Source organism: Neopsephotus bourkii, unplaced genomic scaffold (assembly GCF_033783945.1).
Source record: "Neopsephotus bourkii isolate Nb327-2 ecotype Australia unplaced genomic scaffold, CSIRO-AGI_Nbou_v1 NB_53, whole genome shotgun sequence".
Lineage (NCBI taxonomy): Eukaryota > Metazoa > Chordata > Aves > Psittaciformes > Psittacidae > Neopsephotus > Neopsephotus bourkii.
The window spans coordinates 258,191-319,138 of record NW_026900570.1 but is presented as its reverse complement, the minus strand read 5'-3'; the positions used below and the strand labels follow the sequence as shown (position 1 = coordinate 319,138).

At 39.6% G+C, this 60,948-nt stretch overlaps 2 protein-coding genes across 2 annotated transcripts; one reads left to right on the top strand and one right to left on the bottom strand.

The window, feature by feature from the left end:
• Positions 1-2,218: 2,218 nt before the first annotated feature.
• On the top strand, positions 2,219-29,473 carry WDR48 (WD repeat domain 48). The gene is made up of 19 exons (XM_061348524.1): positions 2,219-2,369; positions 10,473-10,613; positions 10,946-11,024; positions 11,296-11,378; positions 11,494-11,623; positions 14,315-14,403; positions 15,254-15,355; positions 15,714-15,938; positions 17,345-17,419; positions 17,757-17,859; positions 18,171-18,268; positions 20,038-20,145; positions 20,548-20,644; positions 21,111-21,206; positions 22,832-22,937; positions 24,348-24,435; positions 25,024-25,100; positions 26,650-26,842; positions 27,463-29,473. Exons 1-19 carry the CDS (start codon positions 2,322-2,324, stop codon positions 27,556-27,558), a joined length of 2,034 nt encoding a protein of 677 aa, XP_061204508.1. The 5' UTR covers positions 2,219-2,321; the 3' UTR covers positions 27,559-29,473.
• A 4,324-nt stretch (positions 29,474-33,797) lies between these two features.
• On the bottom strand, positions 33,798-42,682 carry GORASP1 (golgi reassembly stacking protein 1). The gene is made up of 9 exons (XM_061348538.1): positions 42,415-42,682; positions 39,955-40,035; positions 38,695-38,898; positions 37,943-38,029; positions 37,451-37,581; positions 36,805-36,946; positions 36,155-36,299; positions 35,662-35,811; positions 33,798-34,432 (listed from the first exon to the last, which is right to left on the bottom strand). The coding sequence occupies exons 1-9, from the start codon at positions 42,475-42,477 to the stop codon at positions 34,209-34,211; spliced, it is 1,227 nt and encodes a 408-aa protein (XP_061204522.1). The 5' UTR covers positions 42,478-42,682; the 3' UTR covers positions 33,798-34,208.
• Positions 42,683-60,948: the final 18,266 nt, after the last annotated feature.

Sequence of the window (60,948 nt, the reverse complement as noted above, 5' to 3'; positions counted from 1 at the left end):
ACTAGAAAATTATCGCTATCATAATAGTCATATTTTTAGCAGCCCTCATTAAATACAATCTTTATTGGACCAGGCAATTTCCAGAGATCCCTTCCAGCTGCAACGATTCTGTGAAACAAAGGGACCATTGTACTTTTTTTCTCCTTAGAGCAATGAATTGTTGATCTAACAAACAACATATTAGATATACTAATAGCAGCGACTATCCACAGAAAGTTCTTCGATGCACAAAAAAGAGGAAAAGTAATTTTGAAATTGCATAATAATGTAAAAATAAAAAATGATATGTCCATGAAGAAATTCAAATTAAAATCAAATGTTCAAAAGATGATGACTACCCCTGATGACACAATATGAACTTTACTCAATGAAAATCTGTTGGTGATTATGGATAATGAAATGATGATTAGGGTTTATGATGAAATTGTTATTTCATTTTTTCAAAGAATAACACAAAAACAATATAGGAATTTCAATATATTTAAGAGAAAGAAGAAATTACTTTAAAGTATGCATGAAAATCATTGTTATGAAAAGAAGTCATCAACCTCTTAATGGACTAATGCATACTGAAATGTAGTAATGCACTTTGCTCAGGAATTACTTAGAGAAAACTTCATGCTGCCTCATTCTTCTCGAGTCCAAAATGCAATAAAATTACACACTTTACACATGACAGCATCTGAAATAACTTGACAATTACCATTAGCCTGAAGCCAGTATACAACTAAACCCTGAACAAAAAAAAAACCCTTAATTTTATTAAAAAAAAAAATAATTGGATTTCACATTTGTCTTAGGAGATGCCTTAAATCATATGCTTTCCATGTCTGTAACAAGATAAAATTGTAGAAATACAGCAGTTAAGGATGGACTTTGGTTAAGGCTGATCTCATTTCAGAATCATGCCCTCCACTTAGAATCATAGAATTGGTTGGAAAGGACTTAAGATCATCAAGTTCCAACCCCCCTGCCATGGGCAGAAACACCTCGCACTAAACCACCTCACCCAAGGCTTCGTCCAACCTGGCCTTGAAACTTGCAATTGTGATGACACTGTGCATTCAGCAGTGCTAGAAAATGTGAATTGTATCAAAAAAAACAAAGATTAAATTAGCAGAAGTAACTGGCCATTACGTCTTCTCCTTATGGTTGCAATCAGCACTGAATAAGAATGTGAGTATATCTTTTTTGCCTTACTTCTTTATACATTTTTTTTCCTCTCACGGTAATTTTTTTTTTTTTCACTAATTAACTATTAGCACCTTCACTGTTCTACCATCATGAAGTCACCAGTATATCAAAAAGGTATGCCAAGAAGACAATCGTGTACACAACTGCATACAGAGCCTCATCCAGAACATGCTCACTTCTGCCGCTGAACACATTATGCATTAATGGTTATTGCCAAAGTGATATTCCAGACTTGGGGTGAGAGGAAGTATCTCTGGAAAACGGTATTGAATTTCATTCCATAACACAATCATTTTCAGGAACCCTTTTTCATTAGATGAAATAATACAGGATCTGTTGGTTCTCTGGGGAACATCGCTGAGTCTTTTCTACCCACTCAGTGGGGCAGCCTCAACCAAGAGGCAAGGTAGGATCTCACTTGTAAGCATGTGTCCCACCACAGACCCGTAAAACAGGTGGTGCACCTGGACACCCTAAAGGGTGTGTGTAAAGCCTCCAACACCTCACCTCAGGCTTTAGACTGGAGCAGCTCTGTGGCCTACACCAGCCTTGCCTGAATGCCTAAGCCCTAAATGGAGCCCCCCAGAGGGGACAAGTGACCACAGTGGCCTCCCGGGAGAAAACGTGACCCTTGGGGCACCTTAAGGAGGGACGATGAAGGCAGGTTTAGATTGGACATTAGGAACAATTTCTACACAGAGAGGGTGATCAGGCATCGGAACAGGCTGCCCAGGGAAGTAGTGGAACCACCATCCCTGGAAGTGTTCAAAAACCATGTAGATGACGCTCTCAGTGATATTTTTTAGTGGTGGTCCTGAGTTAATGGTTGGGCTTGATGATCTTAAAGGTCTTTTTCAACTTAGCCGAGCCTGTATGATTCCAAGAAGACAAATACCTTCCAACCCTTCCCGCTCCAGGGCTGTACTATGCAGAGACGGACGGACGGGCGACAGAGTTAGTCCCTCCCCCTCCCATGGCCACGCCCCTTCCGCCCGTTCCCTTAGCAACGCCTAGGGCGGTGCCCACTCCCGCCCCAGCTCCTAGCGCGGGCTCCGATAGGAGAGGGCACCTGACTTCCGGTCCGGCAGTCCCTCCTCGGAAATGACATTCGAGTGTCAACATGCAAGATGGCGGCGCATCATCGGCAGAACACGGCGGGGCGGCGGAAAGTGCAGGTGAGGACGAGGCGGGGCTCGGGAGGGCCGCGGAGCGCCGGGGTTCTGGTGCGGCCTGGCCCGGCTGGAGGAGGGTGGCGAGGCGGAGCGCGGCCCGGGAGACTGGCGAGGGCGGCGGGCAGGTGGCGGAGAGCGGAGGTAGTGCGCCGGGCCAGGCAGGGTTTCCCTCGGGGACTCTGCCGCCTGGCGCTGGGGGGGCTGTAGTTGCGGCTGCTATCAGCTGAGGAGGTGCAGAGATTGGGGGTTTCTGTGGCAACGCAGTCGCTTCCTTCCCTTTCCCACCAACACGGAGGTAAAGGGGGGCCAACCCACTACTTTCCCCAGCACCTCCTCCCCATCGCCGCCGCGACTCCACTAACGTCCTGTGAGGAAGGGGGTGGCTGCCTTTCGTATCGCGGCCTGGCCGGCCGACGGGGAAGAGGTGCTGCTCGCTGCCGAATGGGGTCAGGTGCCCCAGCCCTGGCGGACTGAGCTGAGGCTCCCGCCCGTCTGCCCTTTCAGCTCCGCGCAGTGCTTCTTGAAGGAAGAGCGGTGCAGGAGCTGTCTGGTGGGTGTAAAATCTTTCTCAACTCACCCGAGAGACGATCAGACCGCGTGGTGTAGCTCCTGTGTAACTGAGTACACTGTTGTAGCCGTGGTGGAGACTGGAATTACTGTGGTGTGTGTAAAAAGTCAAGAGTGCTTAGCATTAAAAGTCATGAAAATTGTTTTATTATGGTTCTCAACTTTTTTGTTCTTTTTTGTAATACTACCAGCACTTTAAACGTTTCTACATTTTTCACTATAGAAAAGATTTAATGCTTTCTCAGTGCACAGAGCTGCCTGCCTCTAGTGGCAAATGAAAGTTTCAGCTTTATCTGCTTGCTGTTCATGGGAGAAATATTGATTAAGCCTGAAATAACATTAGAATCCTTCCAGACAGAGGTGAGCTTGGTTTTTGAACGCATCTTTTGCGGCTTATAACACGGAGGAAATTTGTACTTCTTCATAGCCTTTAGTGCCTTTCATGGTTAAAGTAAGCATTCGATCAGTGCTGTATAAAGAATTCCCTTGCCCTGCTGAAGAAACCTTCTGGCATTCTTTAAAATACAAAGAATCCAAAACATACCAGTCTTTAACTGACTTCATTGCCTGTGCTGTAAACAAGTTTTTGCTGTTGCTCTCATAAGGAGAGGGATTTTATGGTAACTAGAGCTTTCTTTGATGTAGTCCTATTTCTTTATGAAGTGTTATTTCCCTGACAGCAGCATGCATCAGAGAGTATGTTGTTTCCTTTTTCACTACTGTATTCCTTTTGCAAATATTACTTAGGTCAATATGTTGTATTCACAGGTGGTTTTGTGTTGGTTTACGATGTCTTATTTTCCACTTTCATTGTTATGAGATTTTTTTTTTTCCCACTTCAGGTATTGCTGTGTCTCAGCCAGTACATTGTAAGTCTTGATCTGCAGAGAATAACTTTATAAGCATATGTAAGCCCTTGAGTAGAAACTAGGTATTTTCTTGTGCTCTTACTGTTTCACCTACTTGATTAGAAACAGGATTTATTCATGTAGTGGAATTCTAAGTGGCTGTTGTAGCCATCAGCTGCTGATGGAGAGTTAAAACCACTAATGATTTGGTTTGCTTCCTAATGGCTAAGCATTTAGGGTGCTGCTGCATGAAGTCTGGGGGTTGGGGTGGGAGAGGGAGAGGATTTCTCCCAAACTTACGAGGCTAGGGGAAGAAGCTATTTTAAGAAATATCTCTTGGGCATGGAGGAACTCGATTCCTTACATGGTAGGAGAGCTGGTTGAAGATTATGGAAATCAGAGCTATTATTATCTTGGATGCACCTGTTTTACTGGTAAGCAGAACCATCCAAAATCATCAGTTCAAGCTGCTTCTGCATATAATTTATAAGGGTTAAATCAGAATAGATGTTTTAGGCCTCAAAATAAATTACACACATAAAAACATGTAAGAAGGTTAATTATTTGCATGTAAGTCAGGCATTTGAAATGTCCAGCAGCAGGCTGTTGGTATTTTGTAAGTTTAGCAAGTTTTGTAAGTTTGGTCTGAAGGCTGCAGTAGAAAGGCCGTCTGATTTAGGATTTTGAACAGGCTGCCCAATCAAGTTGTGAATGCTCTATACCTAGCAGTGGTCAAGGCCAGGTTGGATAGAGCCTTGAGTGACCTGATGTAGTGGGAGGTGACCCTGCCCATGGCAGGAGTTTGGAACTGGGATGATTTTAATGTCCTTTGCAAACCAAGCCATTCTATGGTAAGTGAAATGGGGATGCAGAGTTGTCACTGCTGTGTGATGAGAAACAGCTGGCCATATGATGTAGCTTTCAGATATGTTACTGTGAATTAAGGTGAAGCCACTTTTCAGCAGGTCGCTTAAAGTAGGAGCCTTTGAGGGGTTGTGTTGCAACTGCTCCCCCAAACTTGCTGCCTGGACAGAATAAATTCAACCCCACACTCTATAAACCTGTTAATAGAACGTGGGGATTTTTCCATGAGTGATTTGGATTAGCATCTTTCATGTAACATTGTTGAATGAATTTTAAGTCCTTTTTGTCTTTGTCTTTTACAGAATAAGAGATCTTTTTTGCATTGACTTTGTCATATTTATGCACAAATACTGCATTATGCAGCAATTAGAAAGTAGTAAAACAAAAAACCCTTACATTTGAAAATATTTCAGCTGCTGATTCTGTTCCATTAATAGGGCTTTATTTTTTTTGGGGGGGGTGTTTATGGTTAAAACCCATTTAAAATATTTTTGATAGTACCATTAGATTTTGTATGCTGTACTTTATTAGATTTTACATCTACATTTAGATTTTATATATGATAAATGTATAAATTTTTTATTTTATGTATAATACTTAAGCAGACAAATAGCTAGTAGGTTGATGCCGTTGTAAAAGGATAGAATTAACTGCTTAATGCTTTCCATTGCTTTTGTTCTAGGACCTGGAGCATTTGATAAAAATTCACGTATCAATATGTTCTTAATTTAAAAACTTAACTGTTGCCCTACTAAATTACTAAGGCAGTAGCTTAGAGTTTTTTACCCTTGGTGGTAGACTGCTGCTGCTCTCCTTTTTTAAATGTGATTCATGTCAAATCTCATGGAATCCTTCCAGTGGTTGCGAGAAACTCCATTTTTTTAATTGCTTGCAATAGCATTTGTGTCTTTGAAATTTTTCTTTACTTATAAACAAGGAATGGGTGTCATCAGAGCTCCGCTGTTCACCGTTTCCTCCACCATGGTGGTGTGGTGGTATTACTAAAAGCAGATTCTACCCATCTATTAAGGCAATATCTGTTAAAAGACTTGTAATATAGCAAGGGTCACAAGATTTCAGATCAGCTGGTACACTCATCCATGGAGGAAACACATTGTAGATCCTGTAGGAAGTTCACTTGGCTCTGTGTGCCAAAATGTTATCTGTCTACAGTAGCTTTATCACTGGAGCTCTTGAATAGTAATTAAAATGATTAATCCTGATCCATTTAGGGTACTGAATCCCATCAACTCTGTATAATGAGTGTCCATCACCTTGTAATGTTTGTGCACTGCTGCAGTGATTCTTATTCATTAAGGGAGTTTATAAAAGCTGCGGCAGTACAAATGTAAAAGGCCTTCGTCATTACTAAAATACTTCATATCCCACAAATCTTGTTCCTGCCAGACCATCATGGCAATAAACCGACTGTGATCTATGTCATAGTCATTATTATCTTTGTGGCTTGCAACTGACTTTATAAATCAATGCAATGAACAAAGCAGTTATGTGCTTTCAGTGCAACCTGTTTGAAGTGAATGCAGCTTAAGAGTTGTAACTTCCTGATGACCTTCACAGTCTTTTCCAGGCAGATTATGGTATCTTATCTAGAGTGATAAAAATGTATATGCTGCAGGTCAGAGTTGAATTTTATCGCAGCAATTGCTTCTCAGCCAAAAACCTGTTGCTTTTATGTTGGTTAGGTATATGTGTGTACACACATACTTAAATATATGCTTTATTTTTTCGTATTTATTTGTATAATTACTATATTTACTAACAGTTCTTACCTTTCTATACTCTGTGACATTCATATTAAAAAAAAAACAACCAAACAGAATCCCCCATTTCCTGACCTTTTTTTCTCCAAGATAATAGAGAACCACGTGTGGATTATCAGCAACGTTCCTTTGTTCAATCTTAGTGAACTTGCCTGCTGTCTGGCACTCTTACACCATGTCAGGTTTTTCAGATCAAGTTGTGGTTGCTATTATTGATCTGTTTTAAGTTCCATATGTTGAGAGAGGCATTTCAACACCCTTTCAACATATGTTGTGGAATCCTTAATTTGTCCCCGTGTTACCATATAATTAATGTATTTGAATACAAGTCTGAATACTTCTGGTGTTATACCTGTCTTTCTAAAAGGTTCCATATGGTGTACAGCAAATTTTTGTGATGTTATTTTTAGTTCTGCCACATATTCCATGTGTCTTGTTCTAGGGTGTTTTTTTTTAGGAGAGCACCATCTGACAGTTTTTTGTTTGGATGAGAAAAGAAATTTATTAAGTATCTCCAGTGTGAGGAGTTGACAATTACTTGGGTGTCATTAAGCCTCCACTAAGAGTTGGAGAGTCTTTTTTTGTGCCACGGTAATAATTTTCAATTCACATTCTTTTCATGAAAAGTGGTTTGTCTTGTCCTTACTGAACTGCCCAAATAGCAGTATTCACTTGAAATGTTGATGTGGTATTCAGCAGACTTACTGACCACAGAATCATTTTCTTCCCTTTTAAAATTCTCCCCTTGTGCTTTTAGTATTAGAAATAAGAAAATGACTTTTAAGGAGCACATGGTTCATATGGGTTAGAATCGCCTTTATCATTGAAAAATAGCTGTCACAGTTGCTGAATTCTAGCTTTCACTCTTTTATCTACTCATTAACTCTAAAACAGTATAATTCCCATCTTTGTCTCCATTCTCTTGAAATAAACAATACTTGCCAAGAGGTGTTCAATTAAATTCATGTTTGGAAGTTCCTAAATGGAATAAAGAACAAATTAAGTTTGACCTTCATTTGAGTATTTCAGTATTGGTGGTAGTGGGAAACAATTGTCGTCTTCCCCAGTCACATCACTGAATGATGGAAAACCAGTGCTTAGTTGAGCTGACAGCCACAGTTTCAAGCTTCTCTATACAGAAATCTAACGGTTATGCAAATTACTTCGTAGAAAGAAGTGAAGATTATTTTACTACATCTCATCTCTATGAGCTTTTTTTACTGCTTATTTCTGTGTTGATAAAAATATTTAGTTCTTTATTTTAGCAAGAAAATATTCATTGCATTTTAAGAAATTATGAAAACTTTACTTCTGTCAAGATTAATATAGAAATATGATTCAACTTCCACAGTATCGATCATGTATGAAAGGTACATTATTTACTAGAGTAAGCCACTGTTTCCTTTTCTGCATTTTTAAAATGGTTATTTATGTCTGTTCTTTACTTGAGCTCCCATAAATGAAAAAAAGAAGTAGCGTTATCAAGGGCAAAAGGCTCCTTTTTAAAATGCTTGGGTCACTAACATAGCTTGACAGTCTTATTTATGAGTGTGTCCTGGGTTCACCTGCTGCAGTCATTTTTTTTTTTTATCCTTCTTAGTAGCTGGTGCAGTGCTGTGGTTTTGACTTTCAGCCTGGGATCAACACTGATAACACCAGTGTTTTTAGTTGTTGCTAAGTAGTGTTTACTCTAAACAAGGACTTCCTTAGTCTCATGCTCTGCCAAGGAGGAGGGGAAGTTGTGATAATGCGGAGACAGGACACCTGACCCAAACTAGCCAAAGGGGTGTTCCATACCACAGTACATCATGACCAGTATATAAAATGGGGAGAGTGAGTGAGCACCTGCTTGGTTCTGAGTTACCAGCTGGGCTTAAACCATGATAGAGTAGAATAAAGAGCTCTGTAGTATACCTGAAAATACAACAAATACGGGACATGACTGACAGAAGAGAATCAAATCTAAAAATTAAAGATTTGTGAAAATATATTGTGTTAGCAGGTTGGAGAAGCAAGAAATGAAGGGTGCCTCCTGAGCTTGAGTCTGATACTATAGTTCAGGAAGAGATTTTTCTCCCTAATAACTAAAATGACATTTGTTCTCCTGATCTTTAGGTTTTTAATTCCTTTAATTTCATAGCATCGTAGAGTTGTTTGTGTTAGAAGGCATCTTATCTGCTCGTACTTCATATTTTTAGCTGAATATTTTTGTTGGCTTTATTCAGAGGATTTGAAAGCAACGTGAACTTGATGGCCGTCCCTTTGCCTTGTGTTTTGTATCGTATTAAACCTTGGCTTTGTTCGCAACATTTTTTACTCAAGTCTGTTTGGGTCTTCTGGCAATGTAGACATGATATGATCAAGCCCAGGTGAGGAGTTCCACGTGTATCTTGGACTTCGCATCACATACACATGCTGCATCACATTAAAGTATTTGAAATATTTTAACATACCACTATTATGCAAGGTTGATGGTGTCGTCTCTTAGTAACGTCTCTGAACATGTGTGTAGGCAGAGACTTGAGTGTAGATAGAAGGAATACTATGGATTAGTCTGGAATGGCTGAGAGTAGCAAAGTGCTGGAAATCAGGACACAATGTGAAACTGGGAGAAAGAGCTGTGACTACAGGAACTGTGAGCGGCTAGCAAAGACTATCAGCAAGAAATGCTCTAAGAGCAGTGGGACATAATAAACTTAGTAAAGGACATGTGGATTCAGGAGGCTTTTAATTTTGATCCTCCAGTGTTGTTCTATAGAGTTGTGGCAGCTGTTACTAAAATGGAGAATAGGACTGGATGTATACTTTCTAGAAGCATCAGTTCTCTTATTGTGTTGGGATGGGTTGGGATAATTCAGTTGAGGTGTTGCCCGCATTCACCAAATGGACACATCAATTCTTGTATAGAATCTGAAATGCTGTAAACCATTTATTTAGTGATAAGGACCACTGAACACTTTGTTTAATTTGTTGGTTTTATTTTGTGTAACTGAGACCTGATTTGGAAAACATTTCATTTATACTGATACAATGCAGTTATTGGAGTGAAAAATTGCTTTCAGATCTCTAGCCCAATACTACATCTTGAAAGCATTTTCAAAACACTGGTACTTATGTATCCAAATGATTCCTGCTGTGGGCAGACTGGATTATGCCAAGCGTGAAATTTGACCATGTTGCTCTGATTATATTTTACAGAACTGGGGAAGAGGCATAGCTGGCAGCTTCCCCTCCTTTTCTCTGAATGTGAGGGCTTTCCTCAGAGTAATGTGTAAACATCAGGAGAGATGCAGCACACTGTGAATGGAGTAGCTCTGAAGAAACTGCAGTGCATTATAACTGTGTTTACTGAACAGTAATAATGGAGCGTGCTGTAGCCTTTATCTCCTTAAATCTCCCTTTGGTGTTTCTGAACAAAACAGTGAAATAACATATACACCCAGAACTGTCAAATACAGAATGAAAGAAACCAAAGGAGTCATTTACTGAAAGAGCAGTAAATACTTGTGCTGCTTATATTAGAAAATAGGTAGTTTTTAAAAACTGGTTTAAAAATAATAGTGACACTTGAAATAGCTAGAATTTGTATCTGCAGTCTTTCAGTGCTTTGTAATCCTTAGTGACCATATCTTTTCCCTTCTGAGTCTGAGAAATACTGTTATCCGAGCATATAGAAAATACGAAAACTACTTGGGAAGTGAGACACAAACTCAGTGTGTTGTCTAAGACCTCCCAAAATACCTGCACAGAGCAGCGAATTCAACTAAGGATTCTCTGGGTCTAAGCTTGAGTTGTAACAATTTCTTTGGGCTCCAGTTGTAGCACTGCTCATGTCTTCTCTATTGTTCTTCCCCATTTTTTCCGGGAGGTTGAAAAGACTCAGATGGTGTTGGTAACTCTCAAACTGACAGACTTATTTAATGCTTGTAAAGCTCTTAATATTTCCTATCTGAAAAAAACTTCACAAAGGTTAAAGTAAATGTTAAGATTTTATGGCCAAGTTGATCTCTTAATGCCATAATTGAATTTGTGTAAATGTATTTTAGGTCTCCTATGTGATTAGAGATGAAGTGGAGAAGTATAACCGAAATGGGGTAAATGCACTTCAGCTGGATCCAGCATTAAATAGGCTCTTCACAGCAGGCCGAGACTCTATTATAAGGATATGGAGTGTCAATCAGCACAAGGTAAGTCATGGGAGGATTCCTGTTGTCTAAATCTACCTTTTTCCACTTATCATGCTAGTCAGTTGCCTATAGGTATACATCTGATAATGTTTTTTTAACAGCTGCCAGTTAGTGTAATAGGAAAATCCTTTTGCTATTTCTCATACTGTGGTATCTTACACAGTTATATAGTTCTTTCACAAAAGAATTCTGGAATAGTGACTTCAAGCAACTCTGTATAGGCAACTTCTGATCCATTTGAAGGTTGAAGAAAGTACCACAGTAGGGTCTCACAGTCACAATCTTTTCCAGTTGCAATGAGATTTTATAAACTACTTTTTCTTAATTTGCAGCAAGACCCATATATAGCGTCTATGGAACATCACACAGATTGGGTAAATGATATTGTGCTCTGCTGCAATGGTAAAACATGTAAGTACTTAAATGTTTGAAAACTACAGTAGTCATAAATTGTGTATAGCAGTATATTATTTGCTGATTTAATGGTTTTCCATCTTCTTTTAGTATAATTAATTTGTGATGTATATTGTAGATTTGATAAATAGTGTCAGTAGGTGTTTTAATGAACAATTATATGTGTATACAAGCGACTCTTAATCTTTTTGAAAAGCATATTGGAGTAGTACAAATATGCTGTAATATATAAGCCATTAAAGTTTACTCTTTATTCTTTCCAATTTAGTGATATCTGCTTCTTCGGATACTACTGTTAAAGTGTGGAATGCACATAAGGGATTTTGCATGTCAACACTAAGGACGCATAAGGTGAAAAACATTATCTTTAAATACTGTGTGTTACCACTGGCAGTCTTTTAAATATTAAGATAGAGACTTTAAATGTATAATGTTGATTCATATTGTCATATTTACTTTATTGTAGGATTATGTGAAAGCCTTAGCATATGCAAAAGACAAAGAACTGGTAGCATCTGCCGGGCTGGACAGACAGATATTCCTCTGGGATGTAAATACTCTAACAGCACTGACTGCCTCAAATAACACCGTAACAAGTAGGTATCTAGGGAGGGGAGGTAAACAATGCATTTTACTGAGCAGTATAATCTCAGGGATCAATTTTAAACTATAGATACCTGTTTCTGTGTGTACACAAAAAATGTGCAAAAAATTTCAAGGTCATTTTAGCATATAATCAGTCCATCTGTTGTATTCCATAGTAGCTGAAAATCTAGAGCAGCTGACAGATGTACCATGTAGGACAGAGAACACGTCTCCGAACATTTTCTCCTGAAGTGTAATGTGCTGGTATTCTCTAAAATTTAAGAGAGCTTTAGCTTGAGAAACAGTTTGCTTACAGTGTGTTCGTTGCTTGTAGATAGGTTGGAAAATGAGTTCAAAGTGACTGGTCTCTTTCATTTTATACTTAGTGTTGGATGCATGCTTAAACAGTAGCAGAGTCTCAGATGTATGCATTAGGAAAGAGCATGCCATCTTACACTGCCACTTGAACTTTCTAAACAAGACTACTTGCTTCCTATCATAGGTTAGGAGTGTCGGAGGAAAAATCTGCAAAACTGAAATTTGGGATTGGCAGACATACTTCTAAGAAATTTCAGGAATATGTGATTCTGTAAATAAGAAGCAGGCATATAGTTGTTTTGATGTGGTTATTTTGAATTAAAGTTTTGGCTAATTCTGAAAGGTGTATTAATTTTATGGATTTGGTAGGTTCTAAAACCAAAGGTGCATCTGATAGGTTGAATGGTCAGGTTTGCTTTTGTTCTGTCTACAGGACCTTTTTAATTTTTAATGCTGGCATGTCTGTGTAGCCTTCAGGAGAGAGATGGATTCTAGCAAGCTATGTTGCACTGCAGGAATGTATTGGGATAGCACATGGTTGCACATAACTGGATTAGATTTACCTTATCTGTCCCAGAAGCTTTCTTTCACAGAAAGTAGAATTATCACAAAATTTAGCTAATAAGTGCAAGTTATTCTACCTTCTGGTTGAACAGGGAGTTTTTGAAGGAAGAATGTATTTGTTGGCTCACAGGAAACCTCAGTTGTAGGGAAGGGGGGAGGAAGATTTCATGAACACCGCAACAGTGATATAGTACCTAAAGGATTCAAGTGAATCATAAATGGGAGATGGTGAGTGCTGAGGAACTGATGCTTGTTTTGAGCCCAAGATCAAATGGAAATGGAGATACTACCTCTAAGATGATAGAAATAAATTTGCATTTCTTGGATTAAAACAGTCATGCTTCATAAGGGCAAGGAAAGGGAAGCAGGGGAGTTGTTTTTCTTTCTTTCTAGTGCTCCCAACTAACGGTATTTCTGTTGAGAAGAACATGTTCTGTGTCCTTAAGCTGGTTTCCCTCAGTCCTTTCAAATGTTGATTTTTTTCAGAGTGCAAATGAAGATTGTTTTGTGCATTAATTTCCTATCTGATTATAGGGAAGTAATGTACACAAGCCAGCATTAAAAGGGAGCCCATTTTTAAAGAGCCTCTCAATCAGCATAGCTATAATAATTTTTTGCACTTTTTTTGAGATTTTTTTGCTTTTGAGAAGTAGTCCGTTCCAGAAGAGGGTGGAGTCAAGCTTTGCTTTTATTCTGGCATAAATTGTGCTTCTGTACACTTATGATTCTCTCTTCCATTCCTGATGTTCAGTTTGTAATAACTCTGTACATTCTTTTCATAAATTGTTATCATTGTTGAACACTGTGCTAACCTTCAAGAGTTATCAGTTCTGCTTTACACCTTCAACTGTGCTCTGGGGACAGTGAAATACTATCACTTTGTTTTGGCTGAGAATAATAGATTACATTTGGATAGCCATAGCTAGTGGTTAAGAGGACCCTGAAGTAAAGGTGCATAATTCTTCCACTCTGACAAAATGTTTATGATATTAAGTCACAAATGCTGTTGTTAGAAACTTACTTCTGTAATACACATAAATCGTTATGTAAAGGTTCACATTTTTGCTGGCAATACAGTTTGTTGCTATTCACAGCCTTTTTGGCATACTGATTATATGGGTTTGAGACTTACTGAGATGTGATCTCTGAATACATGATTTTCATTGCTGTGTTTGTGCTTTTCCCAGTTGAAGAATTGGTACATTAAGCTATCCAAAAGTAGACTAGGCTACATGGCCCAGAATTCTTCAGCTCCAGTGGTGGTTGTGATGCTAAGGAGTTGCCATATGGTTTTCACAAACGCAGAGGTAGCATCCGTGCTCAAGTAACACATTTCAGTACTGCAGTGTAATTTCAGTAATGCATCTGCTGAACTAAGAGAAACACATTAATATCTAATGTAGAATCATACTGCTGCTTGGCTTGGAAAAACAAATCTCTGCACTTGCATCCAGATGAGATGTATTATAAGATCACATAGAAGTATAGTTCTCTAATAAAGTAGTTGAGAAGAGCAGAAGTACCTTGATGGTCCTCGCACTGTATTGTGATGCCAAAAGGTTACAACGATTGTAATTATCATAGGTCTGAGGGGTTCCTTCGTTTTTATGCAGCAGTAGATTAAGAATTGGGATGGGGTTTTCCTAGCAGTATGCTGTCTACAGTCTTTCTTAAAGTAACTCTGTATATGATGTATAGTGACACTATTTCCATGGATCAAAGTGTATTAAAATGTCCTAAAATGCTGTGTTTTAAGTGAGTAAGTATGTTTTTGAAATGACAGCATTAAGATTGAAAGTGCAAATTTTATTTTGAAATAGCTTCTTCCCTGAGTGGGAACAAAGACTCAATCTACAGCCTTGCAATGAATCAGATGGGAACAGTTATTGTATCAGGGTCCACTGAAAAGGTAAGCAAAAGTCTGGTAAGACTCATTCCACTTCAGTTCAAAGTTTAGTACAAAGAGGCAATTTTATTCATTTTTTCAATGTCATGTCTGTAGCAGCTGTTGTGGTTTTAATAGTGAGGATAGACACTTTTTTTTTTTTTTTAAGTGTGAGTGTAAGTGTAGGATACAACTACCTACCTCAGTTTGAAGATGTATACATATCCATATAGCTTTAATACACAGAAGAGACAATTAGATCATCTTGTGAAACCTCTGAGCACATTACTGAGATGATTATAAAAACTGAAGTAGCTACCACAGATAAGAAGAAAGTTGTGCCAGCAATTTGCAAGATCCCTGCAGGAACTGGGAAATGAAATGCGATGATGAAGTTCAAATGCCCCAAGAGACAAACCATGCTCTTTGTTGTAAAGGAAGGTGAAATGCCTTGAAGTTCCTGGCAAGCTTATTTTTTTACCTAATCTAACCTTGAGATAATTTTATGTCTAAGTCAATATAAAAATGAAAATAGGATACAATAGTGAAGCCCCTGTGAGGATTCTCAGATTTTATTTTTTTGTTTCCCACATCACACTGTCCTGTTTCCAGTCACTTCCATTCTTTAATTTCTTAAGAAGATAGAAAAAGCCAGAACAAAGGAAAATAAAATCAAGCAAAGAAAGTCACATCTGATTATTAGAGGTTTATAAGGTGTAGTTATGTACCTCTTGTTCTAATGAAGTATGTTTTCTGTGATGGATGTCTCTGTTCAGGGTGTCAGTTTATTCAGAAAGGCGTAATTTTCTGTAGAGAAAATGCATTGGTGGGAAGAAGGATGTTAATGCCAGTTTTCCAATGTCTGTTTATGTAGGTTCTAAGGGTGTGGGATCCGAGAACTTGTGCAAAACTAATGAAACTCAAAGGGCACACAGACAATGTAAAAGCGTTGTTGTTGAACAGAGATGGCACACAGGTATGTGCTTTAACTCGAGACAAAGGCATTTTACAGAATACAGAAATGTCATTAGTCTTTTCAATGTAATTATTTTATACCATAGATTACTTATTAAGTTAAACATTTTGTATTTTACAGATTATTTACAGAATATCATAATGATTAAGGAAGGGAGGGTGGTGGGTGAAAGCTCTGCTGTATTACAGGGTCCATCTAGCTATGGAAGGGGTGACTAGAGTTATTAACTGCCAGGCTTTATTTAGCACTGTCTTAATGGGAAAAAATAACCATAAGAATTGTGAAAGCTGTTTGTGAACAAAATTATTTCAGAAGACTTAAATACCCGCTTGATCTAAGTATGGTGGTTGTTGCTCAGTGTCTTTCAGGCAGCTCTGATGGGACTATCCGCCTCTGGTCCCTTGGGCAGCAGAGATGTATAGCCACATATCGAGTCCATGATGAAGGTGTCTGGGCTCTGCAGGTCAATGAAGCCTTCACTCATGTTTATTCAGGAGGAAGAGACAGGAAGATTTATTGTACAGATTTACGAAACCCTGATATCCGTGTCCTTATCTGTGAAGAAAAGGCACCAGTTCTTAAGGTAATTGAGTTTAATTCGGAGAATAACAGGATGGTTGAGGTTGGAAATTACCTCTGGAGGTCATGTGGTTCACCTCCCTTGCTCAAGCAGGGCCACCTAGAGCCAGTCGTCCAGTACCATGTCCAGACAGCTTTTGAATATCTCCAAGGATGGACACTTTGCAGCCTCTCTGGGCAACTTGTTCCAGGGTTTAATCATGCTCACAGTATTAAAGTGTAATTGTATTGCATGTTATTTAATGAAATAACGGCTTGAGGTATAAACTGATAGAATGTATATTGGGTAACAAGTGTTTACTGCACCACATCTTCAGTGTATTCGCTGTGTCTCCTAAATTACACCTGAAGCTTAATTGTCTGAAGAAAATAAATGCCTATCAGCTACTTAAAATATGCAAATTCAGATATTACTGAAATGGAATATGCTACAGACATGAAAAGTTGTTTTTACCAGACTAGTACAGTTTTAAGAAATTAAGCTGGCATTGCCAAGGCTTTAGACAAAAATGGATGTTTCTTAGCAGTAATTTATATGTACAGGACTGTGTTAGAATATGTTACATACTCCTGGGAACCAGGGGTAAAATTTATTGTGAGTTTTTTGAGCACCTAAACATGCAGTTTTCTTACGTGGAGAAAACTGTATGAGGAAGTCTGAGTCTTTTGAAGAGACTTCTCTTTGAATTTTTCCTTATTTTGCTGTCTGTTAAGTAGATGACAAGACCTTGGAACATGTAGGTGTATAGGGAATGTGTGATTGAAACAGATAGCAGTATATAAGCAATCTGTCTTTCCTTATGAGTGAAATTTGGCTTAGTATGTTCAAATAAAATCCTGGATATATTACTGTAGTTAAAGTCAGAATCTGAGAAATTGCAGTTCAAAATGGAAAATTAAACCTGCGGTCAGCTGTACAAAGAACAAAGGGGGACTGTAATATACCAGCTAAATTGATTGGTTATTATCGAAGAAATGTAACAGCAGAGCCAAATGTATAAAGGTCTGCTTTTTAGTTGGTACAGAACTTAGCGCGTTCTGGTTTTAACCATGTGAAGTATTTGAAAGCAAAGTAATACAGAAAATATTGTCCTTACCAAACTGTCCCTTAGACAAGATTGCATCATGGTAGAAGCAACTTTAGGTATGGGGTGTTTAGACACATTGCATCTACTGGTGTTCTTGTCCGGAATTTATTTGTTGAATATTTGAAACAATTTCCCTGGAATTTCAAAACTTGCAGCTTAGTTATTTGTCTTTTTAAAACAACTTTGTATTTCTTTAGTAAACTGAAACTAGTGCAGTTTCTGAGATACATTGGAGTATGGGAGCAGGTGTATGCAGAGCAAATATTAATTGAACAAAGGAAAATTAAGCATGTCTGAAAGTATCTGTGGTTTCATTATTTAGATGGAGCTTGATAGATCAGCTGATCCTCCTCCAGCACTTTGGGTTGCAACAACTAAATCCTCTGTGAATAAGTGGGTAAGTGATACAGTTTACACCCTATGAATTCAATTAAGTACTCATGGGATTTGCAGTCTTGGTTTGGGAACTGTTGCTTGCAATTTCACTGTGACTTGCTATGGTCTTTTAAGTTTTCTTTTAAAAAAACAGGAAATGCAACTACTGAAATTGGTCAAAAGACATTAAGCTTTTAATTACTTCCTTTGCTATCTCTTTGTGCTGCTTTTAGAACTAAACTATCTTGCTTAGAACTGGACTGTTAACATCTAAATGGCAGTGTGAACTGGCAGTTGTCACTCACAGATAAAAGCAAAGTCTATAGATTATTATGAATGTGTCTATTTTGTTTCTTTAGACTTTGAAAGGAATTCATAATTTTAGAGCATCCGGAGATTATGATAATGATTGTACCAATCCCATACCACCCCTGTGTACGCAGCCTGACCAAGTTATAAAAGGTAAACAGCTGTTTTCCAGAGTACCTTACAAAATCTGTTATCATTAGCAGAACTGGTGGATCTTTAAAATGGGGTGAAGGTTTTAGGTACTTGTTACTAAGATTTCAGCCAAAACAAAGACAATGTAGTTATCATTGATCTACTGCTAGTTACAGTTAAAATAGTGCTTAAGCTTTGGTGATACCCAGATCTTACATAAAATAGTGAGACCAAAGAACAGTCACACACATTGTGTTATACATCTTAATTTAATGTAATGTTATAAAAAAATAAAATCACTGTAGTGACCTTAATTCTTGTTTGCTTGCTAGGGGGTGCTAGTATTATTCAGTGCCACATTCTTAACGACAAGAGACACATATTAACCAAAGACACAAACAATAATGTGGCATACTGGGATGTCTTGAAGGTAAGTATATGATTTTAGATTGTCTGCTGTTGGATGATTAATTATTTTGTACCTTTTTTATATATTTTTGTGTGTGTGAGAGCGATTCCTTTGGTAGAAAGGAAGCAATCTTTCTGTCGCTAGACATAGCAGTACAAAGATTGCTTTTTTAAAAGGGGATGGGGCATTTGTGAGCTTTTCTGCATCTTTGCTTGATGTGAAGCTCACATTCAGTCAAGTACTGATGTCTTCCTTCACCTGAAATTCACCTTGAATTCTATCCCCGAAAATAGTGGTGTTTGGTTGTGTTTCGAAGAGGGCTCATTAGAACCCCATGAGCATGCCCGCCCAGTGCAGAAAGAAAGCTTAGCCTGCAAAAGGGAAGCATGTGCTTCAGGTCCTCCTACAAACCCACACATCCCAAGTGAGTGTGCTTGGATTAGTGTATTGTTCTGAGAGCGTGATTTTCCCATGTTCCTTGTTAGTTGGCAAGATAGGCAGGAATGCAGGACTGACTGGAAGGAAGGTACGCAGGAAGCATGGCGTGAAGAGAGACTTGGTGTGGCATTTTGGTATCTTGCTTTACACAATGATTGATCAGAGGAGAGGGAAAAGCATGCAGAGAAACAGGACTGGGATCCCAGATCAGTGAGATGGTCAGTAACTTCTTCTCTTGAAAAATCCTGTTTGAAATTCTAAATATTTTTTGTGTCTTTAACTATGCAGTTCTCCAGCTAAGATTCAGTTATGAAGTAAAGCACGCTCAGCCAACTTATATCAAGTTGCTGAATAAAGTGGGAAAGAAGGGAATTAAGTTGGAGAATGTAGATTTGTACTAGAAGTTATCTAGATTACTTCTGTGGAAATATGAATAGCTTTTTTTTTAATTGAGAGTTATATTACAGTTATATATTTAAGTACAGTGTTAAATAGCAGGACCAAAGTCAAATGGTAATGTTAACTGGTACCTTCGTTCAGTTCTTTTTTGTTAGTAAGGCATTCAGAGGCATCTCTTAGGCATGTTTAAATACATATTCACTTCATAGATGAGGTTACTTGCCAGATCAAAGTGTTATGTGTAGGATCACTGCACTCTAAAGCTGAGTCTCTTTATTGACAATGCTGGAAGAAAAGTGGAAGTCTTTCTTACATGTAGCTACACCCTTCACTCTCTCCTTCCTGTAACTTTTCCTGGATTTTGAGGAAATAAGTCTTGCAGGGTTATGATCTTTAGAGCTTGCTTAAAGTGCTCCAGTTGTCAGGATGACTCTGCAAGTCAAGAGTTTGGATATTAACAAGCTTACTTGAGGAACTTTTAAAATAGAAGTACAAAATAAAACAGACAGATCAACTAAAACAGGCAAAAAGAATCTGCACACAAATTTACCCACTGCTGGTCCCATTGCAGTAGTTGAGCTGAATTTGTTGTGAGATTTGCACCAAATATTAGTGTTTGATGGAGGGTTGTACTGAAATATTGATACTAATGAGAAGAATGACAGGGAATGCTAGAAGACAGCTATTCAGTGATAGGGAAAATGTTAGCTATTAATATAATACCTCTCTACTGCCTCAGAAAGAAATGATAAAAAAGTAGAAATTACTGCCTAAACTAGTGTGCAATTTTTTTGAGAGTTTGAAGCTTTCACTCATGCGTTGCTGGACTAGAGTACCTGTGGAGAAATCAGAACTGCATATGGAAGTCAAGTACAAGATTTGAGGTGGTGTTGTGACTCAGAATGTTGTGATACTCAGAATTTTAAAACTTGTACATTTCTTTTGCTGTACAGGCATGTAAAGTTGAAGACCTTGGGAAAGTAGATTTTGAAGAAGAAATTAAGAAGAGATTTAAAATGGTGTATGTGCCGAACTGGTTCTCAGTAGACTTGAAAACTGGGGTGAGATACAACTCTGAAATCTGTTGTTCTAATGTCATATTTCATATTCTTATAATACCGTTTGTTCACAAATGTTTTAGTATGTTCTGAGTTTAGAGGAACAATCATCATTTATCTGATTATTTATATTTACTTTGAAGCAAACCAGCAAATTTTACTTTACTTTTTAATAAACTGAATAACAGATTATTTTTAATTTTTGTTTTCTTCATGGTGTGGTCAGTTTAAATCCACCAATACCAATTATGAATTAATACAGCTTGGTAAACAAAGTGTGCTGTCATGCACATAGAAATTCTTTGGTTTGTATTCCCAGCTCAGTAATGAAAAAAATATATTTATAGGCTTATTTAATACAAAACAGCTAGTGCATTCCTCTTCCTGGTGGTGTTTTCCCAACAGATGTTGACGATTACTTTGGATGAAAGTGACTGCTTTGCAGCCTGGGTTTCAGCAAAGGATGCTGGATTTAGCAGTCCAGATGGTTCTGATCCAAAATGTGAGTTTTAACTAATATTAAGTGTTTTGAGACAAAGCAGAACAAAATCCACCATTTATGCTTATGTATTCCAGTGCCACATATGCCAGTAGCTGCATTCTGCAGAGGAATTCTCCAGTGAGAATGTTCGCTTTTTTTGGAAAATTTTCAGTCAAGTTCAGGTTTTCTACTTAACTTAGTTTTAAACCTTCTGGAAGCAAAAAAGTGATATTCCTCAACTTGGAACTATTGCCTAATCTAGAGAATATTATAGCAAGTAAGTGATCCAGCAGTAGTGATTCTAAAATCAGCTTTGTCTGAAAGATTATAACGTATGGCTTTGAGATGTTCTGTGCCCATAAATAGTTTGTTTTGGGAACAGAGCTGCTCAGACTTTTGGGAAAGTTTTAATCTGTGGATCAGATGCAGAATATTACACCATCAGTTTTTACGTAACTGGAAGTTGTACCTCACTATGTCTCGACAGTAAACCTTGGAGGGCTTCTGCTACAAGCACTTCTGGAATATTGGCCTAGGACGCATATCAATCCAATGGATGAAGAAGAAAATGATATAAATCATGGTTGGTATTTTAATATTTTCCTTTTTTAGGATTTGTTTATACATTCAGTTTATATTTCTTGTCTCTGCATTATGGACTAATGTTTTTTAAGTTCTTTTAATTTAGCTTTACTCCAAAATTTGCTGAGTAGCTTTCTTCTTCTGAAAGTATCAGCAAAAATCTTAGAACTCTAGTCCATTGAAAACTAGGTGATCAGATGATTCTGAAGTTACAGAAACACAGTGCCTTGATGAAAAACAATTACTGGCAGAGCTAAGGCTTGACTTGGGAAAGAGACAGCCTAGATAATGACAGCAGAGAGTTGTTATTCAGTTAGTAAATGTCAGCCACTGTTTGACATAATTCCACTTTGCTTCTAGGCGTTATGAGCAATATAAAATAAAAGGAAAATTTATTGTAAAAAATATATTCAGTGGGTAATGGGATAGTACATAGGGCAGGTCTATATAATACCACCTTTGACTGGTGTAATAATGCTGAATCTAATCTTATATGAAATAAAAAGCATAGCTGTGTAAGATATATGATAGTGGCTGAGTTGGGCAGAATAATATTGTATAATTCTTAAATTTGAAATTAATTCAACCGAGATCAGTTTTGACTAAAAAGTCTTGGTTTTGGTGATTAAAAATTACTTTCTACAGATAAGGTGATTAGAAAACTGTAAGTTCAGCAATATCTTGCCTTTTTGAAGTATAACTCACAGATTTTGCATGGTTGGAATACTGATCCTGCACAACTTGTTTCTGTGAATAGCTGTGGATTAGTGGAATGTTTAGAATATTCACTACAAAATCAGTCTTCATTTTCCCTTTCAAAGGAACAATTAAGAAACGCTGAACAGTGACTTAAGAAGCTAGCACTGTTGGATGCTGAAATTTGTGTAAAGACAAGAACTTAAATATACATATATATACTTACATACTCTTGTGTATATATGTGTGTGTATATATATATATGCAGTATTTATCCTGCTCTGAACAGCTGCTCTCTGAACAGTGGTTCAAGAGGTGCATAAATAATGCTGACTTTTCTTTAATCTTATCCTATCCATCTGATGTCAAATGAGGTTCTTCAGTGTTTGAAGACCACGCTGTTGTAACTAGCTAAAAATACATTGAATTTAAAATGCAATAACTTGAAGGAAATATGAATCTGAGTTTTACTAGTACGCTATTGACATCTGGCAAACCCAGGTGGAAGAGCAAAGATAACATCCTTCAGAGTTTTGTACTGTCAGTGCGGAGAGGGGAGGTAGTCTTGTCTCAACTGAACCTCTTTAGTTGATTTCTAGCTTTAATATTGTTCAGTTTCACAAATCCTCAGAATCCTGTTGAGAAAACTAGTAATCAGGTTTTGGCTCATGAGGTCCATTTCCCTTTTCTCAAAGTCTTTTGAAATATGCCTCCACAAATTGGCACTGATCTAGTTACTCTCTACTGTTACTTTTACATATACTTGCTGTGCGTTGGAAATGGGGATTTTCCTGGGTTTTATGAAGCTTATGGTTTTGTTATTTTATGAAATACATTAGCTGTAGGTGGAAAAAACACTCTTTGGTCTATATATACCCAATTTAAAGGCCTAGTGCAGTCTCACTGATTTATTTATTTTTTTTCCAACAGTGAATGGTGAGCAGGAGAACAGAGTCCAGAAAGGAAACGGATACTTTCAAGTGCCACCACATACACCAGTTATTTTTGGTGAGGCTGGAGGACGCACCTTGTTCAGGTAAAAAAGCTCAAGAATGTAAATTCAGTGGCTAAATTTCCTTTGTGAAAGCAGAAATGTTATAAAAATGTAATACTTGCATCTGTTCTGTACTATAAATTCAAGATATGCCCTTGACAGGCAAAATAAGCAGCTGTAAATGATAATTTTGCATCATCCAACTGAATATGTGAGTTTGAACATCAGCAAGGTGTGGGGTTTTACAATGGTAAGAGCTGTATATTGTTCTTAATCGTATGCCAAAGCGTTGAGCTCTTTTTGAGTGCCCTCTTCTTGCAAACTGACTAAGTGAACTTTGTTCTAGAATGAAATTCGGCTCCTTTCGATTCTTGTAAAATTTCTCTTATGGGCCTGTTGTACTGGTCTTTGAGCATTAATGACTCAGGCAGTAGAATCCTGCTCACTAGAGAGTTGGTTTCCATTCCCCAAAGCCCTTGACCCACTAGAAGGTCCTAAGCTCTGGCAGGTAAGAGCTCAGGATCTGTCTTTTCATTCTATGTTGTAGAGCCTAACTGTGGTATATGATGCATCAGAGACAGTTTAGTAATGCTGTAGAACAAATGCCAAGCTTTCATATAGCGTGAAGCATTTTGTATTTACTGATATAGTGGATCTTAAATTTGAGGGGTAAGGGTTGTTTCTTGGGCTGAATGGGTCCGAAAACCCTGTAAGTTTCAGTCCATGCACTGGTCTGTAAAGCAGGGTAAACTTTTGCAGCTTTGAGAACTGGTGTTTTCTTCTGCAGTATCAACACAGTTACATCATAGCTGGGGCTTAATATTTGCATCCATTCTATATGAGTGGTTCTTTAAGTCTTCTATGGCTTGCTCTCAAGAGAACACTGAAAAGACACTATTGGAGGAAAAGCCATGTTTATTGCATCTAAAAGGTGGCTTGTAGAACTCTGACAAAATACCTAATTTGGACTTTATACAATCAATACGTGGCTTTTTTTCCCAACTGCATGTGTGCATTTCTTAAAATTGATTTTATCCTTTTCATTTGGTGATGGCTTAGCAGACACTTTACGTGCAAAGCTCATTTTTCCCAAACAGAAAAGAACTGCTTTATGTCACGTGCCTTTCCCTTTCTCACAGTTTTTGACTTCAACAGACAAACATACAATCTATGAGCGAAACAGCGTTTTACTTTTTAAATTTCTCTGTGCAATATAGTCTCCTGAAATGTTTCTCCATGTTTCTGCTGCATGGATCTTTTTCCTGCAGCTGCTTTTTCTCATCTTTACAGACAATATGTGATCACTTCCTCAATAAATTGGATGATGTGAAGGGGTAACTAACCAAGTTCACGCTCCCTGCCCATTAAAAGGGTGGGTCCTCTCCTGAAAGCTTTTTAATGTGCATTACAATAATTGTTTTCGTTCACAAAGGTTATTTCTCTGTGGTTTAGGTTATTGTGTCGGGATTCAGGGGGTGAAACTGAATCTATGCTTCTTAATGAAACTGTGCCACAATGGGTAATTGACATCACTGTAGATGTAAGTATCTTATATGGATTTTGCTTTTTTTGTTGGGTTACTTGTGTTGGGTTTTGTTTTGTTTTTTTTTTTTTTAAGGTGAACAACAATGGTTTTTTTTTAATCATACAGGATCTGAAATGCCATTTTAAGTTTTGCTCTGTATTTAAAATAAGCGGTCTCAAGGTCTTTATTCATGACCCTCTGAGATTCATTGCTTTTGATGTGTCCAGTTACGGTATTTTTGCTTTCTTTTGAGAGAAAATCTTGGAATTCAAAGCACTGTGTATAATTGGTATCCTTTTCAAGTGTGGAGCCCTGGAACAGAGAATACTGTTCATATAGCTGCAGTCTTTTGATACCATCTAATTTCCTTTGAAATAGATGATAATTTATATTCAAAAGCTAGATGATATGTGCATCATCTAAATTGAAGCATCTCAGGAGTACGAGTAATTTAGCAGTTGGCTGTGGTGGTTATGTTGATTAAGAATCTCTCTTGGGTTTTCATAATTAGGAGCTGAATATACTTCACATACCAGCTGGTAGAAACAGGAGCTGGTAACAGTTCATGCTAAATTAACACTTCTCAAATTTGTTTTCTTCTAGAAAAATATGCCCAAATTCAATAAGATTCCCTTCTACCTCCAACCTCATTCATCATCAGGGGCAAAAACTCTGAAAAAGTAAGTAATGCATATTTGACTCTCAGAACTGCAAAAAGAGAATTGCAAACTCAGAAAAAAAAAAAGAAAAAAAACAACAACAAAAAAGCTGGTTTGCCAGAGAATCCTATTGTGCTTTGATGAATGTGTAGAAGTTTCGAGTTATTTAAGCAGCATCACTCCAAAGCTTTTAATTATATCAGAAGATTTGAAAGAACTGGAGGTTTCTTTTAGGTTCCATGGGCAGTTGCTAAAGTTATGCTAAGGAATGTTTAAGAACTAAATGCTGAAATTAGACTTTCTGTCTTTTGTGGTATGTAATCAGAAAACAAATGAATATACAGATTATTACACTGTTCAAAATGACAGTTTTATGTTTCCTATTGCTAACAGTGATAAATAATAGCTTTTTAAAAGGAACAAGTATAAAATGTGCTAGTAGGGAATGCGAGACAGTCTGCCTCACATTAATTGTAACTGGGAGCTCTGTAGGTTGGAAGTCAATGCGGATCCTCAGCTATGAAGTCAATGTCACAGGCAGTATGCCTACTACCACTTACATACAACAATTTTGGATATTTTCCACAAATGCCTAGCTCCTCTTTAAGTCTTGTTAAATTCTTCACATCAGAGAAGTTTGTGAAAGAGGAGCTTCATCGGCTTTTTGTCTACTGTGTGGAAAAACTGCTGCTGCTAATTACTTTAGAATGCCATTCTGTTAATGCAGTAGGGGGAACAGTGTAGTCTTACTGTTCCATATCCTTGCCCTTCTCTTACTAATACCCTTTCTATTGAAAGAATAAGAGTTGTGTACAGTACTTTTCATCCAAGCTCTGATTTTAATTTGGTCTTTTGAGTGTCTTCATAGAATCACAGACTGGTTTGGGTTGGAAGGGACCTTAAAGATTAGAGAGTTCCAACCCCCTGTCATGGGCAGGATCACCTTCCACTAGACCAGGTTGCTCAAAGCCCCATCCAGCCTGGCTTTGAACACTTCCAGGGATGTGGCAGCCACAGCTTCTCTGGGCAACCTGTGCCAGGGCCTCACTGCCCTTGTGGGGAAGAATTTCCTTATATCCGACTTAAATTTAGACTGTTCCAGTTTCAAGCCATTCCCCCCCATGTTATCTCTACAAGCCCTTGTCAAAAGCCCCTCTCCAGAACTTCTCGTATAGGCTCCTTTGGGCACTGGAAACTGCTCTAAGGTCTCCCTGGAGCCTTCTCTTCTCCAGGCTCTCTCAGCCTGTCTCCACAGCAGAGGTGCTCCAGCCCTTAGAGCATCTTCGCAGCCTCCTCTGGACTCGCTCCAAACAGGTTGATGTCCTCCTGCTGTTGGGGCCCCAGAGCTGAATGCAGCATGGTCTCACTTCTCTGAGTCCCTTGTGCTATGTGAATCTTTGGATAAAAAGCTGTTACGGTGTTCTCCATGATCCTGATAATTTAATAGTAAACTTCTAATATAAAAAGCTTATTTGTCTACTTGTATAGTTTGCGATGGGTTAAGGTATTTTGAAGATCAGAAATAGTCTCTTAATTTTTTTTCCTGCCCAACTTTATTTACCTTGTATAGAGACCGACTGTCAGCAAGTGATATGCTTCAGGTGAGGAAGGTGATGGAACACGTGTATGAGAAAATTATAAACTTGGATAACGAGTCTCAGACAACTAGCTCTTCCAATAATGAAAAAGCAGGGGAACAAGAAAAAGAGGAAGACATTGCTGTGCTAGCAGAGGAGAAGATTGAGCTTCTGTGCCAGGACCAGGTAAGTTCCTTGGGTGGTTTAGCCAAAACCCAGTGTCTAGCAGTTAACTGGTTGTGAATTTCTGAATACGGAGCTCTAAATACGCTTTAGATTATTTCTTACTTTTAAAACTAAACAAATTCCTTGACATCATATTAACTTACTGCTGACACAAGTTCAGATGCGGCAGATGGCTGGACCGAAGAATTTACATAGTATCACTGTTTTATTTGGTCTGACTGGTAACCTTTACAGGGTTACTTGCTCATACTCAACAAATGAACTTAATATGATCCCATAGAGTTCCATTTCTAGCATTTTTGGAACGTTTTGAATTCTACATTTATAGCAGAGTTTAAAATATTTCCAAAATAATGAGTTGTCTAGTAAGCGTAATAACTGCGTGAAGATTAAATATTGAGAAGGTGGTTGTAATATGCAATTATATGTTACATTGCTAAAATCTTTCAGTAATCAGCATCAGGTTTACTTGCTAGTTGAAAAACCTGAGCCCTTGCATGGTTCATCTTAGATGACAGTCCGCCCAAGGGATTGTTTTGCCCAACCCCAGGGTGTTTTATCTTTGGATTTCTGACAATCTAGCAGATTTGTGGAAGAAAAGATGAATTTTTACCATTTAGGTTTTGGATCCGAATATGGACCTTCGAACTGTAAAGCACTTCATTTGGAAGAGTGGTGGTGATCTGACGCTTCATTATCGCCAGAAGTCAACGTGAGGGGAGCGGTGGACACAAGTGGTTACTTATGTACTTGACCATACTGTACTGGTTCCAAGAGTAGTACTATAGAAGCCCACTGAACCCCTAAGGTAGATGAGACTTCTGATGACTCAGTATGGACGGAAAGTATACATTTAATTGAAGTGAATAATAGATCTGTAATATAGAGGAAAAAAAATCTATATGACTTAAACTAAAGTCTGTCCTAGTCTCAGCCAGTGAGATAGGAAATCCCTGAGTGGTTCATGTTGTGTGAGGTGTACAGAGAATGGACAATAATCCAGTGCAGACTTTTGCTTCCTCTTTTTTGCTTTTGTTTCTTTTCCAGAACATAATATCCTCACCTGCTCATGCTTGATCTGAAACTGTTTTGGCCGTGTTAGTCACTGTGTTCACACTATAATTCAGAAGTGCACATGAGGTGGTTTTTTTTAATACATTCCAGTCATAATATTCCTACAGTGATTTCTCACAGGTTATTCAAACATTTCTACCACTTAAAGAAATTTGGAGAAGAAAAACAAAAGAAACAAGTATTGCATACTTGAAAGGGTCGGCCCATTTAATTACAAGTGAAGGGTTAACATGAGACTTGTTTTAATACTGCAAGGGAGTTGTTGCTTTGAGAGCTGTTGATGTGCAGAATAAGAACACTAGATAAATGTTGTAGCAGGGTCAGTCCAGTGATGCTGTGCATCAGAATAGAGTGACCATGCTTTTCAGCATCTTCAAGATTTCCTTTTTAAATCTATGTAAGTACTTCCTGCACTGTGTCCTAGGTGTTCTGAAGACACACTAGTCTCATTTTTGGTAACTGTGCTCCAAAACTTATGTGACATTTTGTTAAAACTTCAAACCATTCTGAAAATAACTTCTAGTGTTTAATGTTAAACTTTAGAAGCGTCTCAGTAGGTTTCATATTCATGATATAAAAATACTTACTCTTCTTTTCTGAAGTTTTATATGCAGTTCTTTCATTATAGATTTATGCAGATCTTCTTTTCACTGTTATTTCTATAAATCTGTGACTGTCATAGATTCATAGTAGTCTTTTATAGAGTTTAACTTATTGGGGGGAGGGGGTAAAGGCATTTCAGCGTTGCGTGAGAAAATGCGGGGCTGTCCCAGAAAACCATTTGTAGCCAGAGCAAATTGCAAATCCTCATAAAGAAATGGTGTAAAAATGATTCTTGTCTGAAGCAGAAGCACAAGTGCCTTCAAAGGGCAGTATATTATTAAGAGTTTCTTCAGGAGACATATGCTCTTGCGCTTCCTGTATCTTGCTATCAAGATCTAGGTTGAGGACTAAAGAAAGTCCCAATAAATTCTATTACTGGAATTGTATTGGTCAAACAAAAAGTAAAGTATTTTTCCATTGTATTTTGTTTGAAAAAAAATAGTCAAATCATTCCCTTCTGCACTCTTAACCTAAACAAAGTCACTGCTTGAACAAAAGCTGTGGTTCACCACTAAGCTAGCATATCTCTTTCCCCAGCTTTTAAGTCACTTCTTTAATCCCCACTGCTGCGTATGCTCAGTTTGACACAATTGTGCTCTAACTGCACATTTGTAACGATTGTGAATTAAGTGGTTAAACAGAACTGTAACCTTTATGGATAAATTGTGCTGACTTGTATTTATTAATAGCAGGGGTGTATGCTTGTTCCCATAGGCACTGTTTGGGGATTTTTGGTTTTCTATTTTGGGTTGTCTTGCTGTCCTGTTCTACAATTGGAATTGCTCCCAGTGATTTTGGTTGAAATCAGCCACGGTCGTAATTTTTCTTTTCTTTTTTTTTTTTCCTAATCATTTTGAAACACAGTTTCAGGAAAGACTGACAGAATAGTCTGCGATGCAGGAAGGGTAAATGATGTTTCACAGTTGTATAGAATAAAAGGCTTTAGCTAAAATATTTTCAAGTTGTTTTGTGTATTGAATCAATCACGCAGTTTCAGAGCTTGGACCGTTGCTGTTGGATGGCTGTACTACACGGGAGTTCAGAGTCCTTTGAAGCCTCAACTAATCGAATGGCAGAAGAAATGGCAGGGCCTTAACAGAAGTCCTTAAAGACGATCTTTTAAGATGATTGGATATAAGAATTTAGCAGACATACAGATTTTCAAATGCAAGCTCTGAGATTTTGGTGAGGCAGAGAATGTGCTCAAGTAACACTGTTGGCATGAGCAGTGTGCTTTTGTACTACAAAATGCAGAGAATCACAGAACGATTTGGGTTGGAGGGCACCTTAAAGCTCATCCAGTTCCAACCCCATGCCACAGGCATGGGACACCTTCTGCTACACCAAGTTGTTCCAAGCCCTGTCCAGCCTGGCCTTGAACACTACCAGGGATGGGGCAGCCACAGGTTCTCTGGGCAGACTGCGCCAGGGCCTCACCACCCTCACAGGGAAGAACTTCTTCCTCAGTTCTCATCTAAATCTCCCCTCTGTCAGCCATTCCCCCTTGTCCTGTCCTTCCATGTCCTTGTAAAAAGTTCTCTCCATATTTCTTTTTGGCCCCTTCCCGTACTGGAAGCTGCTGTAAGGTTTCCAAGCAGCCTAATCTTCTCCAGGCTGAACAAGCCCAGTTCTCTCAGCCTGTCTCCATAGGAGAGCTGCTCCAGCCCTCGCAGTATCTTTGTGGCCTACTCTGGACTCACTGCAAGAGGTCTACGGCCTTCTTCTGTTGGCTTATCTCCGGAGCCCCTTGATGGAGTACTGAAGGCGGGATCTCATGAGAGCGGAGGAGAGGGGAACAATCCTCTCCCTTGAGCTGCTGGTGATGCAGCCCAGGACATGGTTGGTTTCTGGGCTGCAATTGCACACTGATGGCTCATGGTGAGCTTCTTATCAACCAGCACCTCCAAGTCTTTTTTTTGTAGAATTGTGCTATCTGTAAAAGTCCTGAAGGCAAGACCAGGAGGGTCCCCTACACCGCACTGAGGAGTTGATATGAGTCACAGTTCACCAGGACATGGGGAACAGAGTGAAAAGAGTTCACCAGAATCATAGGAAAGGCCACTGATTCGTAGAAGTTTGTTTTTAATTTTCAAGTTCCTAATGGAAGGGAGCTGTAAATGCAGTATTTAGTGCTGTAATCTGTCTCCCAGAACATTGTCTATGACAGGCAATCTTTTTGGGTGGGGTAGTGCTGAAAGCCAGGCTCAAGAGGTGCATCTGAAGTGCAAGAATCATTCTGGGAAGAACCACTTGAAACATTTAGCATTAACTTCTAGAAACAGTAAAAAAATTACTTAAAGGCAGCCCTAAGCAGGAGATGGTAACAGTTCTACCTCATTGCCAAGTGTTGGGAAAATGAGGGACTTGGGATTTATTAGTTTGAAGGTCCCTTAGTTTGAGGGGTGGGAGAGTGGCAGCTGGGGGACTGTATATATGCTCCTCAGTCAGGCTGGAGCAGAGCACTGGATTGCTGCATGGAGAACAACCAGCCCCGTGGCTCAGATCCTGCAAGAGTCAACCCATGGATCTGAGAGCTGCTGCCCTGGGAGGCAGGGACTTTGCCAAGGTGAATTAGTGTGAAGGTGCCAAGGAAGGGGAGAGGATGTGTTCGGCAAAAGTGAAGGCTTTGACTGCTAAGGCAGAATCCAGTTACTCCACAGTTTGGCCGTGCATCACACCAAAATATTACTTTTTCTTTCACAGAGGGTCCCGTTTGGTTCAGACTTTATCCATAGAAGTTTCTTGAACTTGACATGCAGCATAAATCTTTAAGCACACAATCTTATTGTGATAGGTGTGTGCTCCCAACGAGAGCCAGGTGGAGTCACCACCCTGCTGGATAGCAGGACTGTTAAAGTGCACACACACTTAAGCCATTGAGGAAGTGATTGACTGAAATTGTTTCCTGTACTATAGGGTGGAGGTTTTTCTGTAAGCAGCTGTGCAAACATCATGCAGATCAGAGGTGCTGGTTAGAGACTCGGTGGGATACATCCCATCTCTCCCTGAGGAATATCGCACGGGATTATGAATCCTGTGTTACTTTTTGTAGCTTAGAAAGGCAACGTAAACCAAAACCTTCCTTTTAAGGTGCTGTTACAACAGAACCAATGCAAATTAGTGTTTGCTTAAGGCAAAAGCAAAGAGGGAGGATGTGTGGATGTTAGTGGCAATGCCCAGGAACTTGAACACAGATTAGCACAGTAAAATTAAATGCAGCGAGTAACCTCTAACTGCTTTCACATCACCAGAGGCAGCAGTACCTTTATGTGTCCAAATCGCTTGGAGGTGAAAACATCTGCCTGGTTATGGGAGAAGATGGAGAATGGGAAGGGTGCCGAGGGGAATGCTGAATTAAGGGCTTCTCCCTGGGAAACTGCCTCAACTGCTTTCCATTTCTGCTAAACCCACAGTGTGCCAGCACAGGGGTGTGGGCAGAACTGGTCTGCTGCTTTCCCAGTTAGCACTGGAAACCAAGACATTCTAATCAGCTTTCTCACTTCAGTACCCACCAGTAAACAAGTACTTTCTAATTCTCTTTGTTTCAGCAGAGATGTATCTTGAGGCAGCTCAAAAGCTAACATACAACTTACCAAGAGAAAAGGAATTTCATGAGAGAGAAACAGCTAATTTTGCATTTAAATGATAAAGGCACAGGTTAGAATGTAACATGCTGCTGCTACAGGTTTAACGCTAGGTCCATTTGGATGTCATAACCAAAGAATCAAGTTCTCGTGAACAGGTAAGACTCACCCCCTCCCCAGAGTCAGCTGACACAGAGCAGGGTGGATGCAAGTGGCCCGAAGCATTACACCATTTATTACTTTGCCATTTCAAATTTAGCGTAAGTTTTGACATTCTATGCTCTTAAATTTCCAAAGGGTGCTCATGGTACAGCAGCACTTAAATGAGCTACCACCAGCTTAGGAACACTCCTGGCAAAGGTGTAAGACTGGAAGCAGTCCTAAACAAACAACAACAAAAACCCGAAGAGAGCACCTAGATGTCTTCAGGCATCAGGCTCCGAGACCAAACAAACTTACCCATAGAGTTCAATCACATTTATTTTTAGTGTTTGGCTGTTCACCCTTGTAGCAGGAAGTTGGGGAAAGAAAAGAGGAAAATCAGCAGTATAGCAAAACAAAAATCATCTTTTTACTATTGAGTTTAAAATGTCTTCATTCCCCTATCAGAAGTTAGGGCTTTTTTTATCCTTTTCAGAACAACTGCATTTCAAGTGAAAACAGTATTTCAGACTAATGAGAGAGATGAGGGCATATAAAGGATGGATTTAATGTAAGGGCAGATGCCCCTGACGATTGCTCTTGTGCTTCACAAGCCTTTGGTTAAGCCGAGGTGTTCCAGGTAATCCCATGGGACACAGGCTTGCTGTCCTGTGTCATGGCAGGGCATCAGCCTCATCACTCACTTCCCTGCATCATCTCAATAGGAACAGAGCAGGAGACAGGGTAGGGATAAGGATACTGGACAATATTGTGCTAAATAAGCATACTCTGACTTACATCTACCTTAAGCACCCACCTAACCTCATACCCCATTCTCTTAATTTATGAAGGATTTTCACCACACTAACTGTACCAGCTCTAGTGAAGTAATTCCCAACTATCAACTTTAAAATTTCATTACAAATCACTCCCCTGAGGGGTATAAACCCACCCAGATTTCTGTTATTCATTCATTTTGTGTTTGCTTATTACATTCAGAAGCTCTTTGGAGAAAAGTGCAAACAAAACAGCTATAAAAAACAATAGATGTTGTTGCACGAATGTGTTCCCTCCCTGTGTCTTAAACTTATGATTTGTATAAAAATAGCAATGAGTGAATAGAAAAGCACAAGTAAAGAAAAGCTTTTTCTGTCACTACAGAAACCACAACACATTCATGAAAAGGCTAATCACCTGGAAAACACGAGACAACCATCTTTTTCACTTCAGTTTGTTTCAAAGAACCATGATGCTTCCCCCCACCTTTTATTTTTAACTGTGAGACCAAACACATATGAAGAGCTGAAGTGAAGGACAGGCCCCACCACCATGATTCTGTCCTCTCCATATGCTGCAACTGCAAACCACACAGTACGTCCTTTCCTGCAAAGGTAGAGATGGTACACAAATAACTGCTACAGAGAAGGGACTCTTAACCAAGGAAAATAACAGTTTGCAGACTAATAAGTAGGAATCCCAGGGTAGGAAATGCCTTGAAAGGCACCAGAGCTGTCCCAGTGAGGTGTACCATTAGAAAAAATCTTTCTTGCAAGTCAAAACCATCAATATTTTTTAATGCCGTCAATCATACTGAGAAAATCATCATCAGTTGTCACTGTTCAGGCATGTGCAGGCAAATGTGACTTCAGGAACTTGACTTTTTGCCAGTCTCCAACTTGTTTCTGCATTAATTTCTCCATTAATTTGATTATTTTTGGACAGAGTTCCAAAATTTGAACACAGATCAATCCATTAAAAAATAATTGGAAGAGATAACAGGATACATATTTCATACGATTTCTTTCATAATATGCTAACAAAATAGAATTACTGTAATTCTTTCAGGATCAGAAAAATACTCCAAGCTGTAGTGTTACAGCACATGGCAGTCTGTAAACAAAACCAGCATCCACTTCACCTGTCATCTGGTGCACTTCTTTCTGTTCACGTGCTGCTTCATCTGGTTACACCGGTGTAGTGGTTAAGGAACTCTTAATACTGTCGTTGAACCGCATAACTTCATCTTCAAAGGAATCAGTTTCTGCTGTTGTGTTTGAAGAGATTTCATGAGGAAGAGCTAAAGAAGGTAACGATGGAACTGAAGACAGCAGCTCATCCAACTCAGGCTGCTTGACTGAGCCTTCAGAACACATGGTTGCGTCTTCAGGGTCCAAAGCTGTGGCATCTTCTGGGAAATGGAAACAGATTGAAAAAAAAACCAAAACCAAAACCAAAACCAAACAAATAAACAAAACTTGTCAGTCTAATGTGCAGTGCCTCTGGTGCCCATACATCATGGGAAACCAGCTTGAATGAGACGCCTCATACAGGCACATAACCAGACTCACAACTGTCGACTACATGGGCTGTGCTTACTCAGGTCGCCCCAAATTCAGAAAATCTGATGGTACAATCAGGTTTTTAACAGGCCATGAACTGTTTTGTCTGCTGTATTCCTAATGCTGGAGATTGGGGTTTACCATTCCTAAGTCACCCCACCTTTTGAAAGGGAAAGGCATTCACAGTGTGAAGAATTTATTTTTTTCTTTTAATAGAAAAGTGCATTGGGTTTATATGGCAAAGTTTGGGGGGGGGGGCAGGGGTCTAAAGGGGTGGCTTCTGTGAGAAGCTTCCCCTGTGTCCAACAGAGACAATGCCAGCTGGCTCCAAGACGGACCTGCTGCTGGTCAAGGCTGTGGCCTGTCGGTGACAGTGATATCACCTCTGGGATGCCTGTTGCAGGGCAGGTGGTAGAGGATTTGGAAGTAAAGTTGAACTTGGGAAGAATGGAGGGGTTGGGAGGGGAGGTGTTTTAAGGATTTGGTTTGATTTCTCATTCTCTTACTGTGATTTTATTGGTAAGAAATTAAAACCAATTTCCCCAAGTAAAATCTATTTTGCCCATGACAGTAATTGCTGAGTGATCTCTCCCTATCCTTATCTTGACCCGTGAGCCTCTCATATTTTCTCCTCCCTGTCCACCTGAGGAAGGGAGTGTCAGAGTGGCTTTGATGGGCACCTGGCACCCAGCCAGGGTCAGCCCACCACAAAAAGTCATTATTAAGATGACTGCAACTTTTCTTTCACTTTACAGGTGTGAAAGCAAGCCTGTGGTAAAAAAGCCCATATACACTGATTTTAGAAATATGTACTTTTAAGGTCAGTTTAATCTGGATCACCAACATTTTCATTTAAAGACACAATCTATAATCTTATATATATAAAAAAACTTATTTTTTAACCACTTCTAAACTTGATTTCTGCTACATGTTTCCATCGCATTTTAGCCAATCCCCTTTCTGATTTTTCTTACAAGTGGCTTGTTTCCAAAAAAGCATGATGCTGTGGAGCATGCATGAGTTGGTGCCGCTCCAGAAATTAGGTCAGAGGCCCAAAGGAAATACTGAATACACTTACCAAAACAAGCAGAAGCGTCATTGTCTGACATTAACTTCTCAGTGCCTACTAAGGCATCTGCTGATGGTGTGTTAAAGGAGGCAGATGAAGACATGTCGGACACTTTTAAGTTAGCAAGTTCAGGAAATGAATCAGACATATCTAGAAATCCTGAAGGAGAAAGCAAACATTATAGTACTGGCTTAGACATAACACAAATTCAGACTGAAAAAGACACGTTATATCAGGACTGAAGTCCCCTCCCCACTAAATACAAATGAATTTAACATAGATGTTAGCTGTCATCAGTGGAATGACCCCTGCAGAATGTCAGCCTCAGTCAGGCTTCCAGTACCCAAAATCTAGAGCTCTGAAATCCAGTGAAGTCAAAAACTTCAAGGAAAACCACCACCAATACTCCTAGTTCCTCACACAAGTCTCAGACTCAAGATGTTACTAGTTTACTTAAATGTCCTCTGAAAATCTGCTGAAAAAAACACCAAAGGAAACATACCTGGATCCATAACTCTCTGGAGAGGGGGAGGAGGAGAAAGTGAGCTTTCTGGTGAATAACTACTCATTTCTTGATTTGTGGAATGATCCAAGTTCCTAAGTATTTCACAGTTGTCACTCTGAGAAGTAGGTGCCAGTAAAGGTGTCTGGAATGACACAATAAGAAGAAAAGCATCTTTTTGTATCTAAAGCTTCAGCTGAAAATGATCTTCCTGTGAAAACATTCTGCCTCGGTCTCCAAATACACCAATTCAGAGAACCTATGACCGTCAAACCACCGATCAGGGCATGTTCCAGTGTAGTCTTTTAAAGCCAGTATGTTCAGAATAGTCCACTCTTAATTCTTGTAGGTGTATTTTATTGCCTAGTAAGCAGCGTATTCTTCTAATTCTCATTGACTGACACAGCTGTAGTATGCAAGACTTCAAAATGTGAAGAAAATATCCGGCAAAAATTTCTATCGGCCAGCACTGGTGATCTGCCAGCTGCTCAGCACAAGCAGCTATCACTTTCTCTTCACATAACTCTGTTTCATTCAAGCAAAGTTGTATGCTGTACCCAAATATACTGCACTATAAATGTTCCAACAAGCAAAAAAACCTTAGAAACTCCAGAGAACATGCCAAAGATACGAACTAATATCTTACATACCTCCGTGTAGCCGTCAGTAGATGCTACAGGAGTTCCAGCTTCTGGCAAGGGTGAAGGTGGTTTGCTTTCTGGCTTTTTCTTGGCTATTGCAGACTGTGTTGGAATTCTGTGCAAGTAGCCATATCCAATACCACATCCTAAACTGGACAAGGAAAGTAAAACAACACTTGAAAAACAAAACTAGTAAGCATTTTAAATTCTGACTCTCTAAAGAGTTTCAGTCTTTAATCTATAGCAAGAAATACCTACCTGCAAGAATCATTTTACTTACTTGTAGTACTCAAGGAGCACTCTGCATTTGACATTTTGACATACATAAGTTAGCTTTCAGTTGATTATTTTTGTATCTTTACAAAATAGATAACCTATGAGAATGTAGCTAGTGAATCTGATACTGGGGAAGTCAGCATAGGTTTGGATCCAGAACATGCCTAATTCCTAGTTCTGAGATAGTTTGTGTTTTGTGTTTGGCTGTTGGCTTTTTTTTGGAAAGATTAACAGTTTTGTCTGACAAGTGTAAGTAAACAAAGCTTAACGTCAAATTAACAAGCTGTAATCAATAGTAGTAATACTCTTAACAGGAGCCCATTTACAGTGAGTATATAACCTGTCACTAGCCAGTGACTGTCCGGAGGGAGATCAGTACCTTCCTTCTCCACCCCAAGCTCCATTGGGAGTCACAACTACCTCTCGAATGGAATCTGCTTCAGTGTTATAAACCATCAGCTTCAGCGGCTTCCCCTCATGGGATTCAATCAGGGAAAAGAAATCCTCCGACTAAAAAAAAAAAAAAATAAAAGAAAGTAATGGTTATTAAACTCAAATGCATAAGACAAGGAGCTGGAAGCAACTTAGCATTTTAGGTAGTTACTCACTTCAACATGAAATATTAAAACCCCCAAGACAGACTAAAACTCACTACTGCAGTTTGATCTTTAGGGGCAACTTTATTGTCACATTTAAAATATAATGTTTACTTGAACCATGAAGCATCTGTCATAAACATCAACCTCCTAAAATCCCTAAACACTATCCCCACACATTCGATGTACACACCATTAGACTTATAAAAAAACCATAAAATCCAGACCCTACAATATATACTTGGCAGGCACGATTGAAGAAACATGGGCCCTACCTCCTGAAGAATCTGATCAGATCCCACAACATAGTCAGTGTATGGCTGTAGACCAGCTAGAGCTGCAGGAGATGCAGGTTCAACATCCTGTGAAAGAATGACATTGAGTCATATGCACTTGCAGAAGGATAAACTAGCCCACTATTAAAAGCAAAACCTAACCCAAAAACCAACAGAAGGACAGAACATTTTGGTTATGGGACAAAATGGCAGTCCTGGAAAAGTCTACCCCTAGGTGTGACATCTTGCAAAAAATCCTGAATAAGAAAGACCAAGATGCTACCAATTCAAAATGGGATCCTCTGAAGATGTTGAGAAGTTGTGCTTATTTAAACAACCAGAAACATAACACTCTTTCTTACTCAGTTCTACTCTTTCAGCTATTCTTCTTGATCTTAAAATAGTTTTTTGGTGCTTTCTGTAACATTAATGCAATTTAGCCAACACAGAGGCACCACTCAGGCCAGAATCTTTTTGCATTTGCTGCTGATTCTTCAATATAGGATGAAAAAGCCTTCTCCCTATCACACGCTGTTTGGTCCAGTTGGAATGGAGTTATTTTGCTTCACAGAAACAGGCAACATTTAACAGTCATCCACTACTTTTCCCTATTCAGATAGCTCAGACAAACCTCCAAGACTGCCTCTGTGTGATTTCAGCGCTGTACTTCCACATACATGTTAATTCTAAGCATTACCCTTTAAAACAAGGTTGTATGAACACTGACAAACCACCAAAGAATTCTGTCTCACCAAAACATGCCACACATGTTCATTGGCTCCCTGGAAACTGCAGAACCTCACACTGGCTCCAAGAAGACCTTGTCCTCCCCACATGTTACTGGGGATCACCTCCACCTCTCTCATTTTCATTGTTTTGATATTATACACCTCCAGCTTCACTGCTTTTTCAGCATTTGCCTTCAGGAGATCTTTCAGCATATTGTTTTCCTTATTCTGTAGAGCACAAAAAGAGAGATGATTAATATTATTTCTAGTGGCACCTGTCATATAGATGTCATGCCTGTTTCAGAATTTGAATACAAAGAACCAAAACTGTCAAAGTATAGGCTCTGTGCTTTAAAAACAATCCCAGCAGTTCAATTTTCTTTCATTAGAAAGAAGTCAGCACTGTCAGCTCATGTCCCTTTAACACAAGCACTTGCTACTACTCCATTTAATCACTTACATTCCTGCTCTGTAACTGCTATTAAATTATATCAGCAATATTAGATCTCAACTATGTAGCCTAACAATAAGCAGCAACATTGTTCTTCATGCTTCTGATCACAGTCCTTATTCAATAACCTTTCACGGTCAGTGCATATTGGCTGTGAAGGGACAGGCTGTTTGTGAGTTGCTTAGAGAACAATCATTATTTCTGCCCTGTTAAAAGATTAAATGATCTTCCACCAAAACCTACCATTATAACAATCACTTTCAGAAGGAGCCTCCACTAACAAAAGCAAGACAAACTTAATGAATTCAGCTCATATGTACTTAGGGTGAAGCATACAACCAAAGCTGCAAGCCTTTTAAACAAAAAAAAAAAAAAATCAAACTAAAGCTCAATTCTTTTCTCGTAACTCAACATACAGGAACAGTGTTCCCAGTCTTGAAGTACAATCAGACAGGCTATGACTCTTTTCCATACTTTATCAAATGTTGAAACAAGTTTGCTTAAATAAATGCTGAGCTCTTACCATTGACTCACCAATTTGATATTCTTGTGGCAGAAAATACACATGAATGACTAATACCATAAACATGGTGTTAATCTGTTAAGGAGTTTGAGTGACTAAAGGCATAAATAAGGCTCTTGCCTCAAATCTGGATCCAGCCAGAGATTTTGAACACCGCCAAGTTTCACTTTATCTTTAAATGCCATATACAATGTCCAATATGAAAAGCTTTTATTTACCACAACAGCTTTGGCTTCTACCTTTCATCATTGCAATACCCGTATTTCATGCAAGTAAAAAAAAAGAAACAATAAAATCATTTGAGGCTTACAAGCCTAGTGTGTCCTATGGCAATTATGAAATCAAAGAAAGGTTCCAGTCCTCCTTGTTGAGCTGGGGAGTTTTCTTGAACCTGCAAAACATACATTTTAGGTTTACACTATGGTACAGTGTTAATATTTACACTTGATTCAATATTGACTTTAGAGCTGAACCACAGGTGAGATCACAGACTTCGGAAAGCAGTCCACAACTGTGAATTTGTTATTATAAAACTATGAACAACAAGCATCCAAATTAAGCTGTAAAAAACAGGTTTTGGACTCCACACAAACACAAGTATTGTGATTCAGAGTGCACAGCATGGAATTATTAAACACTGAAGACTTTGGAGAAGAGCTTAATTTTCAAACTGCTGCTTCAGGATTTTCTTCCATGCTAGTAATAGCCTGAGAACACTGAGAGCCCCCAGTTACATCACAGCCATGTTTTACATAAATATGTAAACCCAATTTACAGTCGGGTTCCCACAACTTATAGCACATTTGAAAAGGAACACTTAAAAGAGTATGCTACAAACACATGGCTAACCACAAGTACTGGTCAAGAAGATTGCCATCCATTACAGAAGATTCATGAGGAGTTGCAACATCTCAATTTCATTATAACCAAGTTATTGTAAAATAGTGTAAGAAAGAAATGTAGCAATTACCTATTAAAATGCATTCACACTGGGATAAAACCCACCAAAAGTTACACAGAGCTTGATATATGCAGAGTATATGCAAGCATGCCCACTTCAAAGTATGCTAACAGAGCAACATATATCAAGGGAACCGCTGCGAACATGCTAACCAGTTTGTAGCTTTTATCTTTACTTTTGTTAATGCAACAGCACAGCCCTTAGCCTGCAATACAGTTGACTTCCGAAAGCCACCCCACAATTTAAACACTAAGTTACAACCCATGCACCACCTAATCTAAAAAAGACATTGCTAACAAACTTTAAAATGCTACCTCTCACGTTTGGTCTTGTGCTACCAAGCTGCTGTTTATCTCTAATAAAGTTGTATCGGTACTGGGGCTCTTGCTGGTGTAACTGTCTATACAGGTTACAAAACTTAAGTAACGGCACAGTTATTTCAGCAAAAGCTTTTAAAGAAAATAAAAACCCCAAAACCGCATAACACCACCTCATGCTTTATTTTTAACAGCCAAAACTGACCACTGTAACCACAATTGGAGTAGGAAGTATTAACTTTCATCACAACCCTGAACTGCATCTAAAGCAAACAGCCAGCTTATGCTGAATCAAAAGTTTAAAAGGTTAAGAAAAGTTTACTCCAAATTCTAAACAACGTGCAAGAAGCCTTACAATGTAAATATCACGTAACAGGCCATCAAGGATGAAAATGTATGCAAAAAGAAGTACATGGAAGCTATTACAGAGCTCATGAAATAGCTGTTCAGATATCTAAAAGCCATAGAGACTCCCATACAATGATATAAGTTGCAAAAAAACCTGCAGTATTTGGTTTTCAAAATGACACCTATCAGAATTTGTATGAATTCCATGGAGGAAAAAGAAATTACTTTGTCTCCTGCATACTGCAGGTGTCCAAAATCACCCTTCAGTACAGAAAACTGAGCAGTATGCTGCACTTAGCATGAAAGGAGGCAGCACTTTGTGACCAACAGTCACTTCAGACGGAGCTAACCCAGTTAAGGAGACTGACAAAAGAGGAACCCTAATAACAGTGGTAACCTACAAACATATCTTGTGACACTGAGAAACACAAACCACCGATGAAGTGGAAAGCAGCACGATGGAACAACGTTTCTACTCTTATTCAGGGAGGAAGACCACCAACTAAATGATGACGTCTGCAACAGCTGTTACCAGCAATCCTGCCTATGTTTAAGCTCCAAGTTACGCATTTAAACCACTGTGTGTGAAGACAATCCGCTAGATGCAGGAGTTAGAGCAAATCTGCATCTCTGTACAACGCCTGTGAGAAGCAGCCCCTCAGGAAAACACTGGCTGAAGCAGGAATCAGCCCCCAGCCAAGATGCTATAAAGATCCGCAGAGAAATGAGTCAGATCTGCAAGTCAACGGAATCTGGAAGAGAGAGGCCGTAGAAAGGGCTAGCCTGCTCTTAAACCACGCCAAGTTCCTCGAAAGCTGCACAAAAGGCTCCCTTCAACCGCCGGCAGCAAAGACACGGCAGGTCGAAGCTCTGAGCTTAGTGAAGCCGACAGGGCGGGTACCCACGGCCTCCGGGGCAGCGCGGCCGCTCCTCCCCCGCCGTCGTGGCAGTTCCCTGGAAGGATCCGACAAGTGGGGGCCAGGGGGCCGCGGCCGACAGGCCCCAGCCCAGCATCCTCGCCGGGGACTCGGCCTGCCTCGGCCACCACAGACCGGAGGGGGAGCAGCGGGACCCCGCTCGCCGCCAATCCCCTCCTCAGCACCCGCTGCGAAGCCGCCCGCGGGCCCGGAGGCGGCCGCCTTACCCCGTGCACATGGAAGCCCTCGGCGCCGCCATCGGGAACCTCGGAGCTGGATCCCAGGCCCATGCCCAACGCCGTGCCCACCGCCGCGGGGCGCCCGGCTCAGGCGGCGGCGGCGGCAACAGCAACGAGCATCACCCTCGACACCACCCCCTCAGCCGACGGCCTCGCAGGCCTGAGCAAGCGAGCGCCGAGCACAGCGCGCTCTACGGCGGAGGAAGACGGGAGCTCAGCTCCGCTCTGCTGTCTGGCGTGACGCAAGGACGGGGCGGGGCCGGTATAAGCGGCCGGGCGGCAGCCGGAACTCTATGTAGGGGTAGCGGTGCGGTGGTGGTTGCTAAAGCGGGTTAGGTGTCAGCTGGTTTACAGAGGTACAAGCCACAGCCGTCTTTCAGTTTAAAGCCATTCCCCCTTGTCCTATCGCGGTCTGCCCTTGTAACAAGCCCCTTTCCAGCTTTCTTGTCGGCCCCTTTAGGCTCTAGAAACTGGTCTTCAGGTCTCCCGAGAGCCTTCTGCTCTAGAGGCTGAACAAGTCCAGCTCTCAGCCTGTCTTCATATCAAACGAGCAAATGTTTCTGTTCTGTTCCAACCCCCAGGAATGTATTATGAGCTATGCTCAAGAAAAATATATCCACCAGCTGAGAAAATCTGTGGGATTAAAGTTGAAGAAGCAAATCAGTGGTCCCATGTTGCTGTTTTTCAAGACACAGGGAGCCTTGTGATTAGGTGATTATTAAGAAGTGGTGATATTTCTATTTCCATGAAATTTCATACCTGCTCTGCTTTTTTTACTTAGGATGAATTATGGCAGTATTTAAAGGGTGGCTACAAAGAAGATGGAGACTCCCTTTGTACAAGGAGCCACATGGAAAAGATGAGGGGTCATGGGCACAAGTTGCTCCCAGAGAGATTCTGACTGGACGTGAGGAAAGTTTTTCACTTTGAGAACAATCTGTCATTGGAATAATCTCCCCAGGGAAATGGTGGGTTCCCCAGCACTGGACACAAGTTTAACCTGGACAGGGTGCTGGGCCATCTAGTCTGGGTCATGCTTTACCTAGAAAGGTTGGACCAGATGATCCTTGAGGTCCCTCTCAACCTGGGATTTTATGATTCTATGATTGAACTCTTCTGATTCTGCATTTAACTCATGAATGTTCTGAAAGTTTTCTATTGATAGTAATAATTTTAAGCATTATTTTATTAATATAGTTAAAGTGCCAGTTATATGTCCTGCATGAGTACTTTCCTTCCAGTACAAACCCACCATTTTAGTAAACCTCCCTGGTAGTTACTGCTCTCACCACTGAGATGTCATTTTTCCAAAGGATCCATCCACATAACTTCTGTGGTCCAAGTGTGATGCATAAAGACAGAAAAGAAAGGTGCTTTGTCCATCTAAGGTCCATGCCCTTAGTGAAGCCGTGCTGGCTGTCACCAAGCACCTTGTTGTTTTTCATGTGCCTTAGCATGCCTTCCAGGAGAATCTGCTCCATGATTTTGCCAGGCACAGAGGTGAGACTGACTGGTCTGTAATTCCCCAGGTCATCCATTTCCCCCTTCTTGAAAATGGGGGTTATATTTCCCTTTTTCCAGTCGTCGGGAACTTCACCTGACTTCCATGATTTTTCAAATATGATGGCCAGCGGCTTAGCAACTTCATTCGCCAGCTCCTTCAGGACCCGCCAATGGATTTCATCAGGACCCATGGACTTGTGCACGTTGAGATTTTTCAGATGGTCTCGAACCAGTTCCTCTCCTACAGTGGGCCCAAGGTTTTCATTCTCACAGTGCCTGCATCTGCCTTCCAGGACTTGGGTGGTCGGTCAGAGCCTTTGCTAGAGAAGACCAAGGCAAAGAAGTCATTCAGAACCTCAGCCTTCTCCAAATCCTGTGTAGCTAGTTCACCTGAGAGCTTCCTGAGGGGGCCTACTTCTCCCTAATCTGTTTTTTATTTTCTATGTACCTGTAGAATCCCTTCCTGTTATCCTTAACATCCCTAGCCAAGTTTAATTCTAACTGGGCCTTAGCTTTCCTAACCTGGTCCCTAGCTTCCCAGACAACATCCCTGTACTCTTCCCAGGCCGCCTGTCCTTGCTTCCACTTTCTATAAAGCTCTTTTTTCATTTGAATTTTCCTCAGGAGCTCCTTATCCATCCAAGGAGGTCTCCTGGCCCTCCTGCTGCACTTTCTTCTAGTTGGGATGCAACACTCCTGAGCTTGTAGCAGGTGATCCTTGAAGACCAACCAAGAGTCTTGAGCCCCCCTGCCCTCTAGGGCTATATCCCATGGAACCTTACTAAGCAGGTTCCTGAAGAGGCCAAAGTCTGCTCTTTTGAAGTCTAGGGCAGTGAGCTTGCTGCACACTCTTCTCACTGTCCTGTGGATCTTAAATTCAACCATCTCGTGGTCGCTGCATCCAAGGCTGCCCTGCAGTGCCACATTTCCAACGAGCCCTTCCCTGTTGGTGAGCACGAGGTCAAGCATGGCACCTCTCCTTGTCGGTTCCTCTATTACTTGCAGAAGGAAGTTGTCTTCCACACAATCGAGGAACCTCCTGGATTGCTTGTGCCGGGCCGTACCGTCATTCCAACAGATGTCAGGGTGGTTGAAGTCACCCATGAGAATGAGGGCCTGTGAGCGTGAGGCTTTTCCTATCTGCCTATGGAGTGCTTCATCCGCAGATTCCTCTTGATCAGGTGGTCTATAACATATCCCCACAGTAATGTCTCCCATCGCTGTTTTCCCTTTAACCCTAACCCACAAGCTCTCTGCTATCTGCTCACCTGTCCCCAGACAGAGTTCCATACACTCCAGCCTATCCCTAACATAAAGGGCAACTCCCCCTCCGCGCCTGCCAGGCCTGTCTTTTCTAAAGAGTCTGTAACCTTCCATTCCAACACTCCAGTCATAGGAGCCATCCCACCATGTTTCTGTGATGCCTATAATGTCATACCCCCGTAGACGAGCACACATCTCTAATTCCTCTTGTTTGTTCCCCCTGCTACGGCATTTGTATACAGGCATCTGAGCCGAGCTCCAAATGAAGCTGGCTCATTGGCTGGAGCAGCCGGAATATCTCTGCATTGCTCCGAGCATTTATTATAGGTGCTGGCAACTGACTGGGAGTGTTGGGATGGAATGATGCCCCCTCCCCCAACACATCTAGTTTAAAGCCTCCTTAACCAGTCTGGCAAGCCTCCTACCAAAACTGCCCTTCCCCTTCTTTATCGGACCAGCTCCACCAGCCCCTGCTAGACCTGGCCTACAAACTTGGGTCCCATGTTCAAGACACCCAAACCCCTGACTGTGACACCACCCTTTTAACCATTTATTAACCTGGCTAATCCTCCTAGCTTTTTTAATTCCTCCCCTGTATCCTGGAGAATAGATGAGAAGACAACCTGAGCTCCAGAGACCTTAACCACCTCTCCCAGGGCTCTGTAGTCCTTCTTTATGTTCCCCAGGCTACTGTTATCTATATCCCTAGCACCCACATGTATCACCAGAAGTGGGTAACAGTCTGTGGGGCTTACCAGAGCAGACAGCCTCTCTGCCACATCCTTGATCCGTGCCCCTGGTAGGCAATATACCTACCTCCCTTGAGGCCGGGTCAGGCCGACAGACGAGTGCTTCTGTCCCTTTCAAAGTAGAATCCCCTACCACTACAACCCGCCGCTTTTTCCTGGCAGCACCAGTAGAAATCTTCTTTACTAGTGCATCAGCCGGCTGTTTCTGGCGCAAGCACGTTTCCTCATGAGCCCCCTGCAGGACAGCAAAGCGGTTCTGCATGGGGGCAACAGGTTCAGGAGGAAGTCCCTTGCTTTTAATTGTCCTTTTCCTCCTTTTTTTATTGTTTTTTGTTTTTTTTTCACCAATTCCCAGCTTCAAGAGCTAACAACCTCCTTCTTTCCTTCACGAGCTAGAGGGGAAGCTTGAAGCCCCTGCACATTTTGGGCCTGGAGCAAGCATTCCTGCTTCCTCTCAGCAACCCTGACATCCTGTAGCCTAATAGCTTCCCGCAGCTCAGCCACCTGCTGCAGGAGAGCCTCCATCAGGGAGCACCCAGTGCAGCCCTGCCCATTGCGTACCTTTCCCTCACCAGAGCAGTGTAGGCACTCTCTACACCCTGAGCTCTGCACTGCAGCCTCCCCTCTCATCGGCTCTGTCTGAGTGCCTACGGTGGCCACCGCCGGGCCATCCAGAGCAGAGCTCCCAGAGCGGGCCCTGGTCATACGGCGAACACTCACCATCCCGCTCGCCATCCCGCGCGAACTGCCTCGACCCGCTCTGTTCGCCGCGCTCGCCTCCCTGGGGCAGGTTTTTAACCAATCAGGGCTGGCGCCGTTCCTCCTGGCTCCGCCCCCTGTGAGTCAGCTGCTCGCGTCAGCTGAGCTGCCGGCTCCGGGGCAGGTCCTGTCGAGGACTTGAGGCTCCCTCGGTGGCTCTGCTCTTGTCGCTCTGAGTTGAGGCTCCTGGACGCTGATCTCCCCCTGCTCTGGTGTTCAAGGCGTCCTCTCTCGAGCTACTCACCTCAGTCATGTTCCACATGACATCCTTGTCTCTAAATTGGAGAGACATCAGTTTGATTGAGGGACCACTGGGTGGATAAAGAACTGGCTGGATGGCCCCATGCAAAGAGTTGTGGTTCAGTTGGAGACCAGTAACGAGTGGTGTCCCTCAGGGATCGGTGTTGGGACCCGTCTTGTTTAACGTCTTCATCGCTGACATGGACAGTGGGATTGAGTGCACCCTCAGCAAGTTTGCCGATGACACCAAGCTGTGTGGTTCGGTTGATACGCTGGAGGGAAGGAATGCCATCCAGAGGGACCTTGACACGCTTGTGAGGTGGGCTGATGCCAACCTCATGAAGTTTAACCATGCCAAGTGCAAGGTCCTACACCTGGGTCGGAGCAATCCCAGGCACAGCTACAGGCTGGGCAGAGAAGAGATTCAGAGCAGCCCTGCGGAGAAGGACTTGGGGGTGCTGGTCAATGAGAAAATTAACATGAGCCAGCAGTGTGCGCTTGCAGCCCAGAAAGCCAACCGTATCCTGGGCTGCATCAAAAGGAGCGTGACCAGCAGGTCGAAGGAGGTGATCCTGCCCCTTTATTCTGCTCTCATGAGACCTCACCTGGAGTATTGTGTGCAGTTCTGGTGTCCTCAACATAAAAAGGACATGGAACTGTTGGAACAAGTCCATAGGAGGGCCACGAGAATGATCAGGGGACTGGAGCACCTCCCATATGAAGATCAGCTGAGAAAGTTGGGGCTGTTCAGCCTGGAGAAGAGAAGGCTGCGTGGAGACCTCATAGCAGCCTTCCAGTGTCTGAAGGGGGCCTATAGGGATGCTGGGGAGGGACTCTTCATTAGGGACTGTAGTGACAGGACAAGGGGTAACGGGTTAAAACTTAAACAGGGGAAGTTTAGATTGGATATAAGGAAGAAGTTCTTTACTGTGAGGCTGGTGAAGCACTGGAATGGGTTGCCCAGGGTAGTTGTGAATGCTCCATCCCTGTCAGTGTTCAAGTCCAGGTTGTACAGAGCCTTGGGTAATATGGTTTAGTGTGAGGTGTCCCTGCCCATGGCAGGGGTTTTGGAACTAGATTATCTTAAAGTCCTTTCAAACCCTAACTATTCTACGGTTCTATAACACACTGGCAAACAGATTCAACTTGTTGTTTAAAAGTACATTGGCTCCAGGGGACTGGAAGGTACCAAATACCCTGGTTTAAAAAAAGGATTCTAGTAGAGAGCTGAAGGGGAATGTGTAAGCCTCTGTCAACAAAGTAGTAGAAATTATAATAAATAATAGGTTTAGTGAATACCTGAAGTACCAAGGTATTATATTCTTGGGAAGAGTCAGCATAGCTCTGACAAAGGGATATCATGTCTCACACATTTGTTGGAGTTCCTAAAGGTGTTAGCAAACACACAGAAAAGAGTGATTTGGTTGCATGGATTTCAAAAAGTCCTTTATCAAGGCTTTGTCCAGGGTTTTTAAGGAAACTAAGCAGCAACACTGTAAGATACCTTTGTGGTTAAAAGATGATAGGAGTGAATGATCACTTCTTGGAAAGATCATCCCTACCCCCCCCCCCCAAAAAAAAAAAAAAAAACATCCCAAAGATTTAGATGCTCTTCATGTTCTGACAGTCCTGGAAAGTGATAGGCAGTAAGGTGAGAAAGTATACTGATGTCATGGCATTATTCAGAGTAGCAGAACTAAGAAGCAATTGCAGAACTGCAGAAGGATCTTAGAAAATTAGGTGGGCCATAAAAACACAGGAATAATTAAGTGCAATTAAACATAAAATTATATGTGTGGGGGAAAATCCTAATTCCACCTGTGAAATGGTGGACTTAGAGCTGTTTCGGCAACGATCTGAAGTGAGATTGAGAATTTACAGCATGTCATTTCAGAAACTGCAAATACCCAAAAAAGCAAATTCAGTATTAAGACATATCAAGGAAGCAGTGGAGAATAAGAGAGAGGGCACTGCTGAACTGTTGTATGAACTCAGAGATTTTCCACATCTTTTGCTGCCTGTATTGTCTTTTGGAACATATTTATGCACACAAAAGGTGTAAAAATATAGGTAAGGGTTTTTTTATCCCCATGCTATTACATATTCCTTGTCACAAGTGTCAATAATGCAGTGTTACAGCATTTTCACACGATATCTGCATGAGGTCTTTGCTTCTGCAGATACTGAATTTTGAAAGAGATGTCATTTACCATTCATGGTAATGGAATTAAAATAATGTAATATGGAACATGCAGATTCTGCAGAGTACTGTAAATTTTAAATGCTTATTTTTCAAAATCCTTTGTATGCTTAGCAATCAGAGCTTACTTGCAATAACAGTCTTTTCCAGTTTCCTATGCAAATGAAAGTTGATATGCGAAATGCATGCTGACTCTTCTAAAATACGTTTAGATATGTAGATACAGCATAAAAAGCTACAGCTGAGTTAGACTTTGGTTCTTTTTTTCAGTGAGTGGAGAAAAATAGTCATTTCTCAGCTGTAGCTCTTATAGTTGGGAATTTATCATCCCCATTGTACAAGTAATTTTTTTGTATGGCAGAAGAATCTTGTAGTGTGAATAAGGATCTTTAGGCTCTTTCAGAACTGTAGAACTCATCAGAAATTATAAAGGTGTAAACACTCAAATTCATATCTCAAAGGAGTAAGTGTTCCCAAATATTAAACGACTGAACACAGTAAGCTTCAGAAGCAAGTCTGTAATTCAGAAGAAATGCTGCAAATGAGTTTAGCTAAAAAAATAATGATAAAAATGTTAATGGAAGACTATGTCTTTGCTCATTATCATACAAACTATTTGTACAATAGTATGCCTATAATAAATTTTTAGATTACCAAAAAAATTGACTGTTAGCAAGCAGTAACGTTTGGGTCAAAATAGTTGGGAATAGGGACTAAGAATTACTGAGGACAGGTTACAGAGATTCACTATTCAAAATAAAGAGGAAGAGCATATAGTATATCAAACCTGTTGAAACTGCATGTTCTTTAGACAATTGATTTAATCTTGAACTTGTGCAGGTGATTTACAAGTCCTTTATTGTCCTGAAAAATGTGGGGTTTTCCACCTCTTAATGATGCTGAACTTAATTAAAAAGATGCATTTTATTGCTTGATCAAAGTCAACTTGATATGGAGTTGGAAACCACTTGATGGCAGTAGTATTATCCTTGGTGGCACATGTCCTTGGTACTGATTAGGGTGGTGTTCAGGTTGACATTAAGATGTCTGTATAATGCCTAAATTTCTAATTCATTTGCTTAAACACAGTTTTACAGTGCCAGCTGAGGTGCCTGAGAAATCTGAACAAAACTGTTAGTTGTTACACACGAGTGACAGGATGCTAGTGCCTTTCTAGAACAGTACCTGAAAGCGAGGTGAGATACTGTGTGTCATCTCAGATGGTACAAGACAGCTGTGTACAGGTGAAGGTATGGTTTTCTATTCGCAGTAAATGATAGTTCTTAAAGCCCATAAAATATTGGCTTGGCAAAGCTCCCATTTATATTTATGAATGCTTGATACTCGGGGCCATTAACTGGCAGAAAATATGACTGCATTAGAAATGCTATCTCTGCTTTTACTGAGAACTGATGATATGCAACATATTACAAGCATTAATGTCTAGCAAGCACATGCAGCTTCATTGAAATAGAACTGCTATTAACATTTTTCCAGATTACACTGATTTTCAAAGTGTGCCATCTTATTATTATTTGTATTTGACTTCCTACCTGTTTCCTCTAGTTGTTTATTCATGATTGAAATAATGTTAGCCCTGTCACTTCAGATAACTAATGATGCATGAGAAAAATCAGTAAAAAACATCCTTTGCTGATTATTCATAATTACTTGGATACTGGAATTGTTGTGCTAATGGGGAAATCTATCTTTGATTTAATTATAAAAATGGATTGAAATTGAGTTGAAAAAAAAATCTCTCTGTTTCTGCCTTCTATGATAGAGCTCAGTAGAGAGAAAATAAAAGGCTCTTGATACTTATTAAATTCATTAGCTAAATACTTCATTTTTAATTACTTCTTATTTTCTCAGATAATACTGAAGTTGTCTTATTTTAATTTGGATGATTGATTGCCAAGTTCCAGTATCTATTTTTCCAGTCTACACGTCAGCATACTATTCTGAGATGAAAGTACTAATAATGAAATTGCTGGTGTGATGGGTTAGCATCACTAAATTTTTTCTAGAAAAAAGAAGAAAAGCAATGGAATGATGAAAGTCAGAGTTATGTATCCCCAAATATAGTCTTTGTGGGACAGAAAAAATATTCACTCTATACACATGTGTGTAAATAGAAAAAATGTTTGGTTTTTGTGGGTAGTTGTATGCTAACGTGGTGACATTGATCCATCTATTACAGGTGACACCTAACAATGCATTTGGACCTCTCTCTAAAAAATGAAAATGTACAAAATGCTTTTTGGTATGGTGGTTATTAGTTCCTTTATTATGTATTTTGATCATATTTAAAATAAATATATTTGGGTTACTGTTGAATGCCAGTTCCTAGGTAAGGCATTTTATTTGTGCATTTCCTTTTATTTTTATGGTTTTATATCTTCTAGACGATGGCAGATGTCATATTCAGGAAACAGAAATATGAACCTTTACCAGAATGTTGTGGAAAAATCACCAAGTATATAACATTAAATAAGTTTAAAGTTTGTGTGTTTGAGCAGTTATTCACTCTAAGTTAAAAAGGAACAAAGCTCCTAAAAATGTGAAGACTCCAATTTCTTCATTTCACCTACAAAATTTTCCCCTTCTGAGTAAAATCCAGGATTTCTGAGGACTTTTATAGTGTCATGTATAGAATATGACTAGATATGAAGTTTTCTGGAAGAGCTTTCTACTTCAAGAAACTGCAAATGCTATCAGCATCTGAACATTTTTAGCTCTACCATTCTCTTTTAAAGCCTTACCCTTTTCCCAAGAGATAAGCAGTATTGATCTGTCTTAATAATTACATCCTCCAAAACAAAACAGAAAAATTCTGCATTATTCAAGCTAGTATTTGAATTTTGCCAGATCTGAAAGCATCTGAGTTACTGTAAGGAAGACATAAAATGTACTTTATTGCTTTATAATTTGTAGGTAACTTTCAGCCCTGGAAAGACACTTGATTTGCTGAGAAGTGGTGGTAGCCTTGATAAAACTGTATTTTTCTTTGAAATAGTGAAGAACAATGATTACTGTTGGAACCTGGATATAACTACTGCTAAGGTCTATACTGCTGGTAAGGCATGCCAAAGGATATTTGTGGAGTTGGGGTTTTCAGAGCAGAACATCATTTTCTGTGTCTGCTTTAAGGCTCAGTTTGTTAAACATTATTTCTTCATGTGCACAGAAAGTAAACTTGTGTTTTCAGTTTTGTTTGTAAGTTAGAGCTGGTAAAAATACAAACTTCTTAACAGGTCAAGACTTCTTCTGGAAAATAGCGGAGCATGAAGATGGAGAGGTATCCATATATAGTTAAATAGGGTACTCCAAATAGAAATTGTTGGTTTGAATATATCAACTGCAGATGCTTCACACAAGAGTTTTGATTGTAAATAGTCCTCCATCTGCAAACAGTAGGAGACAAATCTTGTCTTAGATTATTTTGGTGCCCAAGATGTTTTTCTATAATGTAGTCAGTGAGACAAATCAAGCCTTGTAACATATTGTAAAAGGCACCTGTTTTTTTTTATGGATCTCAAAACATTTTCTATACATTTATGTTCTACACATGACCTCTATATTCTACAAATGTGGGGTTTTACCCAGTTTCCAGTTGTATATATAAGTCCAGGTATTTCTTAGTCTACTTTTTGGCTTTAGAACTTTTGACATTTAGCATTAAAATGAGATATTCTAGTTATGGGGTTTCACATCTAATCTGTATCAGTAAATGATACATCAAAATACAATTAAATATAACTAATTTGGTCTATATCATCAGTCTGGTAGGGAGAAGTTTTCTTTTCCTTTTACAGCATAATGCAGAATACAGGAATCCAAATTGTTTCTAAGTGGAATCTGTTTACTTTATGACTTTAGTGATTCCTTTACGCCTTGATTTCTCAGAATAGGTCTTTACAGGTGTACCTGCTTGATTCAGCTTTCTAACATAACGGAAATAACAAGCAGAAATATTAATGTATTTTCCCTGGGTTAGTGAATCAGTTTTACCATGCAAGAAGAAAAATTCCAGAGCTCAAGGCAAATGAGGAGTTCGTTGCCAGGAATAGAGTGATAACAAGTCACTTTTTTTTTTTTTGTAGCAGCAAGCTGTTAGAGCAGCTCAGCCATATGTGTAACATTACCTTTGGCACAGCTGATGGAGCTTGCCTGTTCATCAGTTTTGAGCTGTGTAAGTACACATAACTGGAGAGCGCATGAGTTAATATCCTAATGCTGTATGCTACTCTAATGAATTGTCCATGCCCATTGCTCAAAGGGGTTCCTTCCAAACCACAGTTGTTAAAGGAAATGCTGTTTGTCAATATTGCTCTTCACTATTTTACTTGTCCTCATCACCTTAGTATAGGGTATCTTTGTGAATTGTGTTAAACAACATAATTAACATCTGGCACAACCCGTCTGTTCTCTTGCTTGCTGTTTCACAAAGGCAGCATTGTGCATTTGGCAGAGCTCGTGGTTTTGCTAGGATTTCAGGGTGAGAGTGAGCATCAGCTTTTGACATTTAAGGTAGAAGTTTGGAGAAATGTAGGCATCTGTGTTCCAGACAGATGTTTGAATTGGCAGGTTTCCAGCAAGACATACCATTGACAGAGCTTAAATTAATTCAATACCTAAACAGAAGTACTTCAGTAATTGCAGAAGCACTCTTTGCCTAAGCACAGAAGCAGCAACTAGGTACTTAAGCAGCCATGAGTCAAGGCAAGACTTGTGGTACTTGAGGAAAAGTAAAGGAACTCATTCTCCTTTAGGGCAAACTTCTTCCTTGGCAGAGTTTACATGGTTGGTGCCTGACATGTCTCCTTTTTTTTTAATAGTTGACTTTGCATTTATCTGTGCATCAGAACTGGCAAACATACGATCTGTAAAACTGTGAAGCTATAAATGAAAGGATGTACATGTATGCGAAATCCTGTACATCCGTCAATATAGTACAAAATAAATATCTATCTGAAGAAATGCCTGCACTTATTGTTTATAAGTTTGTTGTACTGCAAACATTTCAAAATTCTCTTTTTCTAAAAATACTTTTCTTTTTCATGGTGCTTTATATATAGGTAAATATAGAAACTTCATATTGAGACGATTGATCACCCTCTATTCAAATAGGCACATGAGTCAATCTAATCAAGCTCTGGGATTATTTAACAAGTCAAGAGAAATTCTGATCCTCAGTCAAAAATTGCTTTGCTCTGCATCCAAGTATACATTTTTGAACTGCTGTCATCTTAGATGCTTTTGTCAGTTTGAAATCCACAACTGGAGGCAGCGTTTTTCTGCTTTTTGAGTTTCCTGAAATTGGCTCAAATTCTGTTCTTTCATATGTTGTATATTCCTGCATCTCTTGCTTTGAGGCCATAAGAAATACCAACTTTGAGAGAAAAAAATATTGTAGGTGTGTGCCTTTATTCTTACCCCAGCATGAACGAAGTAAAGAAGAAGAAAGGAGGGAAAATAGAGGAGGGTTTCTTACAGTTATTCCCTGTATATACTACCAGGATAAAACTTCGTTAGTCTTGAATGTGTGAGTATACATGTAGGAAAAACACGAATTGCATATTGACAACACAGATATAGAATATTAATATCTAACCTTTTTTTTTTTTTTTAGTGTCTTTTCATGTTAAAAATAAAGGAAAATGTATCACTTCTGAAAATTTCCATACTTGCAAGACCTGGAGTATTCATTAGCTTTAGGAGAAGTATGTAAAGAGCAATTTAAAGCGATCAATTTCTAGTCTGAGAAACTGTGATTTATGAGACATTTAGGAAAAAAAATGAATAACCACTCCATTTTTATATAGGGTAGTCAGAATTTATAGACAAAGAAAGATGTATTGCTTTATATTAGTCACTATTTGAGAAACTAAGAAATACCATATAGAACTTAATGTTACAATAATTTAGGTTTAAAAAAAATTAAGCAGCATGAAAGGATGTAAGAATAGCAGAAAAATAAAGGAGTTTTGTACTTGTTTTCAAAAGGGCCCAAATCAGCTAAAGGCGTTAAAGAAATACTGCTTGATGGCTACTACAGACATACCCAGTGCAGAAAAAACTCTCAGAGTACTTCTAGATATGGCAAAAAATTAGGCCAAAAAATTCTTCACATCTATTCATACATGTTATAAATTGCTAATAGACTCCTGCTTTGCTTCTTTAGCTTTTTTTTCTTCACAATGAATAGCATTTTCTTTCAAAACTAAAGGCTTTGAAACTAAATTAATAAGCATAGTAAAATAGTTACATGAATGTGTTTACTACTTTATTCCATGTTGAGTAAGGATTAAGAGACAAAATGTAGGCTATTATTCTTGTACTTTTTCCTTTTTACTTAAGGTCAAAGAGAACTTTTCCAGAAAGCACACTAGGTGAGATTCTGATCTTATTAATGCTAAACTTTTAGAAGTTTAGAAATGAAAGAAAAATTAGTTTCTACTTTTTCTAAAGCACACAGTTTATTTGCTTGTAGAAAATCACACCCATAACTATGAAAACTGTGGATTTCCGTAAACCACTTTCTTGCACAAGTTGCTTCAAAAACTAAAACATGCTTATGTACGGTCTGTTCTGCAGAATCTGGAGACAAGATTTAGCTACTATGCTGTTAAATAAATAGAACATTATTTCTCAAGACTTACTCTTTCAGTTCTGTGTTGTGTATAAATAATTGGAATTATTGATGTTTTGCTACTTTCACAAGATTTTCAACATGGTCAAATCAATATGGGGAAATAGCACTGTGAAACTACAGCTAGCTGATAATTACATGCTTCCCTGCACGGATATGTATACATAATGATTTTAATGGAGCTATATGAATGCTCAAAACTAATCATCAATCATGAAACATATTAAAGCAAGTAACATGCTTTGACAAAGGAGGGCAAAGGAGGTGTTTGACCTTGATTTAGGTTGCTGTGGTTTGAATAATTCAGGATTGAATCATCCAAATTCTTCATACTGTACAAAGGAAACGTGTTGTCACATTGATAGCATCCAGCTGTAAAAGCTTATTCCTGGAAACTGTATCTTTGCCTGTAACACAGGAGATGGTTTTCCTTTTGTATTGTGTGTGCTCAATGTTCAGACACACTGAAAAAACTTTTACAGATATTTTAATCATAAGAACTTTTGATTCATGTATCTTATCTAGTTTGTCAATAATATGTTGCCCTAATGTAAAGATTTCAAATACAAATTTCTCCATATTATGAGATCCTAGGAGCCTGTCTGTAGAAATCAGGTGCAAGATAAAAAGATAAAAGTGTAGATGTATGTTCAATGGTTTCTAATGCTGTATTGGGTGTTTACTATAAACTGCAGTATTAGGTTTATTTTGCAATCTGTTAACAACCTGTTTGGGTTTGCATTAGCTCTCTGTAATACAGCACTGCAAGATAACGATGTGATCGCTAACACAGGAAGGTAGACTACTGTAGTTCATGTGATTTACATTTTCTTAGAAGGAAGGCATTCAAATCATTTTGACAATGACCCAAGACCATGTGAGACTCAAAACAGACTGCCAAAGCTAAAATTCAGCTGAAAACTACCAGGAAAATAAACACACTGTCAGATGCTGAGGAGTCAGAAAAAAAGTGAGGTGTTAGTTGTTGCTGACCTCCCAGTTCATTGGTCTCTATGTACTTGTTTACTCTCCAAATACAACATGTACTGGAGCAGTACCATGTAGTTCCCAGGACCTGTGCCAGCATCTGGGCTCTGAAAGGCATGGTGAGGTGACAGGAGCCTTTCCCAGGAATGCAATGGCTGAGATCATGTTAGCTGTCTTTTCCCAGCCCTGAGTAGTGTGAGCCAACCAAGTGTTCAGCACCTGACTTACAAGCTGGGTAAGGATAGAAGGTGCATAAGACCTTGTTACCTAGCAAAATGTTTTCCGTGAAGCTCTCTTTTTTTTGTTTGTGTTCTCTAACACGACATATGCATTACTCCAATTAAAATGTCCAGATTGAAAAAAAATTGCACCACAGGTCACATGTTCATTATCTGAACACTTTCTGGGATATCCTGTTTTAACTCTACATCTGTTATGCTATCAGCTCTGAAATGCTATTTTAATCTCAGATTAACCTCAAGAAGCCATACAAGTGGTAAACCACTCTATTTTCTGCATTTCTTGAGGGTTTCAAATGTTTTTTCAGTTTCCAAAAGGATGAGAGATATGTGGAGGAAATAGAAGTTTATTATGATGTAAGTAATTCAGAAAACTGAATTGCATCACAAGAAAAAAATTTTTCATCTATTATTAACTGTCTCCTTGAGCTAGGTTTTGACACTCTCTCCAAGTTATCCAAGTATTCAAGATTTTAGAAAAGGCACAATCAAACCCTAAAAATAAGAGTTTTATGTAAAATATATTGCTATTAGTTATGTCAGTAAACACTAGAAATAGAAAAAAAGAAGTTGAGTAAATATGTATTTTAGACTTTTTAATTAACATAAAATTACAGGTTTGTGGGTTTGTTTTTTTAAGAATCACATGGGAAAACAACTGTTTAAGAGAAGAATGACTTAGACATGAACACAGAAGTTGCTGTGTGTTCAGTAAGGTTCACCCACAGTGGACACTGCATTTATCATAGCTGTGTTGCAAAGGTGATTCAGTTTAAAAGGTAGTGAATATCAGATGCTCTCTCCTGGAGACACATTATTTGCTCAGACTGAAAAAAGCCTGAAGTGGCAGTAAATTGGATTTCTCAATTTTAAATGTTTTCCATGTATGTGTATATCACAGTGTATACTAACTTTAGTGTTACTCAGTCACTTGCCCTTTCCACCAAACATTGTCATGTGAAACACCAGTAATACGTGTTAAATGTGTGTATTTCATGAGACCAACCTAAAGTTAATACACTGGCATTACTTCATGTCGTTGTACATTTCCAGCATTGAAATGTGATTTTCTTTCTCACTTACTGGTTTTAAATTTCCTTCTTCCTAAGTATTTCTGTTGAGTCAGATGTATTTTAGATGAACCTTCAATGATATGCTTCCAGATAAAGAGGTAAAACAGCATGGTCTGACAAATTAGCCATTTCCCATCTTGCTCACCTTTCTAAAGGCTTATGTAGCAATAAAAAGAGGAGGAGCAAGTGAAGTAATTTGTTCCTTGATCCTCATTTATTGATGATTAAGGGCACTGTAGTATATTTATGAAGAACTGTACATTAAATCAAGGTTTTGTCAGTGTTCTCAGAATAGTGAATCTATTGACTTTTTTACTTCTAAAACAGAACGGTTTCCGCTCATGTTGTCCAAGCTTGTTGATCAATAATGATAAGCTAGGAATGATGATAAGCTGGGTTTATTAGTGTGTCGATCAGTTCAAACTCAGGTATGAAAAAAAAAAAGAATATAGAGAAAAAATAGTTAAAAATTAAATAATCTTGTGTGCATTGGAAGGAATCTTCTCTTGTCCTACTTAATACATTTAAAACCATCTCTGTTGAGGAGCATGTGCTTTACATTAGCACATACTTCACTTAACAATGTGCTTAACAGTAGCCTGAATAGAGATTTTATGTTGAATTGCTGCTACACAGAAGAAAAGGAACTGCAAAAATAAAACTGAGGGTTTCATTTCTAGAGAAATAGTTAATAAATAAAGATCTCTATAGCCTGAACTGCGTCATGTCAAAGATTCGTCTAGCCAATACCCTAGTGACAACAGTCAATAGCAGATGCTTAGGAAAGGTATAGAGCAGAGCAGACATAAAACTGCACAATAAACATGAAAAGTAAACACTCCCAATGTCTGGAAGTCAGTTTTTGCTTTAGGACCTCCTGGAAAGATGATTATGTCCTCTTCTTTGGGCTCAGCGGCTCCCAATGGATATCATCAAGTCCACCCAAATCTTATTTGCTTGTATAGTCCTGGAATCTTTCCCTACTATCCATCATTTTCTTCACATCCTCCCTTATCCTTCCCATCACTCCTAAAATAATCTACTCACACAGAAAATCAGAATATATAATTCTGATATTCTGAGAACAGGGTCAAAAAGGCTATATATTAATTAACTAACAGTGCTATTTCACTGATTATCTGAACACTAGCAGAGCTCCAATTAACTAAACAGTACTAGAGCACCAACTGAAGCCTTGTCCTGCTTTTTCACCTAAATGTTAGCACAGTCTGACAATGCTGGTTTTCACCAGCCCATGCTCCTAATAGTAACTTTTATGTGTGGCTTGGAAAGTCAGTATGGACAAGGAACCATACTCTAGTGGCAGCATGAATGAGACCTCTCTGGTTTAGATTGTAAGTGTTTTGACATGTAGACACAAACAGAGACACTTGAGTTGGTTTTCTGGTGTGAAAGATGTCCTATTTTGTTTACTTGGAACACAGAAGCTCTTTTTTGCCTACACTTAAGAGAAACCTTGGGATGACTCTGGCTTGAGATGCTCCTTCAAAGAGGAAGAATCCTGGATTCCAAGACTGTTCATTTTGTGAAACAAATTTCATAGACTCTGAAGGGTTGTGGGCCTCTGAGACTCAGCAGTAGGTAAGATGCTGTGCTTTGGATGGGAGCTCTAGACCTGGGCATCTCAAGCCAAGATTCACAATTTGAGCTCCAGGGTAATACTGCGATCAGCCTTCTCATAGCCATTAATGTCAATCTCTATGCGTTTTCATTTCCTTCCCTTACAGCTAAACTCCTAAGTCATAAATTCAAGTGTTTTTCATGCTGGCAAGTTCTTGTACATGGAACAGCTTCCCAGTCCCAATGCTTGATCTCCCCTCTCTCACATATGTCCCTAAGGTTCCCCTCTTCCACAAACCACATATGTAGAGCCCAGAGCAAAACACAGACAATCCCTTAAGAGCTGTATGCTAAAACAATGCCTGAAGTGGAGGAATTCTGGAAACAGCTGTAATCCATCATGCTCAGTGTAATTTATTTCTCCTTTGGGCATTACAACACAGCCCAGTATCAAAGCCACTCAGCTACAAAATGTGTATGATACCATACACGCTGCTGTAGAGTACAGATTACAGACAATTACTCAAGCTAAATGGCATGATGTCCAAGAGGACGATAAACAAACAACAGTGTTCTTCAGCAAAATTGCATGTAGGGAACACATAAAGTCTTTGGAAAAATAAATTAGCAATAGAAAATGAGTGAGTTTGCCAGGTCTAACAAGAATGATGTAGTGACATAGTGGAGACTGTTTGGTTAGGAGGCCACTTTCTCACCTCCCAGCCAAAACTAACTGGAAGCTAAAAATGATCTATGATGTCAGGGGGAAAAAGTGTTCAATGGCTTAAAGAAGGTCTCAGTGCTGAAATATCACACTGAACTTTTTATGGCTTCCAGTAAAATTGATTTGTAAAAGAGGACTGTTGGGATTATATGGAAAAGGTTCTGATACTCCTGTACCTATTCCATGGATGGTGGATTCCATTGTCATACCTGGGCAGATGACCAGTCCTGGTACACACGAAGCTGAACATGACCCAGCAGTGTGCTCTTGCCTCAAAGAAGGAAAATGGTACTCTGGGCTGCATAAGGCATAGCATGGTCAAGGGAGGTGACTGTTCCCCTCTGCTCAGCACTGGAAAGGTCACACCTGGAGTACTGAGTCTAGTTCTGGGCTCCCTAGTACAGGATAGACACGGGCATGCTGGAGAGAGTCCTCTAAGGGTCACAAAGATAACAAAGGGACAGAAGCACCTCACATATCAGGAAAGGCTGAGGGAACTGGGACTGTGCAGCCTGGAGAAAGGAAGTGTCAGGGAGGATTTCACTGCCTCTA

What these genes read in the sequence shown, in the direction of transcription:
- WDR48 (XM_061348524.1), top strand. Translation starts at nt 2,322, where the DNA reads ATGGCGGCGCATCATCGGCAGAACACGGCGGGGCGGCGGAAAGTGCAG. An exon ending in CGGGGCGGCGGAAAGTGCAG is followed by an intron (nt 2,370 to 10,472) that starts GTGAGGACGAGG and finishes AATGTATTTTAG; the next exon opens with GTCTCCTATGTGATTAGAGA. An exon ending in TATCAGGGTCCACTGAAAAG is followed by an intron (nt 14,404 to 15,253) that starts GTAAGCAAAAGT and finishes CTGTTTATGTAG; the next exon opens with GTTCTAAGGGTGTGGGATCC.
- GORASP1 (XM_061348538.1), bottom strand. Translation starts at nt 42,477, where the DNA reads ATGGGCCTGGGATCCAGCTCCGAGGTTCCCGATGGCGGCGCCGAGGGC. An exon ending in AACATGTGTGGCATGTTTTG is followed by an intron (nt 38,030 to 38,694) that starts GTGAGACAGAAT and finishes ATTCTTTCACAG; the next exon opens with GATGTTGAACCTGCATCTCC. An exon ending in CTGATCAGATTCTTCAGGAG is followed by an intron (nt 37,582 to 37,942) that starts GTAGGGCCCATG and finishes TTTTTTTTTTAG; the next exon opens with TCGGAGGATTTCTTTTCCCT.